We start from the raw sequence: 54,626 nt of genomic DNA, 5'->3' as shown, positions 1-54,626 counted from the left end.
GGGGGTGGGGGTGTGTCAAGGCTGGGGGTGGGGTGTGTCAGGGCTGTGGAGGTGGGGGTGTGTCAGGAGTGGGGGTGGGGGTGTGTCAAGGCTGGGGGTGGGGTGTGTCAGGGCTGTGGAGGTGGGGGTGTGTCAGGGCTGGGGGTGGGGGTGTGTCAGGAGTGGGGGTGGGGTGTGTCAGGGGTGGGGTGGGGTGTGTCAGAGCTGGGGGTGGGGGTGTGTCAGGAGTGGGGGTGGGGGTGTGTCAGGGCTGTGGAGGTGGGGGTGTGTCAGGAGTGGGGGTGGGGGTGTGTCAGGGGTGGGGGTGGGGGTGTGTCAGGGGTGGGGGTGGGGGTGTGTCAGGGGTGGGGGTGGGGGTGTGTCAGGGCTGTGGAGGTGGGGGTGTGTCAGGGCTGGGGGTGGGGGTGTGTCAGGAGTGGGGGTGGGGTGTGTCAGGGGTGGGGGTGGGGTGTGTCAGGGGTGGGGGTGGGGTGTGTCAGGGCTGGGGGTGGGGTGTGTCAGGGGTGGGGGTGGGGGGTGTCAGGGCTAGGGGTGGGGGTGTGTCAGGAGTGGGGGTGGGGTGTGTCAGGGCTGGGGGTGGGGTGTGTCAGGAATGGGGGTGGGGTGTGTCAGGGGTGGGGGTGGGGTGTGTCAGGGGTGGGGGTGGGGTGTGTCAGGGCTGGGGGTGGGGTGTGTCAGGGGTGGGGGTGGGGGGTGTCAGGGCTAGGGGTGGGGTGTGTCAGGGGTGGGGGTGGGGTGTGTCAGGGCTGGGGGTGGGGTGTGTCAGGGCTAGGGGTGGGGGTGTGTCAGGAGTGGGGGTGGGGGGTGTCAGGGCTGGGGGTGGGGGTGTGTCAGGAGTGGGGGTGGGGTGTGTCAGGGGTGGGGGTGGGGGTGTGTCAGGGCTGGGGTGGGGGTGTGTCAGGGGTGGGGTGGGGGTGTGTCAGGGGTGGGGTGGGGGTGTGTCAGGGCTGGGGGTAGGGCTGTGTCAGGAATGGGGGTGGGGTGTGTCAGGGGTGGGGGTGGGGTGTGTCAGGAGTGGGGGTGGGGTGTGTCAGGAGTGGGGGTGGGGTGTGTCAGGGGTGGGGGTGGGGGGTGTCAGGGCTGTGGGGGTGGGGGTGTGTCAGGGGTGGGGGTGGGGTGTGTCAGGGCTGGGGGTGGGGGGTGGCTTCGGCCCTCTCCCTCCAGGTCCTTCTCAGGAAGGGACTTCAGCTGTGACAGAAGACAGCAACCCTGTGCTCCCTCCACCCCCGGTTCCTTTTAGCCCCACGGTCACAGAAGTGGCCCCAGGAACCCATCTGTGCTTGTCTGACATGCCAGAGGGGCCAGGGACACCTAGGAGGTGTGGCAATCCCACAGAGCTATCTAAACACCTTGCACTGCTGGTCACGGTGGCCCCAGCACTGGAAGACATCGGTTCGAGTCCCAGCCCAGTCTGTGGGGTCAAGACCAAATCATTTCCTTCTTTCTGGGCTCGTCTCCCCACGTGACAGGTGGAGAGAATGTATGACGGGATTTAATGCATTGTCCGAACATGGGTGGCCGGCCCAACAGCATCCTCTGGGGTGCTGGTTTGTTTTTTAAAAATTATTTTATCTATTGATTGATTATAGAGAAGGGGGGGAGGAAGAAGGGGGGGAGAAAGAGAGAGAGAAACATTGATGTATTGTTCCACTTAGTCATACACACTCATCGGCTGCTTCTTGTTTGTGCCCTGAGCAGGGACTGAACCAGCATCCTTTGGAGTGCTTTTAAAAATCCCAGTTGGGAGCCGACAGTGAGAGCAAACGTAGTCTGGAACGAGTAATACAAACCAAGCTCAGCGGAGAGGGGGCTCTCAGGTGACCTCCAGCCTGAGTGCTGGGGTTTAAATCCAGACTTTCCTGCTAAGATTCAAATGCCAGGATGCTGAAGTTTCTCAAAGCCACAGTCCTAAGAGACCTAGAGAGGAGCGGGACTGTCCGTCCCCTGGCCGTGTTCTTTCCCTGGAGGGGGGCTGTTTTTCTGTTCCCAGCGGGGGTCTGTGGTCAAGGTTATGTTTTACATTTCAAATTAGAAGATAGAGTTTGTTCAGAGCCGACAGCCCTCCCAGAACCTGTGGAGCTCAGACAGCCCCTCCCCTCCAGCTCCGCATCCTCCCAATCCCCGCCTCTCCCAGGTTCTCCTGAGGACTGGGGCGTTTCACGGGGAAGGACGGGTTCCCACACTATCGCCTCTTCCAGGTGACGCTCAGAGGCTGTCGCTCAGCGAGAGGGCAGGGGACAGAGCCCAGAGGGGAGTGTCGGCCACCGGCCCCTCCAGTGCTACTCCAGTGGGAGGGAACAAGGCCTGGCGGGAGCTGAGGGGTCCCTGCCTACGTTCCTGTCCCCTGCCTGACACTGCAGCCTGGCTCTGCCTCGCGCTGCCACCTCCTGTCACTTGAGGGCGCCGCCCAACCAGAAACAGGACAACAGCCCTGAGTGTACTGACATTTTTCTGAACTAGGGAGCATGTGTTGCTTTTGACTCTCAGCAAGACATGGGAAGGACCGGGGGGGGGGGGGGCGGGCAGGAGAGGGGGGACTGCTTCCTGCCTCCGACCAAACAAGAGTTGCAACGGTGACTTGGTTGAGTGGCATTCCACATCCCACAGCCCAACATCCCACAGCCAGTGATCCTGACCGCGGCAGTTCCTGACCTCCTGCTAAGACAGCTGGGGTGGGAACAGCATTCTAGTTCTCCATTTCCACATCGAGGAAAACTTGAAACTTTCCCATGTGGTCCTTCTGACTCAGGAAGTGCGCATTCTTATAACCAACAAAAATACCCGTGATCGTGATCATCGTGATGACTGAGAACAACGTCTGATGTGCACTGGGCACGTGTGATGTACCCGACGGTGCTGAGTGCTTTGGGGGCAGTATTTCATTTCCTTGGCTTCTGTTTCCTCGGTCAGGAGGGCATCGTTATTATTCCCATCTGGCTGACTTGCAAACACCTTCACATCCGTGTCCCCTGCCGTCCTCCCAGCAGCCTTGCAAGCTGACCCACAAAAACGGAGGATCCAGTTACAGTCATTGGAAAGTCATCCCACGGAGGACTCTGAATGACACACACACACACACACACACACACACACACACACACCCTGGAAAAGATCAACCTCACTCAAATTAAATGACAATAAAGTCACACAGAAGTACCATTTTTCACCTATCTGATCGGCAAGGAGCCAGATCCCGAAACCACGTGCGGTGGGTGAGCTGGTGCTCTCTCCTCACCGTCCTAGGAGAAGGGACATGGCCCGCCATGACGGAAGGAAAACGGACAACATCTATCCAAAATCACAACGCAGAGAGCACTGGCGGCCTGAGGGACACCCTCTGTTTCTCCCCTTGAAATTTCAACACGCTGAACACCTGTCACGCCGCAAAGGAAGCTGGGTTCGCAGGAGCGCCTCAAAGATCCGGGCCCGGACCCGACTAAAGGGGAGGCGGGCTGAGCAAGGGGCGGAAGGTAGGACGCCCCGGCGGCCAGCTCCAGAGAGGGGACAGGCCGGGAGTGACAGCGTCTCCTTCTGCCGGGAGGAGCGGACAGACTGGGGGCGCGGAGAGAAGGGGGCAGAACGAGGGGTTCCGGCCGGGGTTCCCACGGCCTGCAGGCGGCCCGCACTGGGCAAAGGCAGAGAAGCCGCGTGCGACCCCCAGCCTCCCGGGTCCCACGCCCGGGATGGAGAGTGGAGAGTGGCGGAGCCTTACCCCACAGAGCAGAGGTGCTCCACGTCTGGTCCCGGGTCTGTGGACACGTGAGGAGGAACGCCCCCACCCCCAACCCCCAGCCTGAGATGCCGCGGCTAGAGCCGTAAAGCCCCACCCACCATCGCGACAGCAGCCCCGCCCACAGCATTACGACAGCAACATCTCAGCGGTGGACAGTTACGTCCCAGAGCTAACACGTGTGATACAGCGACACCTACTGGAAGAAAACAGAAAAACCTCTAAAACGGAACTCGCCTTTTTTTCTTTTGCATTTCATTGTCTTTAATGAAATTAAAGAGCATAGGGAGCCCTGGCCGGTTGGCTCAGCGGTAGAGCGTCGGCCTAGCGTGCGGAGGACCCGGGTTTGATTCCCGGCCAGGGCACACAGGAAAAGCGCCCATTTGCTTCTCCACCCCTCCGCCGCGCTTTCCTCTCTGTCTCTCTCTTCCCTTCCCGCAGCCAAGGCTCCATTGGAGCAAAGATGGCCCAGGCGCTGGGGATGGCTCTGTGGCCTCTGCCTCAGGCGCTAGAGTGGCTCTGGTCGCAACATGGCGACGCCCAGGATGGGCAGAGCATCGCCCCCCTGGTGGGCAGAGCATCTCCCCTGGTGGGCGTGCCGGGTGGATCCCGGTCGGGCGCATGCGGGAGTCTGTCTGACTGTCTCTCCCTGTTTCCAGCTTCAGAAAAATGGAAAAAAAAAAAAAAAAAAAAAAAAAGAGCATAGGGAGACAGACTCCCCCACATGTGCCCCAACCGACCGGGGCCCACCTGGCAACCTGACACTGAAACCAATCGCGCCACTGGCTGCGAGAAAAGAGAGATAAAGGGGTGGGGGAGAAGCAGATGCCCTGACCGGGAATCAAACCCGGGACATCTACAAGCTGGGCTGATGCTCTATCCACTGAGCAAACCGGCCAGGGCCCATTTTCTTTAATTTTTGTACTTGTTATTTTTAGTTTTTGTGGGTGTTTTGTTTGCTTTTGATTATTTTTGGGGTTTTGCTCTTTTTTGTGGTTTTTTATTTTTTACTTTTCATTTTTTTAATTTTTTCTATTTTTACTGTACTTTTTATTTCTTGTTGTCTTGTTAGATTTATTAACAATACCACTCTCAAATGCCATAAAGGAAGAAGAAAACAAATACCATGGTTACACAAGAGACATAGTTCAGAAAGAAAATGAAAATTCAAAATTGAAGTTCTGAAAATACTCAAATGAGACGTGAGAAAACACTGACAGGCAATTTAATGAGCTCAAAAAACCAATTATTGAATAAAATGAGTACTTGACCAAGGAGATTGAAACTTTTAAAACAGAGATGAAGAACTCAATATATGAAATGAAAAATGAATAAAACAGGCAAGATAGAGGAAAGGTACAGTGACATCAAAGACAGGCATCTAGAGATGTTACAGAGAGAAGAGAGAGACTCACGAATTGTAAAAAATGATAGAGCTCTACAAGAATTGTCCGACTCCATCAGAAAGAGCAATATAAGAATAACGGATGTATCAGAAGAAGAAGAGAGGGAGAAGGGGATGGAGAGCCTATTCAAACAAATAATTTAGAGTGGCTCTGGTCGCAACATGGCGACACCCAGGATGGGCAGAGCATCGCCCCCTGGTGGGCAGAGCGTCGCCCCTGGTGGGCGTGCCGGGTGGATCCCAGTCGGGCGCATGCGGGAGTCTGTCTGACTGTCTCTCCCTGTTTCCAGCTTCAGAAAAATGAAAAAAAAAAAAAAAGAAAAAAAACCAACAAATAATTGATGAGAACTTCCCCCAGCCTGTGGAAAGAGTTAGAACCTTGAATCCAAGAAGCAAACGGAACACCGAGTTACCTCAATCCAAACAGACCTTCTCCAAGGCACGTCATAATAAACTGGTCAAAACTCAATGACACAGAGAGAATCCTCAAGACATTTCCTCCAGGGAAAAGAAAAACATAATGTATAAAGGAAGACCCACCAGGTTGCCATCAGACTTCTCAGCAGAAACTCAACAAACCTGAAGAGAGTGGACCCAAACATTCAAAGTACTGAAAGAGAGGAATGACCAGCCAAGAATACTAGATCCATCAGAGTTATCCTTCAAATATAAAGAGGAAATAGAAACTTTTCCAGACATACAGAAGCTGAGGAAAATGATCACCAGAAAACCCCCCACTGCAGGAAATACTCAAGGGGGTTATTCTATGGAATACAAATAACAAAACAAATCGGAACTACCAGTAAAAGCTCCAACAAGGTTACCATTAAAACAAGGATACTTGCCCTGGCCGGTTGGCTCAGCAGTAGAGCGTCGGCCTAGCGTGCGGAGGACCCGGGTTCGATTCCTGGCCAGGGCACACAGGAGAAGCGCCCATTTGCTTCTCCACCCCTCCGCCACACTTTCCTCTCTGTCTCTCTCTTCCCCTCCCGCAGCCAAGGCTCCATTGGAGCAAAGATGGCCCGGGCACTGGGGATGGCTCTGTGGCCTCTGCCCCAGGCGCTAGAGTGGCTCTGGTCGCAACATGGCGACGCCCAGGATGGGCAGAGCATCGCCCCCTGGTGGGCAGAGCGTCGCCCCTGGTGGGCGTGCCGGGTGGATCCCGGTCGGGTGCATGCGGGAGTCTGTCTGACTGTCTCTCCCTGTTTCCAGCTTCAGAAAAATGAAAAAAAAAAAAAAGAAAAAAAGAAAAAACAAGGATACTCTGTGACAACACTAACATACAAGGGGGAGAGGACAAAGATCTGCAGAAGAAAAGGAGGATGGAGTGCAGGACACTCGTAAGACAAAGGACTCTTGTACATATGAAACTTTTTCTCTTAATAACCTAAAGGTAACCGCCCATGAAAAAGCCACTACTGAAACACATAGCTGAAAAAAAAAAAAAAAGAAGAAACAGAGGAAAGAAGTATGGAATACCATCAAACAAAAACAATGGGCAGAAACACAAAAGAGAAGAACCAGAGAAGACAAAGAGCTACCAGACAACAAAACCTAAAATGGCTCAAGGAAATCCTCAAGCATCAATAATTACCCTAAAGAGGCACAGAGGGGCAGATTGGATCAAAAAGCAAAACCCAACCGCATGCTGCCTTCAGGAGACACACCTAAGCTGCAAGGACGAAAGTAAACTCAAAGGGAAAGGTTGGCAAACAATCCTCCAAGCAAATGATAGCCGAAGAAAAAGCAGGTGTAGCCATACTCATATCTGACAATGCCGACTTCAAAACAACAACCGTAATGAGAGACAAAGGTGGACATTTCAAAACGATAAAGGGGACACTAGAGGCCCTGGCCGGTTGGCTCAGTGGTAGAGCGTCGGCCTGGCATGCAGGAGTCCCGGGTTCGATTCCCAGCCAGGGCACGCAGGAGAAGCGCCCATCTGCTTCTCCACCCCTCCCCCTCTCCTTCTTCTCTGTCTCTCTCTTCCCCTCCCGCAGCCGAGGCTCCACTGGAGCAAAGTTGGCCCGGGCGCTGAGGATGGCTCTGTAGTCTCTGCCTCAGGCGCTAGAATGGCTCTGGATGCAACAGAGTGACGCCCCGGATGGGCAGAGCATCGCCCCCTGGTGGGCATGCCAGGTGGATCCTGGCCGGGCGCATGCGGGAGTCTGTCTGACTGCCTCCCTGTTTCCAGCTTTGGAAAAATGCAAAAAAATAAAAATAAAAAAGGGGACACTAGATCCAGAAGACAGAACACTTCTGCATATAGATGCACCGAATGCAGGAGCAGCAAACTGATCAAAAACTCGAAACAGACAGAAAGAGATATTACTGTTGAAATATTTCTTCTTTCCAATCTGTGGTTTTCATTTTCTTAACGGTGTGGTCAGAAGTTGTTTTAATTGAATTTATGGGAGTGACACTGGTTAACATAATTATCCAGGTTTAAGGTGCCCAATTCTACAACACATCTCTGCACGCGGTGTTGTGTGTTCACCTCTCCCCGAAGTCAAGTCTTCATCCATCACCGTTCGTCTCTCCTGTGCCCTTCTCCACCTCCCCACTGCAATCACCACACTGCTGTCCATCTCTCTCTCTCTCTCTCTCTCTCTCTCTCTCTCTCTCTCTTTCGGTCCTTTTTGCTCAATCTCTCCACCTCTTTTTTTCTTTCTTTCTTTTACAGTTCATGCTTTTTTGTTTTATCTAAAAGTCTTTGCCTCACCTAAGAGCACAAAGATTTTCTCCTATGTTTCTGTCCAGATGTTTTATAGGTTTAGGTTTGACCTTTAAATCTCTGGTTCATTTCAAGTTCATTTTTGTATGTGGTATGAGGTATAGGTTGAAATAATTTTGTGTGTGTGTGTATTTTTCTGAAAGGAGAAGCGGGGAGGCAGACAGACTCCCGCATGCACCCGACTGGGATCCACCCGGCACGCCCACCAGGGGGGATGCTCTGCCCATCTGCAGTGTTGTTCTGTTACAACCAGAGCCATTCTAGCGCCTGAGGCAGAGGCCATGGAGCCGTCCTCAGTGCCTGGGCCAACTTTGCTCCAATGAAGCCTCGGCTTTGGGAGGGGAAGAGAAGAATAGAGAGAAAGGAGAGGGGGAAAGGTGGAGAAGCAGATGGGCGCTTCTCTTGTGTGCCCGGGCCGGGAATTGAACCCAGGACTTGCGCACGCCGGGCTGATGCTCTACTGCTGAGCCAACCGGCCAGGGCGAAATAATTTTTTTTATATATATTGATGTGGAATGCAGTTTACCTCCCGAGTAGAGTCCCACATATATCCTCCCACAGATGTACGAAATGGCCATTCACTGCCACCTTGACTGAAAAAAATGAAACACTGGGAACAGCCTAAGCGCCCTCCCTTGAAGGCTGGCTAAGTAATATTGGCTCGTCCATGCAATGGGAACACTGTACAGACGCAGAGCTGGCACGGCCCCCCCGCCCAGCACCATCCAGAGGCGGCGGTGGTTCCCCGTTGGGATCCATTCTGGTTGGTCAGGGTCCATGCAGAACACTTGCACGATGTTTCCAACATCATCTTACTCGGGCGTCAAAAAAGAAGGAGGCGCTCTTTATGGAGCACTGTCGCAAAATCTCTAACGTGTGCGGTTCAGTAACAAAAGGACAGAGCAAAAGAGTGAGTGAGGCTGGCCACCGCTGGGTAAAAAAACAACAAACAACTCTATGTGAATTTCTTTGCATGCCCATAAAATATTTCTGGGAAGATTCACAAGACGTTGGCGGCTGCGGTTGCAGGGGGGGGTGGGGGGGTGGGGGGGTGGGGGGGTGGGGGTGGGGGGGGTGGGGGGTGGGGGGGAGGGGTGGGGGGTGGGGGGTGGGGGGTGGGGGGGGAGGGGGGGGTGGGGGAGGTGGGGGGGGAGGGGGGGGTGGGGGGGAGGGGGGGTGGGGGGGGTGGGGGGGAGGGGGGGTGGGGGGGTGGGGGGGGAGGGGGGGTGGGGGGGTGGGGGGGGAGGGGGGGTGGGGGGGTGGGGGGGGAGGGGGGGTGGGGGGGGTGGGGGGGGGGGGGGGGGGTCCGGGTGAGCGGAGGGCAGAAGTGGAGAGGGACTCACTTTCACCCTGCGCCCTTCTGTACATTCAGCTCTCATGCGACGGGTGTTATACATTTGGAAAATAAATACAAAGAGAAAATTAAACCCAAACGAAAAAAAAGCTCTGCTTCTAACGGGGGCAGGTGGTCTGGGAGCTCCCGTCCGGCGTGCGCAGTCCTCCACGGTGGGGGAGGGGTTCTCACGCCCTCCTCGGGTCTCCCGGCATGCAACAGCTCTGCCGGGCCAGCCCGGAGGACGATACCTGCGTCTCAGGTGGAGAAGCGGGGGCTCTGAGAAAACCCAGGTACCGTGCCAGGTACCTACCAGGGTGAGAGGGGGCGAGAGCCAGGGAAGGGGCCTGGAAGTCCTGCCCTGTGGGGACCTAGACGGAGTCACTTAAGGTACCGCTCAGAACCGAGCCCATCTGGAAGCGATCAGCGCCCCCCGCCCCAGGCGGCGGAGGAGAAGTGGGAGGGGGCCCAGCCTCTATGTACAGCTGTTCCTCATTAACACTCCTGCTCTGGACCAGGCTGCAGTCCTGAAAATCCCATGTGCCGGCCGGGCCAGGCCACCCTCACACCAGCCACCTTCCACACCGGGACCTGAGCAACGAACGGCACACACGGAGGGAACAGCCCTGAGTCCCGGCCAGCATGCCCCTTCACCTCTCGGAGCCTGTTGTAAGCATTAAATAGGCGGTTCAAGCAAAGCACGGGGCAAAGTCAGCCTTCACTATATAAACAATAGCTGCCCCTGTCTCTGCCCTGGTATCACTCCCAGTCTCGTTCCTATACTGTAGGTGCCCGGATAACGCCACCCGGGAACGTGCCCAGTGGGCACTGTTTGGAGCATTGAGTGTGTCCTGACTTTCAAGTTCAGGTCAGCCGTCTGAACTCGATGCTGCTGCTAGATCAGCTTTTCTGATGACCCAGCCGAGACTCGGAGACGTTGAATAACTTGCCCAAAGTCACCCAGCCAACAAAGGCCCACAAACCCCGGGCCACCTGGCTCCAGAACCCCGACTCCAGAGCTCTCCCTGCACTCCCTGGTGGAGCTGAGCCTCTCCCCTGCCGACCCCCGATTCCTGCAAGTGCCCGTGACCACGGCCATAGAGACAGAGGTCAACCCTGAGCTCAACCAGTGCGGTTTGACTGAGACGGGAGCCCCAGCAGCATGGCGGTGAGAAGGATGCTCAACCCTCTTGCCACCTTGGATGGAACAAGAAAATCAGGGAGGCAAGGGGACCGCCAGGATGGGGAGGGTAGGGGTGACCGGTGCCCTCGCCCGTGGGCTGCGGGCAGCGAGCGTGCAGGTCTAGAACAGGAAAACAGAGATGTGACAGGGTCCCCACACGGAAAGAGCACGTGCCGTCCACCAGCCTCACGTCCAGGGATCTGCCTCGGAGAGAGAGAGACAGTGTCCGTGTGGACAAAGAGGCACAGACAAACCAGGACTTTCCCGGCGGCCCCGTCAGAGACAGAAGGGACCACAGTCCAGAGGTCCGTCTCCACCAGGGGCCCTGGTCCCGCTGACAAGGGTGGCCCAGCCACTGGGCGGTGAACTCTGCAGCGATGAAAGCTCCTGACGCAGGGCTGGTGGGCCGGCCGCCCCGGCCAAACCCCATCGTGCAGGAGACAAAAGGAGCTGCTGGCCCACGTGTGCAGGGCGCGTCCCGCGGCGGCCTCCTGTGCGTAGGGAGCCGGGGAGGGCAATCAAGGAGACCCAGACAAAATTTTTAACTCTTTGCTTTATATCCTCCTAGATATTCTTTCACTGAATCAATTATTATTCCTTCTAGTATACGGTGGGGGGCGGGGGGGCTTGCCCAAAATTGATGAAGGTATTTTGAACCCCCTGGTGACAGCTCGGTGCCTAGGTAGAGCTCTGAGGGAGGCAGTCAGGGGGCCCCTTCCCTGGACTGTGGCAAGTGATTGATTGAGAGCAGTTTCATGGTGGCGGCAGGAGAGGGACAGGAAAGCCCTTATGAGGGGACAGTGGCAGTCTGGGGGCTACAGTAGGCTTATGGGGGGCGTTTAGCAAGTGCTTACAGTGGGCCCGGCGCCCATCTATAATGAAACCTTCCGTGATTACCCACCAACTGCAGACGAAGGAGCCGAGGCCTGGGGAGTGACCAGCGGCAGCGGAGGCGGCGGGCTGCCCACCCCTCCCCCCACTCACAGGGTTCCTGCCCAGTGCGAGCACTGCCCCAGGGGTCTGCAGCCTGGCCTGGCTTGTGGTCCACTCTGGCCCCCAGCTCCCTCGTCCCCGAGTTCCTTCCAGTATTGGATGAGGACAGCCAGCAGTTGTGGCCATTCAGCCAAGAAGGCTGGGAGCGTTTAGAGCTCAGCCACATGATTTTTTTTTTTTTTTTTTTTTTGGACAGAGGCGCCTTCTGCATTTTAATCAGGAGGGCAAGACGAGAGCAGTCCAAGTTACTGCTGCTCTCTAGTGGGGCCGGGCAGGGCAGGGGGAGAAGGGACGCCCTCCGGAGAGGGCATTCTCTCTCTCTCTCTCTCTCTCTCTCTCTCCACACACACACACACACACACACACACACACACACAGATGGAGAGGGGCAGCAGGCGCTCCGAGGCTGGGCCAGGGGCCAGGGCGGGCAGGGAAGCATGAGGCATGTTGAGAAACCCTGTCCCCTGGGTCCTCATGGGCGAACCGTCCTCCTGGACGTAGCCAAGGCTCGGGGCTCCACTCCCTCCCTCATGCCTTTCTGCCCCCACCCTGCTCCCTCCAGGCTCTCAAAAAAAAAAAAAAAAAATCTTTCTGAGCAGCCTTAGGCATTAGGGATGCTCTCTGGCCTGACTTCTCCTCCTGGAGGAAATGATCTTTTCCAGGGGAGTAAAGCTTGGGTCTCTTCAAAAGGGCATCGGGCAAGGAGAGCTGCAAGGCTGGAGCTGGAGGGGGGTTGGGGGGGGTCCATCTCGGGGCAGGGGGAGGCCAAGCCCTGTTCCCCACCCCCCCCACTCCAGGCACAGCATCGGGCAGGGCGGAGAACACGACCCTTCAACACAGGCTGAGGGTAGAAGGTCTAGGCAACAACCAGACCAGTCTGAAAGCTGGAAGGGGCCTCCTCACAGCAACAACAGCAGCAAAAGAACGGGAAAATAATAGGAAGAGCAGTAATTCCGGGCAGTTACTGAGCACTTCATCCTCACCCTAACCCTGGGCGTTGGCCGCCCCCGCGGAAACCGAGGCACCGGGAGGTTAAATAGCTTAGCCATGGTCAGCCGGCTGGAAAACAGCGAAGCCAAATCAGCCCCCTCCTCCAGTGGAGAAGAAAAGGGAGGCCCAGAGAGGGGCAGTGACGAACACCAGGTCACACAGCCAGCCAGAGGCAGGGTGGGGGCTGTGAGGTCCTTGACTCTCAGGTGTATCCGTCTCTGTCCTTTGCTCGGCAGAAGGTTCTCCGAGACCCAGGAATGTGCTCATGTCATTCTATAGAACTAGGGACTCAAGCTTGGGCCTTATCTCTCAAGGGACCTAGCCTCCATCTGTATGTGTGTGTGTGGGAGGGAGGGAGAGAGAGAGAGAGAGAGAGAGAGAGAGAGAGAGAGAGAGAGAGAGAGAGAATGCCGTGCTCTCGGGAGCGCACAGCCCAAGAGGGGAGATAGACAGCAAATAAATCAAAGCACGATGCCAGATAATAAGAAGGCCGTAAAGAACCCACAGTAGGCAAGGGATGAAGAGTGTGTTTCATAGAGTGCCCAGGGAAACGCCTCTTTGAGAGCTGATCCTTGAGCCTCGCTAGAATGATCAGACAACACTCAGTGAGAGAACAGCGATCCAGACAGAGGGATGGCAAAGACAGAGGCCCTCGGGGTGGCTTTCACAGACCGGGGCCTGGGAAGTGTCTGCATAAATGAATGGATCTACGGACAGCAGCCCCCAGGCCAAGAACAGTCCCCCCCGGCCAACTGGAGAACTTCGGTCCCTCATAGGACTTCGTCTTGCTGCCAGCTCTCAGAGGACGGCTTCTGCCGAGGAGGGGATCGGTGTGGGGACCGCATGCCCGCCCCCCAGAATGTCCTGGCCTGGCCTCCTGGCTCCCACCTTCCCCTCCAGCCCGCCACGCACCAGGCCTGGGCTCAGCCCTTCCACCCCTCCCCTCACTCATGCGACCCTCCCACACCCCCTGCGAGGCAGGGACTACTGTCTCACCTCCCAGAGGCAGACCCTGGAGAGGGTGACATAGCCGGCCCCGGACCCCTCCATGGGAAAGAGGGGTGAGCCCCAGCCGTCCGAGGCCAGAAGCCAGGGAGCCCGCGCCCTGCTGTGGCCGGAGCGTGCCGTGGGGTGGACTAAGGGGGAGTTCTCCATCCACCCTGGGGGCTCAAAGTCGGCTCTGTCAGGGCCCAGGCCCTGGTGCCACCCACATCTTCAAGGCACCGCTGGGCACAACAGCAGGCACATAGTAAGCAAAATACACAAGCAAAAATGAAGGAATGGATGTTGTCTGTGGAGCGCTGAGTGCTGTACCTGGAAGTCTCACTGGACAGACACAGTGATGTCTATAAAAGGTCCCCTTCGCCTGACCTGTGGGGGCGCAGCGGATCAAGCGACGACCTGGAACACTGAGGTCACCGGTTCGAAACCCTGGGCTTGCCCAGTCAAGGCACATACGGGATTGATGCTTCCTGCTCTTCCCCCTTCTCTCTCTCTTTATCTCTCTCTCTCTCTCTGTCTCTCTTCTCTAAAATGAATAAGTAAATTTTTTTTTTAATTAAAAAAAATAAATAAAGGTCCCCTTCACCGGCTGTTGTGTTGGCCAGGGTGTTAGTTAAAGCATCGTTTTCCCAGGGCTGCCGTAAGAAAGCTCAGCACACTGGGTGGCTTAGAGCAGTGGAAACCGAGCCCCTCGCAGCTCTGGAGGCCAGACACGGAGGTGTCAGCAGGGCCGCGTTCCCTCTGAGACTCCGGGTGGGGTCCTTGCCTCTCGTCCTGCCTCCCGGGGGGGTGGCCCTCCACCCCTGCAGCTGCTTGGCTTGCGGCTGCGTCCCCTCCAATCTCTTCCTCCGTCTTCACAGAAAGTTCTGCCCCTGTATCTTCCCATCATGGTGTAAGGACAGCAGGCATGCTGGGTTAGGGGGACACCTACTCCATGTGACCTCTTCTTAACGAATTACATCTGCAACAACCCTTTTTCCAAATAAGGTCACCTTCTGGGAGTTAGGATTTCAACATGTTTTTTTTTTTTTGGGGGGGGGGACAGAGTTCAACCCAAAATAGTTAGGTTACGCTGCCATAACAAATAGACCAACACGACAAAGGTTCTTTCTTTTTTTTTTTTTTTCTTTCTCACGCCTTCTTGTCCCCAGTGGGGAACATCAGGTGAGCTCGCTGAAGCCACACAGGGACCAAAAGTGTTGACCATTCGATGCCGCAGCTATCTGGACACAAGGCTGTCGGCTCCCTGCAGCCGGGGAAGCAAGGACAGAGAACCATGGAACAATTCTTAAAGCTGTTCTGTCAGATTCAGTGGTCAAAGCAAGTCACGCGGCACGCCCAACTGACCACAGAAACAAAACCCCCCTCCCTGTCCCACGGCCACAAACCGGTTAAGAAAATCCCAGCAGCGCCCCAGTGGAGGATCATGCTGCGGTTAAACACGTGCTCACAGAAGACTCTCCGCCCAAGGAAAGTAGTTTATAATATAGTGGTAACTAGGAAGGTGAAACAAACAAACAAACGGTATAAAACACGCCGTTTTTTATGCGCCACTCACAGCCATTGGATGGCCACAGAAGTAAAACCTGACAACACTCAAGGGTGGCACGAATGCAGAGCAACGCAGACGCTCGCGCGCAACCAGGCGGGGGTGTTCGGGCTGGCACTGAAGCTGCCCCACGTCCCGGAAGGGGCGCTCCTCCATACGCACCCTAGAGGGACCTCTGAGCATGGCACAAGGGCGCGTGTCTCAGACAGACACAGCTGCTTCGGTTAGGAATAGCGGAATAATAGTTGAATCAACTCAAATATCCATCCGCCATGGCACTGAGGCCATGCTGCACGGCGGTGAAGAGAACACAACGCGGTCAGAAGCTCTACACGTGGAAACTGGATGGGTCTGGAAAAGATACCGTACCAGCAGGACATTGCTTACAGCTTCATAGCATATGTTTAAGTTTTGAAATTAGGTCATGTGGCCCTGGCCAGTTGTCTCAGTGGATAGAGCATCGGTGGGGTGTGTGGATGTCCCCGCGTAGGATTCCCAGTCAGGGCACACAGGAGAAATAACCATCTGCTTCTCCACTCCTCTTCCTCCCCCTTCTCTCTCTCTCTTTCTCTTTCTCTTTCTCTCTCTTTCTCTCTCTCTCTCTTCTCCTTCTGTAGCCATGGCTCAACTTGAGTGCATCGTCCCCGTGGACACTGAGGATGGCTCCATGGAGCCTCCACCTCTGTTAAAAATAGCTCAGCTGAGAGCATGGCCCCAGATGGGCAGAACATCCGCCCCAGACACAGGTTGCCAGGTGGATCCCATTCGGGGCACACGTGAGCGTCTGTCTGTCTCTCTCCCTTTCACTTGGAAAAGAAGAAGAAAAAAGGAAAAAAGAAAATAGTTAATGTGCATTACTCGTGGGTTGATGTTAAAATGTACACTATTTATGGGCACATACAGTGTGTCCGTAAAGTCATGGTGCACTTTTGACCAGTCACAGGAAAGCAACAAAAGATGATAGAAATGTGAAATCTGCACCAAATAAAAGGAAAACTCTTCCAGTTTCTGTAGGATGATGTGGTAGCATGTGCGCATGCGCAGATGATGACGTAACACCGTGTATACAGCGGAGCAGCCCACGGCCATGCCAGTCGAGATGTGGACGGTACAGAGGAACATTCAGTGTGTTCTGTGGCTTGCTAAATTCAAATCCATGACCGAAGTGCAACGTGAATATCGGCGCATTTATAATGAAGCACCACCACATAGGAATCACATTACTCGGTGGGATAAGCAGTTGAAGGAAACCGGCAGTTTGGTGGAGAAACCCCGTTCTGGTAGGCCATCAGTCAGTGACGAGTCTGTAGAGGCTATACGGGATAGCTACCTAAGGAGCCCTAAAAAATCTGTGCGTGAGCCCACATCGAACTGCACTGAATAGGTATGAAACTGGGAGAGCTTTCCTTTTATTTGGTCCAGATTTCACATTTCTATCATCTTTTGTTGCTTTCCTGTGACTGGTCAAAAGTGCACCATGACTTTACAGACACACTGTATATAGGGGTCTGTGGGTGAGAAGGGGGAGAAATAAGACTGGGGGAGAGGACAGGAAGGATGCCAGCTTACCCTGTAATAATAACATTTCATTTCTTAAAGAATCTGGACGAATTTGCCAAATGTTAAGATGCAAAATGTTGATGTGCTCATTCGGAATGAGGGGGATGCCGGGTTAGAGTAGCCCGTGCACTACACAGGTTCCTTCTCTCAAAAAATAAATCCATGGCCTGACCTGTGGTGGCGCAGTGGATAAAGCGTCGACCTGGAATGCTGAGGTCGCCGGTTCATAACCCTGGGCTTGCCTGGTCAAGGCACATATGGGAGTTGATGCTTCCAGCTCCTCCCTCCCCCTTCTCTCTCTCTCTCTCTCTCTCTCTCTCTCTCTCTCTCTCATTCTCTCTCCTCTCTAAAAATAAATAAAAGTTAAAAAAATAAAAAATAAAAAAATCCAAAATAAGTAAAATTTCTACAAGTTTAGAGAATGTATCTTTGGGGTTTGTTTTTTTTGTTTTGTTTTGTTTTTGGTTTGCTTTTGCCAGAAAACCCATCCAAAAAAATATATGCATCTATAATCTACGTGGCGGCAGGGGTGGCGGGGAGGACAGTCCTCACGAAGGTCAGCTGTGGTGCTGGCCTCGGGCCAGGGAGAGCACAGGCAACATGGACTTTTTTCCCTCTTGCTGATTATATATATATTCTGGCTTTTCTACCGAGGGACACGCTGTGCTTGTTCAATAAAAACAAACAACACAGAGAGAGCCCTGTTGGTTCTCTGGGTCACAGGCTCCTCCGAGCCTCCACGGGGTCCCAGGTTCCAAAATAGATGTGTGCCCTGACCTGGCAGGCCCGTTCTTCACGTCCTGGGACGGGAGCCAGGCGCGGGCGCCGAGGCGGCCGGGTTCCCCCGGCCTGGGGCAGGGCTGGCATGGCTGCCGGCCCGGGCTAAGCAGCCACAGCGGAGGGTACATGCCCCCCCCACACACACACACGCACCCTGGTCCCCTCAGCCTGTGGGGCGGCAGAGCCGGGACACTCCCATTATTCAGAGGAGAAACTGAGGCTAGGGCGGATAACCCCTGGGAAAGAGCAACGAGCATGGCCAGTAACAGAGGCAGCTGTGTTGGGGGGCCTATCCAGCTGCAAATGGACTGGATGCTGATAGGCTGGGTGGCTTTGGACAAGTGCCAGGGCATCTCCGGGCCAATCTCTCTGGCAGAAACTCCACGTCCTGCTTCACCATTAGCGATCGGAGGGCCCGAAGGATATTATTTTTTTTTTAATGCAAAGAGAGACTAGCTCTTTCCGATAATACAGATAATACCATAGCCACGAACTATTGAAAGCTTACGTGCGAAGTCCCTTACACGCATTTTCTCACCCTCCCCTGCAACAGTGCTTTTTATTTTCCAACCGTTTCCCTCACCCCACAGGCCCTTCAGAAACCGAACCGGTCTGTGTCGACGGGTAGCCTAGTCCCTCCTCCTCGGCCCCCCCCCCCCAAACTGGGGTGCGATTCTGTGACTGCCTCTAGCAGTTGACTGCGGAACAGTTGGCCCTGCGTGATTGTGAGGTGTTAGGTCACAAGAGGTCAGGTGCCCTCTACCCGACTCTCTGGAGACGCTTGCCCTTGGGATGCAAGCCGCCACGCTGTGAGGAAGCCCCCGGCCACATGAAGAGGCCGTGTGCAGTCATCCTGGCTGACGGCTCCAGCCCGGGTCTCAGGTATGTGAACGGAGGAGTTTTCGGATGGCTCTGGGCTCTAGCCTTCCACGCTGCTCCACCTCGACAGCGGATGGAGCCAGTCCAGCCGTCCCCACTGAGCCTGGCCAGAATTGCGTGTGTATGGAGCAAAATAGGTGTTGTCAATGTTTTAAACCACTAAAACATTGGGGTATTTTGGTTACACAGCTCTTATACCTGGAAGACCCTCCCCCACAGCTTGCTAATGACGGACTGTTCTCTCCATTTTATAGATAAGAAAACCGAGTCTCACCTGCTACAGTGGAATCAAGATTTGGGTGCCAGAGTGTGGGACTCTTTCATTGTGAGGCCTGCGTCACAGAGGTGGCCTCAAAACTCAGCCTGGGGGCCCTTCGGTTCTGTGAACAGTGCTGTGGCTCTGGGTTTGGGGCAGTGGAAAATGGAGGTCTCACGGGAACACAATGATTCCTGCTCCACAGATGTACCCCTCGACCTCTCGGGGACACCGACAGATATCCCGCAGGGCCGTCATCAGCGCAGGGCTTCCTGCCAGGACCTCACCGTGGTCCATCAGTGGCCCCAAGAGATGCCCTGGCCATGTCCTCAGGGACACGAACAGCACCGTACAAGGGGTTCTGGGTGTGCTTTAAGCAGCAGGAGGCGTGAATAGGGCCCATTCATGCTGTCCAAGTGAGGAAGAGAAAACTGTGGCCCAAAGCGGTCAGCAGTCTGCCCAAGGCTGCCCAGGGCTTGTCAGCCAGGCTCGCCGGGATGGTGTTAGCCCATGGTGGCTCCACCGTGCCCCTCCCAGTCCCCATCTCCTGTCAGGGAGAACCTGGCTCAATCATTGTATTTCTTCATTCATTTATTCATTCATTCGGCAGGTATTTACTGAGAGCATACTATATACATGTATCAAATGCTGAGGACGGAGAGAGATGAGTAACTACACAAGCAGTTAACTGCTTAGCCCCTTGAGAAGGAAGGGTTCAGATAAAGGGGTAGGACTATGGGGGGGGGGGGTCTGATTTAAAGTTTGAACAGGGCTAAGGGGCCCGTGCAGGTATGTGTCAGTAACATTTAAGCTGGAAAAAAAAAAAAAAGATGAAAAGAAATTCTTCTGCCTGTAGCATTTCCCAGAGATGCCACAGCGGCTGCAGAATGGGCTTCCTCTCCTGCATGGTCTTCTTGTGACAATGTCACCTTTCCATAAGGAGGTGGGGTCTATGTCCCCAGCCTCGAGCCTGGGAAGACCCCCCCTCCAATCAACGGAATGTGGTAGAAATTCCACTGACTGACTTCTGAGGCTAGGTTATAAGAGGTGCTATAATTCCCACCTGGTTCTCTGAGGATGTGCACCTGGGCCGGGGCGGGGGGATGCTCAGTTGCTGACAGGTGAGTTGAAGAAGCCTTCAACATGACCCTAGCTCAGCCACCATCTGACTGCGATCCCATGAGCAATGCGTGCAGACCGCCCAGCTGAGCTGCCCCAAATTCCGGATCCATAGAAACCCCGAGAGATAATAAATGGTTCTTTTGGCTTTAAGCCATTAGGAAACGTCAGGGTAATTTGTTGGCAGCCACAGTAACTGGGAAACTGATGAAAACTGAAGGTGAGTATGTGTAGACAATAGTGCTCTGAACAAGCGAAAGCAGCACGTGCAAAGGTCCTGAGGTGAGCAGAGGGTGCTGCAAGGAAAGTACAGAGGTTGGCAGGGTCATCTTCCAGGCTTTCTGGAACTCTCCTTTTGACCCTGTCTACATTTCCTCTGTGGACAGGTAATTCTGTTTCCTCTTTTACACAGAGAGAACCTAGGGTAATTTCAGGACCCCCGTCTATTTGAACCTCTGCAGGGAAGAAATTTAGATTTCATTCATTCATTCTTTCCATCAATAAGATTAAATGCCTTGCCTGGGCCAGGAGCTTCCCTTCGTCATCTTGATGGCCCACGAGGAGGTTTAATACTCTCTCTAGTGCACAGATGCGGAGACTGAGGCTCCGCCCCCGCCCCCCATCCTTGCCCGCCGCCCAGGGAGGGTAAGCGCAAAGACGGCGGTGGGGCTCTGAGGCCAGCCTGGAGGCTCAGCTTGTCCTCCTTCCCCAGCAACTCCAGGCTGGGCGACCTTACGGCAATCCCTTTCCTCCTCCGGGGCTCAGTTTTTCCCTCCGTCTAATGGGAGGATAACGACACTGGCCTCGCACGCAGGGTCGGAGGCAGTGCGACCCCCGACAGTCGAGGCCGGTGCGAGCGTGGGGCCCTCGGTACACGGGAAGCTCAGTGCGTGCTGGTGCCTGATAACCGGCCGCCTTTCCTGTTCCTGCCAGAGCCCCCCACACACCTGGTGGAATGTCCTCCGTCCTCCGGATGAGCCCCCCGTCAGCCACTGTCCCCAGCTGCCTGCCCTGCTCGACTCTCCTGACAGGATTTGGGAGAACAAAAGGAAAAAACAATACCCAACAGCCGGATCTGCCCTCACTCAGGGGAAAAAAAGCAGAGAAAGCCAGCGGGCAGCCCACCCGGGAGAGCCGCCCCCGACTCCGGGTATCTGCTGCCCAGCAGGCACGGCCCCCCAGTCCTTGCCCTCACGGGGCGAACGTTCCAGTGGGTGTGTGTGGGGGGGAGGGGAGGCTGAGAATAACTAGGACACGGACAACGATTTAAATGGATTATATGGTGCTCGCCCTGAACCAGCACTGCCCTAACTCGCTTACTTTTCATGTCACACCCTGTGAAGTGGACGGCGCCTAGCGGGGCGGGCCAAAGTCGCTTCACAGTTGTTCGTGCGGAAAGAAAGACAAGCGGGTTGGGATGACGACAGTGGCTTCATGAACTCTGTGTGTCGTGGCCTCACAACTGTGACCATACTTTTTGTCCACCCCTGCCTGGATTTTCCTTGGTTTGTTAAGAGGAAACAGGAAGCACAGAGAGGTTGAGTGACTTGCCCAAAGTCAAACAGCTGACAAGTCGTGGAGTCAGGCTCTGGAGCAGCAGACGGGTCAACGGGTCCTCAGTCCCCGTGCTGAGGACTCACACACATGCCTCGTGTGGGAGAAGCGGGGCTTCCCCAGCTGATAGGTCAGGATATGGAGGCCCAGCAAGGTGAGGCTGCCCGCCGAGGTCTCAGGGGCCAGCGGCTGCAGAATGGGCTTCAGAGCCAGCCGCCCAGGTCTCCAGGGAGGCACCCCAGGCCCCTCTCCCCACCGGCTACCTCCGCCCTCCAGTCCAGCCACGGGCGGCCCCAGAGCAGTCTGGCCCAGGACGGGACAACATCTCAGCACTGTCCCAGGAACTGAGCCAGGGCCACCTCAGGGCACAACATCCCCTGAGGCCCAAGGGAGAAGGGAGGACACAGCCAGCTGCCCAGCGAAGGGTCCGCTCCACCAGCCCTGCGAGGACTTGCTGTGTCCGGCAGCCTCACCCCTCGGCCCCTCCCTTCGCTCTCTCCGGGGTCACTTCACTTGTGTTCCAAGTGCTAACACAGCCAGCGCAGGACCGAGCTGGGGGGGGGGGGGAGAGGGCAGGCTTAGGGGTGGGGGGAGACTGAAATCTGAGATTCCAGCCTTACGGGGGAGGGGGAGGCTGGAGAGAGAGACAGAGACAGGAAGAGAGAGTTCAGCGGCTTTTGGTTTTCTGAAGCAGGCACGGCAGGCGTCGGGGGTTTGGTGTCTGCGTGGGTTTGAGTCTGCGTGTGTGCACACATGTGCATGCGTGTGTGTGTGTGTGCACACGCGTGTGTGTGCTGTTGTCTTTCCTGCGCCCCGGCAGGGCGGCCAGGCCCCCGCTGGGTAGGAAGAGGGCTCTGAGGGCCCCGCAGGCAGAGCTGGGACGGTGCATAGACAGGGTCCAGGGTCGGGAGAGGGCCAGTGAGGAGGAAGGAAGGGAAAGGGGGAAGAATGGAGGTGAGGGCGAGTGTGGGAGCGGGAGGGAGGCGGTGGGCGGAGCGGAGCAGCTGTGGCATCTGGAGCAAGTATAAATAGCCGTCCGGGTGGAGCCCAGCCAGACAGGGGTTCGCAGCTGCAGCCGCTCTGCGGGCGAACCTGTCCGCTGTTGGCCACAGCGGGTACCTCCTGGGCGCGGAGCGTGGCCCCGGGGGACTCTGACCGCACACCCTTCCCTGTCGTCGTCGTCGTCACGTCTTTGGATGCTCTCCTGGCCAGCCATGCTGCTGGCTGGCCTCCTCCTCACGGCGGCCACCATGACTGCGGCCCAGCGGAGGGGGCAGGAGGCCGCAGGGCGCCGCCGGGCGCACCGGGTCCAGCAGGGCCAGTGCAGCTACACCTTCGTGCTGCCCGAGCCCGAACCCTGCCCTCCGGGGCCCGAGACCTTCCGGGGCTCCAACAGCCTCCAGAGGGACTCGCCAGCCACGGCGCTGAACCTCGGGGAGTGGTCTGCCCAGCGGGTGCGACAGCTGGAGAAGGTTCTGGAGAACAACACGCAATGGCTGCAGAAGGTATGGCCGGGCCCGCGGAGGGGGTGGCGGCGGCGGCGGCGGCGGCGGCGACTGGCAGCTGGAGCACCCGCCCCAGAGGCCTTCCGGGGGCACAGGGGCCAGGCTGCCGGGACTCTTGTCTCTGAATTGTACAGATTGAGACAACGAGGCCCAGAGAGGGCAGGGATGGGCCGAAGGCCACACAGCAAGACCGGGCAGGGTCCGCTCCGGAAACCTGAGCCCCTAACTGCCATTCATTCATTCGCCCGATAGAAAGTGGTGGAGAGCTACCACTGTGGGGCGGGCACTTCCTAGGTGCTGGGCGGATACAACAGCAAATGAACCGTACGTCCCCTTCTGGACCAAGGGGGACAAGAGGCATAAAGAGATGAACAGTAAAAATCTACTCTGTCAGATGGTGAAGCAAAATGAAGGAGGGGAAGAGGCAAGAAGTGACCAGGGTGGTTGTTTAAGGTCAGAGCAGTCGAGGGGAGGTGACGTGTGAACTCTGAGAACAAGTGACCTGAAGGAACAGCCCACACAGGTGTCTGGGGGCAGGCCCTTATGACAAAGGGGTCCGCAGGTGCAAAGGTGGGGAGGTGGGGATGCTGTCGGGGTGCCTGGGGAACAGCAGGCTGGCCAGGGTGGCCGGAGCAGAGAGGGAGGGGGACCACGGGCTGAGGGACGAGACCTGAGAGGGGAGCGGAGGGGAGAGCCAGCCCCGTTGGGCCGTGAGGGCCTCCGGAAGGACTCTGGCTCTTGGCCCGAGCATCACGGGAGCCTAGTTCTGAGCCGGGAGAGACAAACCTGAATCGGTCTGAATGGACAGACCGAAGGGGACAGGGTGAAGGTTTGAGGCCCAAGGAGGAGGCTGCCGCGGCAGGGGGGCTGGCTGGGAAATAGGTGTCATCGTCAGGTTCCGGTATATTCCGAAGGAGGAGGAAGGGGCTGTGCTGATGGAGGGGCTATGGGGTGGGAGAGGTCAAGGAGATGAGGACACCCCCCACCTCCCCACCCCCCGTCGTGGCCCAAGGCAGGAGCAACTCTCGGATCTCCCGTCCTCGCTGATTTAACAAGCACTCCGAGCACCTACTATGCGCCAGGCCCTCGGCGGGGCACTGAGGTCCAGAGGTGGAGGAGGCAGGCGCGGCCCTGGGGTGGGTGCTCGGGCAGGAGGGGCATGCTGCCGGGTCCCCTGAGTAGGAGTTCCCAAGGGAGCGAGCAGGCCCCAGGCCCCAGGCCCCGAGGGAGCGAGCAGGCCCCAGGCCCCAGGCCCCGAGGGAGCGAGCAGGCCCCAGGCCCCAGGCCCCGAGGGAGCGAGCAGGCCCCAGGCCCCGAGGGAGCGAGCAGGCCCCAGGCCCCAGGCCCCGAGGGAGCGAGCAGGCCCCAGGCCCCAGGCCCCGAGGGAGCGAGCAGGCCCCAGGCCCCGAGGGAGCGAGCAGGCCCCAGGCCCCAGGCACCGAGGGAGCGAGCAGACCCCAGGCCCCAGGCCCCAGGCACGGAGGGAGCGAGCAGGCCCCAGGCCCCAGGCCCCGGGTCAGTCCCATCGACAGGGGGGGATGGAGGGGAGTAAACCGACTCTCGGAGCTTTCCAGTGTATTAAAGGGCAGACCGCGGCTTCCAGACCAAGGCGCGCGCAGAGGAGGCGAGAATGCTCCCCAGGTGCCTCCCAAGGAATGGGCCCCCTTACCCCACGGTGTCCGAATGGTTTACTCACGTGTCCGAGCCACAGCGTTTGCTCCCCCATCTGTATTTTATACGTATGCGTCTGCAGCCATATCAAGATAATATGTACAGGGCATGACACAAACAAAACTGAACATTAAGAAGATAGCACGTGAAATCGTGTGAACTGGAGTTCTGGTAGCTTCCTCCTTTTTCCCAAAGGGCGGCCTTTGCCCACGCCCTGGGCTGACCCATTCTCGAGGCCCACGGCTTCCCCCACACCTTACACAGCTAACAGCCTGCTTAGTGCAGGCACTGCTGTACACATCCGGGCACACGCACACTTAACCTCCGGTTTCGTTCCTGCCCAGACCGTCTGCCTGTCTCCTCGGCCCTCGCTTACCCTCGCTTACCTTTTTCCGTGGTCCTCTGTGCACCTGCCCTCCCACCACCGACCCTACGACACTTCCAGCCTCTACCATCCCCCTCCCCCAGGTCCCCCTCCAGGGAGCGCTTGTCTTCACACGCTGGAGCTGACCCAGTGAGGGCCCACGCCACCCTGCAATCTGTGTGTGTCCCTTCGGGCACCTGTCCCCTGAAATCTGTGTGTGTCCCTTTGGGCACCTGTCCCCAGTCCCATCCCATAAGGGTGGTTCCAAACCTCACCCTCCTCAAGCCTCTATGGTGATCCCCACCCCATTCTCATTCTTTCCCTGGAACAATGGGGGGGGGACAGCGGAGGTGGGGGGGGGAGAGAAGTGCCCTCCGGTCCCCAGGGCCTCCCGGGCTCAGAGACCGGGCTCCTCCAGGGCCCACGGCCGCTCTTCCCTCCGAGGCTGTGAGCCCCACCCTCCGCAACCCCTCAACCTCCTTAAACCGACCGTCCCTTCCCGTGTGTCCACCCTTGGCTTCTCCACCCACAAAGTGGGGTGACAACACTAACTGCCACCATGCGGATTTAACCGGACGAGGCACAGGAAGTCCTCGGCCCGGAGCCTGGCATGGAGCAGCCTCTCAGTCAATGTTGGCTGTTGCCGGTAGGGGGCGCTCCCTGGAAACAGAAACATGGGTCCCACCCCTCCCGGGCCCTTCCTCCCCTCAGTTGAGACACTGGACGCCTGGCTCAGGGATGGGCAGCATTGGAACAGCCGTCCCTCGCCCTGCCCCTCGCCCTGGCCCCAACCAGGGACGCCCGCGACCTTCTGTGGCGGCGGTCGGGACCATCCTCTGGATCATCTCTTGTGCATTCCTTCTGTCCAGAGTCCTTGAAACTCCAACGTCCCTTTTTGGCTTCTGTTGTAACATCCCAGAAGAGGCCAAAAAAAACCCCACCAAAAATGAGTTTCAAAATAGCCTTGTCTAGTAGCATCATCATCATCATCATCATCATCATCATCATCACCATGGCCACCAGGGGTGACCAGGGGTGACAGGAGGTAACCTGCCTCCCCAGGCCCAGCACCCAGCAAAATTCTGCTCACTGGGTGGGTGTGGGGTGCTCTCAGTGGCCCCCTGTTCAGGTGAGGACACTGAGGCCAAGGAAGGGAAGGGACCTGCCACTCACACAGCAGGAAAACCACCCATGACTCTTCCTCTACACTCCAGGTCCCTTCTGGAGGCACGGGGGGAGAGGCACGGTCTGAGAGAGAGAGAGAGAGAGACACACGGTGGATGCCCCCTCAGGGCGGGGGGAGGCACGATCTGAGAGAGAGAGAGAGAGAGAGACACACACACACACACACAGTGGATGCCACCTCAGGGCGGGGGGGGGCACGATCTGAGAGAGAGAGAGAGAGACACACACACACACACACACACAGTGGATGCCACCTCAGGGCGGGGGGGGGCACAGTCTGAGAGAGAGAGAGAGAGAGAGAGACACACACACACACACACACACACACACAGTGGATGCCCCCTCAGGGCGGGGGGGGCACGGTCTGAGAGAGAGAGAGAGACACACACACACACGGTGGATGCCCCCTCAGGGCGGGGGGGGGCACGGTCTGAGAGAGAGAGAGAGAGAGAGAGAGAGACACACACACACACACACACACGGTGGATGCCCCCTCAGGGTGGGGGGGGCACGGTCTGAGAGAGAGAGAGAGAGAGAGAGAGAGAGAGAGACGGTGGATGCCCCCTCAGGGCGGGGGGGGCACGGTCTGAGAGAGAGAGAGAGAGAGAGAGAGAGAGAGACGGTGGAGGCCCCCTCAGGGCGGGGGGGGGCACGGTCTGAGAGAGAGAGAGAGAGAGAGAGACGGTGGAGGCCCCCTCAGGGCGGGGGGGGGCATGGTCTGAGAGAGAGAGAGAGAGAGAGAGAGAGAGAGAGAGACGGTGGGGGCCCCCTCCCGCCTGAGCATTCTGGCATCCCCCATACCCACCCTGCTCCCAGCATGCAGCTTTCTGGGGCCCTTCTGCCCTGTGCTCAGGTGTGCAAAAGGTGGGCAGGGGGGCGTGCACCCTGCCTTTGCTCCCACTCCCCTCCCACCAACCCCTCCCCCTTCCCTTCCTTCTGCTGGGCTCACCTTCCTTCCACCTCTCTCTCTCTCCTCCTCCTCCTCCTCCTCCTCCTCCTCTGGAAAGCTCCAGCCACCGTGACTCATGTCCGGACGGTTGGTGGGCCGCACATCAGCTCCTGGCAGCAGGCAGGAATGTGGAGGGGGTGAACGACCGAGCCAGCCAGAGAGCAGGCTTCCCTCGCGGAGCGGGGTGGCGCAGTGGTTAGCCACGTGGCCTCCTGCGGTCTCGCCAAAGACTCGCTCCGGGACCCAGCGCGGGCCCTTCCCCCGGTGCCTCGTCGGAGAGGCACGCCATGTGGGTCAGGAGTGGCGGAGCTGGGGAAGCATCTGCCCCCAGCATGTGTCCAGTGGAGGTGCACGCTGATCTCTGTCACCCCCCACCCCCAGGGACCCCAGCCATCCCAGCCGGGAAGTGCCCCCCCCCAGGGGCCCACTCTGCAGGTGACACAGCCCCCCAGGCTCCTGGTCCACCCTCAGCACCCAAGGGCAGCACACCATCCTCTGAGTCTCGGGGGCCCCAGGGCAGGACAGACTCCGAACCCCGACACTGTGGGTCCCTCCACTTTCTCACCCGTGCCAGTGCTGGTACTGGTACCGGTACCACTACCGGCTGGCCCTCTGTGCCCACGCCACTGTCTGTCTCTGCCTCTCTGTTTTTATCTCTGTGTCTCTCTGCCTCTTACGGTTCCCTCCTGGGGCTGTCACAGCGGCCCCTTGGTCTTCTGTGTATGTGTCACTGTCACTCTCTGATTCTCTCTCCTGTCTGGCTGGCATCTCCCCAAGTCTCTCAGGTTCCCCTCTAGCCACTAGGCAACCTGCTCCCCACAGCCACCTCTACCTCCCCAGGTGTCTACACGCTCTGTTCACAGTGGAGGACACACCGGCTGATGGCCAGTGCCTACCCCTCAGCCAGGCTGCTCTGCGGGGGGGGCTCTTTCTCCCCCCCCCCCCCGCTCCCAAAGCCCAGGGGGAGCCCTCAGGGGCTGGGCAGGAGCCTCAGACCTGGCACTGCCCCTAGCTCTGCTGTGTGCTCCGGGTCCCTGACATCAAGCCTCAGACCTGGCACTGCCCCTAGCTCTGCTGTGTGCTCCGGGTCCCTGACATCAAGCCTCAGACCTGGCACTGCCCCTAGCTCTGCTGTGTGCTCCGGGTCCCTGACATCAAGCCTCAGAATAACTCAGCCCCTCAGCCTGGCGGTCGCTAGGCCTCGCCTGGGTGGCCGTGGGCCTAAAACTCGTCCAGCAGAAGGCAGCGTGGGGGGCGTGGGGGCCCTGGCCCAGCCGAAGACCCTCCCTCCCTGCCCCGGCCTCCCCACGCTGCCCGTAAATTCTTGGCATTTCCAGCCCTGGGTTATCCAAACAAGAAATAAATCTCGGTTGTCGAACCAAATCTCCCGGGGTTTGATTTCCTAACCTTACGGCTAGCTGCTTTCTGTCTGGGGCTGGGGGTTGGGGTGGAGGAGACAGCATCTGTTTCTTGGAGGAATAAGGTTATTTTACCAAGAAGGGAGCCTAGAAAGACTGGCACAGACGCCCTCAGCCTGGCGATGGCCTGTGGTGGGAGGCACACTCGGCTTTCCCCAGAGGGACGGGTTTATTTGTGCAAGCGGCTGGTCCCGGCCATCCCCTGGGAGCAGGGCCCTGTGTTTCCGGCTTTCCCTCTAGGTCCTGGGCTCGGCTGGCGGGGTGTCCAGACCCTTCCCTCTCTTCTCCTTGGGCAGGAAATGTGAGAAAACAGGCCCGAGGTCTGCCCCCCCCCCCCCAGCCTGTGCCTCTGGCCTCGGAGCGTTTGCTTAACCGCGGAGCCAGCTCGGAAATGTCTGGAATGGACCCCGGGAACCCTCTGTGGGAGCTGAGGCAGGCCGAGCTGCGGTCAGCAGGTCATCCCAGTGGGGGCTACTGACCGGCGGTGGGGTCCCGGGGCAGCCAGCCACCTGTGTCATCTGTTCCTTCTGCAAAGCGGAGCCGGAAACCCTCCCTGCCTCCCAGAGAGCACGTGGGATAAAGAAAGATAACGGGGCACCGACTAGGCACTAAATGCGTGCTCGGCGCTGACCCGCGCTTGAGAGAATTACTGCAATTGATTCTCACCACAAGCCTATGAAGCAAGAGCACCCGCCCACTAACGGACGGGGAAACTGAGGCACCAGGTGGTGACGTGACTCACCCAAGGCCACACGGCCAGGAGGGGTGAGGTCAGAGTCTCCCACTGCAGACGCCCTCCCACCTCAGGCCTCCGCACTCGTCTCTCCCTCCGTCCGTCTGTCTGTCTGTCCAGAGTCCCCTCCCTCCTTCCCGACTTCCCCTGGCTGGCCCCTTCTCACCAGGCTCGGCTCCGACACCCCCCCTCTCAGCTAGGGCCCCCCTGCCCCTCGGGCTGAACTTGCCCCGGACCCCGATCATGACCCCATCTTACTTTCTTCCGAGCTCTCATCACTGTTGGAATTTAATGGATGGATTTAGTGGGACACCCTGGAATCAGATAACCTGTCAATTCTGTTCTGTCCCAATTTCCTGGTACCCAGGAAAGCGCCCAGCATGTAGTAGACGCTCAAGAAATAATCCCGGGGGAGGGGCGAGTCCATGCATGAAACGCAGGGTGAGGGAGTTCTTTGAGGACACGCATTTATTATGACGATATGTATTTATACCTGGGGCGTCTGGAAAGAACCTTTGTTGGGTGGGTTTGGTTTTTATAGTATTTTATTCTCCACACAGTGAAATTCACCCTTGTAACATATAGTCCTAGGAGTTCTGACAAACGTGTATAGTCCACAATCGTGATATAGACGTGGCCTAACTCCAGAAAGTTCTTGCGTCCCTTTTGTGGTCCGTCCTTGCCCTCACGCTTCGAGCCCCTGGCAGTGGACTCTGACTTTTCCAGAAAGTCATAGGAATGAATCAAACAGCAAGTAACCTTCTGCGTCTGGCATTTAAACACTTGAGAGGGCCCTGGCCAGTTGGCTCAGTGGTAGAGCGTCGGCCTGGCGTGCAGAAGTCCCGGGTTCAATTCCCGGCCAGGGCACACAGGAGAAGCGCCCATCTGCTTCTCCACCCCTCCCCCTCTCCTTCCTCTCTGTCTCTCTCTTCCCCTCCCGCAGCCAAGGCTCCACTGGAGCAAAGATGGCCCGGGTGCTGGGGATGGCTCCTCGGCCTCTGCCCCAGGCGCTAGAGTGGCTCTGGTCGCAGCAGAGTGACGCCCAGAGGGGCAGAGCATCGCCCCCTGGTGGGCAGAGCATCGCCCGCCCCCTGGTGGGCATGCCGGGTGGATCCCGGTCGGGCGCATGCGGGAGTCTGACTGTCTCTTCCCGTTTCCGGCTTCAGAAAAAGACAGAAAAAGAAAAAAAATAATAAATAAATAAATAAACACCTGAGAGTCATTCAGGTTGAGGGTTCCTTCACAGTGCTGAGTGGAGGCCATTGGGCGGAGGGACCAGAATTGTTGATCTGATCCCTAGTGGAAGTCTTCTTTGTTATTTAAACAATGCAGGAGATAAGAAGGCTCCAGAAGACCTCCTTGGCCACTCAGGTCGCTGGCTTGTTCACAGATGCTCACCTGGCTGTCTTTCCGGAAATACCTGTCTGCTCCCCCCGATCCTGTCAAAGCTCCCTCCCTCTCCTCAAAGCCCTTTCCAATGCCTTCTCCTCAACAAGGAGCAGGATTGACTGTCCCATGTCACCCACTGAAAAAGTGAGCTCAGAGAAACATAGCTCTCAACTACTAGAGGCCCCCAGCTGCAGTGGGACAGAGTCAGAACTCAAGCCCAAGGCCAAGGGGGGGAGGGGGAGAGTAGCCCAAGGGCCAAAGGTCAGCCTCTTTGCAGGCTGGAAGGGTGCTGGGAGTCCAGGCCCCCATTCTCCATCTCAGCCCTAAAAACTGGCCAACATGAGGACGGACAGAGAAGGCGCAGGTCCTAGGGTGGGGGCAGGGGAGGCTGTGGCACCCCGCCCTGTGTGGGTGTCCCCACGGGGCTTCCGCTGGCTCCTGCGCCCTGGTCCAGACCCCCACCACACAGGCTGACATCAGTCCCCAGGGCCCCACCTTGGCCACACTGGGCCCATCTGGCCTGGATTACCCATCCCAGAGCTCATGCGGTGGGCGGGCGGGTTTGGCAACTAGGGTGATGAGCCCCAGCTGCGGGTGGCCTTGGTCCCGCCAGCCACTGGCCGCCCAAGGACCAGTGAGAGACCGAGGAGGGAACCAAAGGAACTGCTGTCACTCAAGATGACCCCCCTCCAAGCTACCCCGAGGTCCCGCCCAGCCCTGCAGACCCTCGAGGAAGCCCCCCGAGCCAGGAGTCTCAGAACCTAGCCCACCCACCACGTCGTGACCTTGGGCAAACCTTCTGGACCTGAGTTTGTCCATCTGCCCCGGAAGGCCTTGTGGCAGGAACGAACCCGCTGTTTGACAGCGTGGAGCCGAAGCTCGGGGCCTAGGGAGTCTGCATCCTAAACCAGGTCCCAGGAGGTGCGTGCCTCATGGGGAAGTCCCAGAGCGGCCTCAGTGTGGCCCTGCTCCCCCTCACCCACCGTGGTGCGCCCTGCCAGCCACAGGTTAGAGCCCTGGGGGGCTAACAGGTGTGGTGGGTGGGGCGGGCAGGAGGTTCTGACCCGTGGAGATGAAGGTAGCCTGGCTTGATGGAGGCAGAGGGAAATGAACCAACTCAAAACCTGCTCTGTGATCGCAGTGGCCAGAACTCGCTGGTGGATGGAGTAGGGCAGGTGAGAGAAAGAAGAGTCCAGGGTGAGGTCCGGGTGTGGGGCGTAAGGCCTGGTAGGGGCCATTTACTGAGAGGGGGAAGCCGCAGGGAGGGCGGGATGGGGATGCAGGGACTGGGGGGGTAGTGGGAGCTGAGGGGTCAGGCGTTCCGCGCTGGGTGCTTTGGCTTGAGCTGCTCGTTGGGAACCCCTGTGGGACAATGGGTAGGGGGCACATGCAGGGGAGAAGTCTGGGTGGGAGACAGAGGGGTGTCATCCGCGTGGAGGGGGGCATGGACATCCTAGGACCGACAGGAGCACCTGCTGCAGGGCCCCGATGCAACTGATCAAATGAGAGCATCAGAACACCCAGTGCGGTTGCAACTGTGAATCACAATGTTACACTTAAGTCTGGTGCTCTTGGCTGTAGCGTCATCCAGTGGCGGGTTGGAGAATGGCCGTGATTCCGGAGCCGTACTGTGTAACACACGTGTTATTATGTGACATGAAACTGTGCATGATTTCTGTCGGTAATGAAGTCAACCCACAGTGGTATATGGTGTGTGGGCTGTGCTCATAACGGAAGGACATACCGAGTTTTAATTACAGGTTACTGTATAAAAGATGTACATTTCTTTTGTCGCCCACATTCATGGACCCGCTGAATTTTCTTCACAGACCTTGTGGTTCCCCCCATGAAAGACCCTAGACCTAGGGAGGGAACGTTCAGAGACAGGAGGGCCCAGGACGAGACTCGGAGACCCCCCCAAGGTGTAGGAGCCTGGTTTAGGAGGAAGCAGAGAGGAGGTGGGGGGGGGGAGGGGAGGACAAGAGGAAAACCAGGGGAAAGTGCTTCCAGAAAAAGGGAGTGGTCGTCTCAGTTCACTGCTGCTGAGATAGAGAAATGGATGAGAACAGGGAAGTGTCCCCGGACCCTGCCTTTGTCGAGGAGGCCAGGACAAAGCACGTTCAAGAGTGAAGGGCTCCCGTGGTGCTGGGGAGACAGGCCGGGGCGGGGGGTGCACAGGATTCAACAGGATCAATTACATATATTTTTTTTTTTTTTTTTGAGCATGGTTTAACTACACAGCTTTTATCATATAATTTTTTTTTTTTTTTGTATTTTTCTGAAGCTGGAAACGGGGAGAAACAGTCAGACAGACTCCCGCATGCGCCTGACCGGGATCCACCCGGCACGCCCACCAGGGGGTGACGCTTTGCCCACCAGGGGGCGATGCTCTGCCCCTCCGGGGCATCGCTCTGCCGCGACCAGAGCCACTCTAGTGCCTGGGGCAGAGGCCAAGGAGCCATCCCCAGCACCCGGGCCATCTTTGCTCCAATGGAGCCTTGGCTGAGGGAGGGGAAGAGAGAGACAGAGAGGAAGGAGGGGGGGGGGGTGGAGAAGCAAATGGGCGCTTCTCCTATGTGCCCTGGCCGGGAATCGAACCCGGGTCCCCCGCACGCCAGGCTGACGCTCTACCGCTGAGCCAACTGGCCAGGGCCTATATATATATATTTTTTTTGAGCGTGGTTTAACTACACAGCTTTTATCATATAATTCTTTATCCTTTTTTTTTTTTGTATGTGTGAAGTACACCACAACAATGTTGTTACATTGTTTAAAGGGCGAGGATGGAGAAAGTGGAGACAGTTTGTCTGAGAGGTGGTATTATGGAGGGGAAGCAGACATTGGAGGCACAGCTGGAGGGGTCTTTGGGGCCGGATATTTTTTTTCTTTATTTTTTAGATGGAAGCTATTGAAGCATGTTGCAGGGGACAGTGGGAGGGGCCCTGAGGAGGCAGGGGAAGGAGGGGGGGGGGGAACGGGACAGAGACTTGAGAAGCTCAGAAGTAGGCGTGGCCAAAACAGCGCAAGAAGCTCAGAAGTGCCTGTCTCCCTGGTCCTCAGTCCCTTTTGTGACCTCTCCACCCAGCGTCCTCACACTTGAGTGCGCATCAGATTCATCTAGGTGGCCGGGGGCCTTCGCAGAGTTTCTGACTCAGGAGGTCTGGGGCGTGACCGAGAATTGTGCGTTTCTAACAAGCTTCCCTGGTGCTGAGGCTCCAGGGACCGCACTCTGAGAACCACTGTTCCGATCACCGCCGTTGCGCCCACACGCGCCCCCTTCAGGATTTGACTCCGCACTACAATGGAATGGGCTCTTTCTAGAAAGCACTCTGGGGAAGAAGGGAGGGGCACAGCCGACTGAGAGGGATGGGAGAGAGGAGAAGAGATGGAGGGGGAAGCAGCCAGAGCCTGGCCCCCACCTCTCCCCGGGGAGAACCAGTCTTTCCAGGGACCCCGGGAGCTGCCTTGTGGGGTCTCGTGTAGACAAGGCAGAGAGTGAGGAAGGAGGCTGGAAGGCGGAAGGGGGGGGTGGCAAGAGGCCAGCCCGTGTGCAGAATGGAGAGGGAGTGGAGGGGGGGCGCTGAGCCCTGAGAACACTCCTCCTTTGCAACTTGATCCTGGCGTCACTGCCAGACATCTGCTCTTGGGGGGAAAGCATCATGTCAAAGAAATAAATGAGCCCTGGCCGGTTGGCTCAGCGATAGAGCATCGGCCCGGCGTGTGGATGTCCCGGGTTCGATTCCCAGTCAAGGCACACAGGACAAGCACCCATCTGCTTCTCCACCCTTCCCCCTCTCCTTTCTCTCTCTCTCTCTTCCCCTCCCGCAGCCAAGGCTCCATTAGAGCAAAGTTGGCCCAGCACGGAGGATGGCTCCATGGCCTCCGCCTCAGGCGCTAGAATGAATGGCTTGGGCTGCAACGAGCCAGAGGGGCAGAGCATTGCCCCCTGGTGGGCATGCTGGGTGGATCCCGGTCAGCCACATGTGGAAGTCTGACTGCCTCCCCGCTTCTCACTTCGGAAACACACACACACACACACACACACACACACACACACACACACACACGAAAGAAATGCACGATACCTGTGACCTTGTCGGATCCCAGAACTTTCAGGCTGGGAGAAGAACCCTTGGAGACTGGCCTGATCTGCCCCGTTTGGCAGATGGGAGAGCCAGGAAAACAAAAGAAAGTCCAGTTTGGCAGATGGACCTACAAACTCTTATACTGGGCAAGAGGTGTCCACATGCTCTGCTGCTGGCTCTCCCCTAGGACGCTGGGTAATGGGCATGACTTTGGGGGCTGTGCCCTGACCCTTGCTGCTCCGCCTTTTCTACCAAGCCATTGAAAGTCATATTTACTGAGCACCCAGCGTGTGGTAAGCATAGTGCTATATACCTGGAGGCAAAATAGTGAGCGGGACCAAGTCCCTGACTTCATGGGACTGACAATCCAAATCCAAGGGAAACACAGGCAACAGATGTAATGTAAAGTCAGAGATTGATACGTGGTAAGAAGAGACCTGAAATGACATGAAGGATGGAGGCATGCTGACGGGGATGATGGGGAGAGGGCTTCCAGGCAGAGGAAACAGCACGTGCAAAGGCCCTGAGGTAGGCACGTGCTTGCTGTGTTGAAGGGATATCACAGAGGCTGCTGCTTCTGGAGTAGGAACAGAGGACTAAAAGGGAAAATCAGAGTGGCAGCGGGAGGCCGTGTTGTACAGCAGAGGTCCCCAAACTTTTTACACAGGGGGCCAGTTCACTGTCCCTCAGACCGTTGGAGGGCCGGACTATAAAGAAAACTATGAACAAATCCCTATGCACACTGCACAGATCTTATTTTAGAGTAAAAAAAAACAGAACGGGAACAAATACAATATTTAAAATAAAGAACGAGTAAATTTAAATCAACAAACTGACCAATATTTCAATGGGGACTATGCTCCTCTCACTGACCATCAATGAAAGAGGTGCCCCTTCCGGAAGTGCGGTGGGGGCCGGATAAATGGCCTCAGGGGGCCGCATGCGGCCCGCGGGCCGTAGTTTGGGGACCCTTGTTGTACAGGAAGCTGCAGTCATAGCAGACTTTGGGCTTTCCTCCAAGGAAGATAGGAAGCCTAGGAGGGTTTTGAGCCGAGGAAGAATGCGGTTTGACTTAGGTCTGACAGGCTCCCTCTGGCTGCCCAGTGGAGGACGGAGTAGGGAGAGAGGGACAAGGGTGGAGGAAGAAAGGCCCCAGAGAAAGCTGCTGGAATAGTTCCACTGGCTGTTCTGTGTCCTCCGTGGGGACACAGGGAAGGGGCAGGAGCCATCCCCAGCCCCTGCCCACAACCTCAGCCCACGGTCTCTCCACAGCTAGAAAGGTACATCCAGATGAACCTGAGGTCGGAGCTGGCGCAGGTACAACAGCACATGGTCCAGAACCAGACGGCCACCATCCTGGAGCTGGGCACCAGCCTCCTGAACCAGACCACCGCCCAGACCCGCAAGCTGACGGACGTGGAGGCTCAGGTACCAGAGGGTGGGCGGGCGGCATGGCGGGGGCGGTGTGTGTGTGGGGGGGCGACCAGGCTGGCTCACAGCCCCGGTCATCTTGCCTTGACTTCCGTTCCTGGGTAACGTCAGGGCCTCCTCTGGGTCTGTACCCCACTGGGGTCCCTGCCAATGACCCCGTTATAAAACTGTCTCCCACCAGGCCATGAGTGCTGGGGGTGATGCTGGGTTTGGCTCCTTGGCCTCTGTGACTCCGATGCTCAGGTCTGTGCTGGGCACTGGGATGAAGAGGGACAGCCCAGCCCCCTGCCCTCAGGGGGCAAGTGACGAGACAGGAGACAGCTGCATGTGTAGGGGGACGATTAAGTGGACGGGTGACCAGGTGACTAAGAAACGGGCACGTGTTGGTTGAACCCTACTACGTGCCAGGCACTGCTGCAGGTACCTGCTTCTAGTTGACAGCACTAAATAAATAGCACAGGTCTGCATCCCGAGGCCCACGGAGCTTGCTCTCTGAGAAGTTTCAAGAACAGAAACAGAACATACAACATAACAGAGGCGGATTTAACGGCGGGTGCACCGGGCATGCGCCCTGGGCCCCAACTTCTGAAGGGCCCTGCAAAACCTCAACTTGACACTTTTTTCTAATGTAAGGGGCCCAACATTTTCTTCTGCGCCCAGGGCTTCAACCGACCTTAATCCGCCTCTGAACATGTACGGATGAGAGGACGACGGTGCTAAGGAGACAACAGCTCGGACGAGAGCAGCAGGGAATGTACCTTTAGATAGTGTAGCCCGGAAGTTCACCACTGAGGAGGGGGATTGGAGCCCTTACTGGGAGAGCAGTCCAGGCAGGGAGACCAGCATGTGCAAAGGCCCAGAGGTGGGACTGGGCTGGCAAGCTCCAGGACCACCAAGAAGGCTAGTGTGGCAGGAGAGGTCAGAGAGGTGAGAGGGGCGGATGGCATCACAGGGCCTTGCAGGCCATGTGAAGACTGGGCTTTTCCACATCAAGAGGTGGGAGCCACAGCAGGATTTTGAGCAGAGGGGCCACATCTTAAAAGGCTGCCACAGAAAGAATGGACTGTTGGGGACAAGGGCGAGAACAGAGAGCCCCAGGAGCAAACTGGCACAGGACACAGGGCGGGAGATGACAGAGGCCAGGGCCAGCGTGGGGCCATGGAGGAGGGGGGAAGTGGTCAGGTAGCCATTTGGAAGACAGAGCGGATGGGACTTGCTTGCTGGTGGATTAGATGTAGGGGTCAAGGGTGACTCTTCCTGGGGCCTGAGCAGATGGAGCAACGGAACGGCCATGTGCAGTGATGGGGACAACAAATTCAGGAAGCAGACCACAAGCTCAGTTCTGGCCTGTGAGTGAGTGAATGGATGGATGAATGAATGAATGAGTGGACAACCACAGGAACTAGCTGCTGGGAGGGTGGAAACAGGCCAGCAGGTGTCTGCAATGGCAGAGGCCGCGGGCAGGTGGGCGGACGGCTGCTGGGCAGTGGGCAGGCCTCCTGCGGGGAGGACGCAGCCCCCCACCCACTCCCGCTCGCCGAGGCAGGTGCTGAACCAGACGTCAAGGATGGAGGTCCAGCTGCTGGAGACGTCGCTGTCCACCAACAAGCTGGAGAAGCAGCTGTTGCTGCAGGGCCACGAGCTCCACCAGCTGCAGGGCCACAACAGGTGGGCACTGGCACTGGCACCGGCCCAGGAGAGGGGCAGGGGCCCACGCGGAGGGGCGGGGCGGGCTGGGAGAGCCAGGGCTGGGCCGGAAGCTGGACTTGGGGTAGCGCCTAGGGCAGGGGCGGCAGAGAGAGCTAGGGCTCTGGACTAGGACTGGGGTGAGGGACCATCGGGGGGCTAGGGCTGGGACTAGGCGTGGGCAGGGGCAAGGACGAAAATCAGGGTCGGAGACCAGGCCGAAGCTCAGAGGGAAGGTGGACTTGGAGGCTGGCTGAGGCCGGGGCTGGGGGCCCAGCAGGCGCAGAGCCTAGTCACCCAACCCCGGGTGGGGACATGGAACAGGCATCTTCCTGGAACGCAGAACATCCTGATTCTTTCTCTCCTTCCTTCCTTCCTTCCTTCCTTCCTTCCTTCCTTCCTTCCTTCCTTCCTTCCTTCCTCCCTCCCTCCCTCCCTCCCTCCCTCCCTCCCTCCCTCCCTCCTTTCCTCCTTCCCTCCCTGCCTTCCTTTTCTTCTTCCCTTCCTTTTTATTTCTTTTTCTTTCTCCACTTTTGTACTTCAGAAACGTTTAGCAGCCTTATGGAGCTACAATTTACATACCACACAATTTGCCCTGCAAATTTTAATTGAATGATTTACTTACTCGTAAATAAACAAATCTGATCTCATTCGCAAACTTCCCTTCCCAGAAGCAGCCACAGTTACCAGTTCCTGGTCTGCCGGGGGTGGAGAGTCCCTGCATTTATCAGCAAATACAGAGGCGCGAGGGGAACAGCCTTTACCCCACAGAGAAAGAGAGCCATGGGGGGTGTGGCTGAGGCAGGGAAGCAGACCCCCGAGGCTAATTTCAGCTCCAGAATCTGCCAGGGTCAGGATGCTGGAGGAGGCGAAACCCACAGGCAGAGGCAGCACGGGGCTGGGTGCAGGCCAGACCTGTTGTCTCATCACAGGTCGAGATAAGGCCATAGGATGGCCTGGCTCCCTCTGATCTGTGCAGTTAATGACAGTCTGTCACCTTCTTGTTCTTATTCTCCCGCCCCCAGGTGGGGGAGGGCAAGGACTGGGACACTTTACATCACTCTGAATGGGCACCAGGTGCCTAGAAATCAGTGAAGATGGATGTCACCAGTAAGCTCTCGCCCCGTGGCAATGGCTAAAATTCGAGAATCTGACTGTGCCCAAATTCTCTCTCTTCCTGCGACATAGTTTGCGATCCGGGAGAAATTCCTTCTGCCCTGCTTGGACTTAGCGTTTTAGTCTGGAGAATGGATCAGTGTAACCGCTCATAGAAGAAAAACTGTCCCTCCTGCCCCACCCACAGCAGAGGTCGCCGCTGTTCTAGTGTCTTATGTGTCTTTTTATCTGTTCAACCAACAATTTTTTTAAAATTGATTTTAGTAGGAGAGGAAGGGAAAGACAAAGAGAAAGAGAGGCAGGAACATATGTTCCTGCATGTGCCCTGACCAGGGGTCAAACCAGCAGCCTCTGTGCTTCCGGACAGTGCTCCAACCAACAGAGCTATCCAGCCAGGCAGAGCCCCACAGTATTTTTTTGAACTATTATAGACACAGGGGCTACAGAAGTGAACAAAGGGGGAAATCCCTGCCCCAGTAGAGCTGACATTCCATAAGCTGATAATGTCGGTTTCTTATAAATACGTATGAATAGTCCCGTTTCGCCCTGTTTAAACGCAAATGCAGCATTCCACTCGTGGGCAGCTTGGTTTGGGGGTTTGCTTTGTTTTCAGTCATCCTGGAAATGTTTCTTATATATAAGCGCATGACACGCTTGCCCGTCCACCTCCCCATCCGCACGCTTGCTGTCCGGCTGTCCCTGCATCTGTCCCCACAGCCCCAGGGAATGCCTATCGAGCTTGTCTCCCAAATTGTTTTCCAGTTGCAACCAGTAATGCGCTGGATAACATTCATCCCGGGTCTCGCTGTGCGCCCTTGAGCAGATCTGTGAGATAAAATGCCAAACGGGGACGAGCTGAGTCAAACGCCTCTTTCTGTTTCAAAAATTCTCTCTCTCTCTCCCTCTCTCTCTCTCTCCCTCTCTCTTTTCAACTCGTTATAAAAATGTCTCGTCCTTATATCATCGGACAATAGAGACCTGTATACAATGACAGGGAAAGTTGTCGTCCCCCTCCCACCCCCACTCCTCTCCCCTAGTCTCCATCCGGATACTCAGACCTGCTCTGCACAAGTAACAGCACTTAGTGGGGTTTTCTTCTGTTTTTTTTTTGTTTGTTTGTTTGTTTTTCCTACAACACGGGCACCACACTCTATCCTTCCACGGGTATTTCGGCGTCTTTTCCCGTAAGTTCACCTGCAACACTCTCCATTAACATTAACACTTCCTTTTCTTTCTCTCTTTTTATCCCCGTGCATGTGCAGTTAGACTAGTGGCATTGGTGCGCCAGGGTCGTCCCGCGCCAAGTCCTGGGCATCTTTCCAATTCCGTGCAAACGGCCCTGCCTTTTTCCTCTTAGTGGCTCCAGAATATTTACAGGAACAGCAAACAGAACAGACGCGGCCAGGCTCGGCTGTCGGGCATTTGGGCTATTTCGTTTTACTCTGTCAGAACCAGTCCCCTCCCGACGGGCATGCTTGCCCTTGCTCCCCGGATGGCATTTCCTGAGAGCGGGCAGCTGGATCCGAGGGCGAGCAGATTTGGGGCCTGATCCTGGCTACCTGGTTGCTGGCACGTTCCTCCCACCCCCACCTCTTTCCCCCACTGGAACCAAATCCATCTTACTCCCCCGGCCGAGGCTTTCTTTGCTCCACTCCTCATTCTGTGCCGTGGACCTCCGGGCTTTGTAACCCTGGCTGGACGCTCTACCTCTCTGAGTGTCAGCGCTGGTCTGTACCGTGGAGTCACGGGGGACTCCGAGGAAGGCGCTCAGGAGTGGCTGCCCCGCGCAGACGGCGCGCTCACCGCTGTGCGCCCCGCCCCGCCCCGCCCCGCAGCGTGCTGGAGACGCGCGTGCAAGCCCTGGAGACGCAGCAGCAGGCGGAGCTGGCCGGCCTCCGCGGGGAGAAGGAGCGGCTGCGGCGCCTGCTGAGCCGCCAGAACGGCGCCCTCGCCGGCCTCGAGCGCAGCCTGCGCGCCGCCAGCAGCAACTCCAGCCTCCTGCAGCGCCAGCAGCGCCGGCTGCTGGAGTCGGTGCAGCGCCTGGTGCGCGTGGTGGCGCAGGGCCCGGGTGAGCGGGGCGCCCGGTGCGGGAGGAGGGCCGGGGGGCGTGGACGGGAACTCGGCTTATCCTCCTGGTCCTTTCCCCGGCCTGGAAGTCAGCACTCCCCACCCCTCTGCCCCTACTTGTGAGATAGAAATAACAACAAACCATAATAATACTGGGGACAGCAGTCCTAACAGGCACCCACCAGACTCCTCTCCCTCTGGGTAACCTTGGGCATGCCCCTGCCCCTCTCTCGGCCTCAGTTTCCCCATGTGTTTAATGACGATAATAACAAGAGCACCGCCGGCTCAGACTAACAGTTTTGGACTCCAGGATCCATACTCCATTCCCGCTTACTTGGGCTTGCCCCACCCTTCCCTGGACCTCAGTTTCCCTACCTGTAGAATGGGGAGGTGGGACTCAGAGCTCCCCGGACGACTCCTCTCACCCTAATACCCTTGCCCATGGGCCCAAGAGGGCCAAGCAGAAGTGAGGAGGCACCGCTGTCCCTGACTTAGGAGGAAGAACAATGCATGGGCCTGTTCCCCGTTCCTCACTGGCCCCTTCTAATGGGGCCCACTGGGCGTGGCCATGGCATTCCTGGTCCCAGCTTCAGTCAGTCAGCAAACACTTCCTGAGCACCCGCTGTGTGCCGGGCCGGGGCGCGGGGTGCCGGGCACACAGCAGTGAACACCAGTCATGGCCTGCGTCTCTTGCACCCGCCCCCCATCTGTGGGGCTCTGAGGGAAGGAGAGGGAAATGCATATTTGTTGAGTGCCGCCTACTGTGTGCCCGATGCTCTGCTAGCAGTGCTTCTGAACTTTCCAGACCACCAAAGGCCTAAAAGGCTGTGCTAAGGAAAGGGAACTTTAGCCTGAGGGCAGCGGGGAGCCCGTGGGGGCTGTAAACAGGGGAGGACCGCTCTAGGAAGCTGGACTGGAACCAGGGAGAGGAGGATGGCTTGGCGAGAAAGACCCAGGGAAAGGTCCCTCCTGCCACGCCACTGGAAAGCCTTTACAGCACGAGAAATCTAGCAAGAGCGTCGGGTGCCAGGTACTGTGGCTGGCAGCGATGTGAGGACAGCGGAGGGCACCATGGCTCCATCTAAGTCAGGCAGACCCTGCTGGGTAGGGGTTTGAGACCCAAGGCAGCCAGGACAGGAGAGGCAGAGACCTTCCAAACCGTGAGATGCAGAGTGACCCAAACCCATCACCAGCGGGCACATGGCCCTGGCAGGGAGGCTGCCGGGACTAACCCCATACATGAAGCTGAAGCTCTGCCCAGCGCACGGGACCCGGCATGACGCCTCTCCCCACAGGCTCACCACTAACCCAGTCGCCAGCTCTGGCCAATGTCTGCTCACCAGTCTGGGGGGAACAGCGTGTCGGACACCTCCGCACCCTTGCCTAAAGGCCCGCCCTCCTGCCACACTGTCACCAGGGAAGGGTGGTACGGCATTATTTCTCCTCTGTCTACATGGAGACACCAAAAGAAAGTGAGTCCCCAAGTGTAGAACAGAAGATTGGATGGAGACAGGCTCAGGAGCCAGGCATCCTGAAATTCAGCAGGAAGCCACCCCTCCATTCCACTCCCTCCCGCTTTGCTTTGTCCTACTGTCGCGGAGGCTGGCAGCGGGTGGAGAACTCAAGGCATTCAGAATGTTAGAAGGACAGGGATACAGGTAGGAAAAACAACCTAACCCATGCACAATATCAGAGACGGCGTTCGCTCACCTGGCCCGTTTGCTCAGCCTGATGTGGGCTGAGGTGGGGACCCAAGCGGAGAGGCGTCAGAGGAAGCACAGGGCTTTGCAGTCAGGTGGCCAGAGTTCGAGCTCTGGCTTCCTCCCTTACTAGCACTGGGCCTGTGCCCAGGTCACCTGACATCTCAGAGCCGCACTTCTCCTCTCCTACAGTGGGAATAATAGTAACACCTATCTCACCGAGTTCTTGCACACAGACCAGGGAAGTTCAATGTGAAGGGACTGAGCACAGTGCCTGGGACCAGACGGGACAATGCTGTACCAGGGGGGTGGGCTGTGGAGGGGACCCACGGCTTCCCACCCAAAGGAGCTCCAAGTACAAATCCCTGGAGCGAGGGAAGGCTCTGCCCCAGCCAGCTGTGTGCCCTGGAGCCACCTACGTCACTCCTGGGTCTGTTGTCTGGTCTGTGGAATTGGAAGAACGCATTGGAGTTCAGACCCCAATTACCCGCTTCTGAAAGACTCTAGCAGCCTCCTCTCTGGTCTCTGTGATTTGAGTCTTATCCCTCTGGTCCGTAGAGTCTCTTTCCTTGGCACAGTCTGACCTCCTCAGCCTGGCATTCAGGGCTGACCCGGCCCCCTGCTGAAATCTCAACCCCACGTGTCCTTCCTTGGTGACCCCCAGAGCCAGCCTAGCCCTGACCCTCCCCGGTTGACCAAACAGCCAGAGCTCTCTCCGGCCTCAGCCCTGTTCTCACGGTGTGACCATTTCCCCTCCCGGCCTCCCTCCGTTCCCCTCACTGCCCCCTGTTCCCTGCACACACCAGGACTGCTCCCACCTTGGAGCCTTTGCATATGCTGTTCCCTTTGCCTGGAACACCCTCTCCTTCACCATTCGGACAACTCCTCCTCTTCACCCAGGACCCGACCCCCCCTGCCGCTTTTTCTAGCAATCCTTCCCAGGTCTGATCCGTCTCCCTGTCCCCAGCACTTCCCAGCCCAGACCCCCGCACAGGGTAGGCAGGAGGGCCCGCCTGGCCCCTCCCCTCTCTCCTCAGCTCATCCCTCTCCCCCGTTGTTTCTGCTTTGTCCACGGCAGCCTCCGTGAGGGCCCCTGAGCAGGTGTTCCAGGACTGTGCGGAGATCCAGCGCTCCGGGGCCAACACCAGTGGCATCTACACCGTCCATGTGGCCAATATGACAGAGCCCAGGAAGGTTAGGGGGCTCTCGGGGGGAGGGGGGGGGCTGAGGCTATCAGAGGCGCTGAGCCGAGGGCCTCACAGGGAAATCCCCCTCCCACATCAACTTCAGGCCTGTCCAACATCTTAGAGTCCACAGAAGGGGGGTGCCCCTCCCTGCAGAGCCCCCACCCAGCCAGGCGTCACTCAGGGGGCTAATGCGGAGGTTCCCGCCGTCAGAGGTGCATACCCTTCTCCGGCACCTTCCCCGGAGATGCCTTTAAGATGGAATCGCAGGAAACAGTTCTGTGTCGGTTAAGGCGATGCTAGCTGACCTAACAAACGAACCCCGAAATTCCAGGGTCTGAACACGAAGAACTTTATTTCTAGTTTCCATATCGTCCATTGAGGGCAGGGAACGAGGCACAGGGCTCCACCTGGGAAATTAGGGACCATCATCAGTGAGTGGCTCCCAAGGTTGCCCTGAGCTCTGAGGTCCAATTAACAGACGAAAAGGGAGAGTCCAGGGAAAAGGCAGAGGTCAGGAAGGTTTGGGGGCCAGGCCCGGCAGTGGACAGCAGGTCCCTACTGGCATCCAGTGACTTGAAGGGAGCCCAGTCACAGGATGTGCTCAGATAACGTGTCCACCGAACGGAGCAGCATTTCTCGAGTCTGTACCGCATGCCAAGCAATTACACCTACTGGCATTTAGTCCCTACGGCGACCCTGCCAACAGCTGCCAACAGAGAGTGAAAAGCCTGCATTTACTTAGTTCCTGGTCTGTGACAGGCTCTGTTCTTCCCATTTCATTCTCCCAACAATCCCAGCCTGCTGAGGAGACACTGAGGCACGCAAAGGTCGGGTATTACGATCCCATTTTACCAACGAGGAAGGAAAGGCTCTGAGAGGCATCACTTGTCCTCCAGGAGAGGGACAATAATGGGTGGGGAACCTGCACCGTTCTGAGGCCATGAGCACCACGCTCACCTGCTGTGATGTGAGGTTCTCTGGCCAGCTCCCCCTGGCTTCTGGCTGCCTCCTAGGGCTCCCAATGGCCTCCTCCCCTCCCCGCCCCCAATTCCCTCAGGTCTTCTGTGACATGGAGGCCAGTGGCGGAGGCTGGACCCTCATCCAGCGCCGTGAGAACGGCAGCGTGAATTTCCAGCGGAACTGGGAAGAGTACAAACAGGTAACCTTGCTGCCCCAACGAGGGGCTTTACGTTAGCTCTGAAACCTGGGGGGGGGGGGGAGCGGGCAGGGGGATGATTTGCCCTTAACCCTTCCGGGGTGGGGTTGGGGGGTGGGGAGTGAGCCCTCCTAAAACCAAGCACCTTGAAACCAATTTCTCTAGGGCGCGTTTACTTGTAGGAACTCCAGGCTCCGAGACTGAACTTCCCTTTCCCAAGTTCTGACATAGATCCTAATAATGAAAACTTAGCTTTTTTTTTTTTCTTTTAGTTTTTAGAAAAGACCATGTACGTCCATTGCTAAAATATATTTTTTAAAGACTACAAAGACAGGGAACAGGAAAGAGTCACGGCCCTCTCCCGCCCCTAACCGCATTGCTTCAGTGAATTTCCCCGTCCTTGTACGCGCGCGCGCGCGCGCGCGTCTGCAGGAGCGGTGCTGGGGCGCGGGACCTCTGGCTCGAAGACCGTGTGTGCCTTTTACACGCTGAGAACTAGCGCCCAATGGCCTTTCGATTTTTAAATTAACTTTCGAATAAAGGATTTTCGGCGAGCTGACTGAAAAGCTCTTCAAGGTTCTCAAAAGCAAAAGAAACGGGCAAAAGATAACAGGAAATGCAACGTTTTTTGTGCCTGTTTGCCCTCCATTTGACAAATACTTAAAAATAAATGCCGAAGGACGCTGTGAGTGTTCTAGAGCCTTTGGGGGAGGCAGTTGTCCAAAATAGCAGAGATCTCGGGTGCTCAGATGCAGATGGACACAAAGAGAGTGCTGAAGAGTAACTCTCAATCTAATCAGAGGCGCGCAGCAAGACGGAAATGGGGAGTGGGGCGTAGGTGCGCCCTGTCCTTGGTGCTGAACCGGCAAACCGCGGCTCTTTGGCCCCTTGAGTGCGGCTCTTTGGCCAGCTTAGGAGTACCCTAATTAAGTTAATAACAATGTACCTACCTATATAGTTTAAGTTTAAAAAATTTGGCTCTCAAAAGAAATTTCAATTGTTGTACTGTTGATATTTGGCTCTGTTGACTCATGACTTTGCCGACCACCGTTCTAGCCAAAATGACGTTGGTTTCTCATGGCCTTAGGACACCCGTCACTCCCATTTCTTTACGTTTCTATGTTGCTGAAATTCCACAGTGACTTCCTTGTCGCTGAACAAAGTTTGCTGTACTGTTTATGCAGCTGGTTAAAAATTTTAAGTGCACAACTCTTAAGTGTAAGACTCAGTAAATGTTTACATAGAGACCTACCCACGTGGCCACCACTCAGAGCTGCAGAGAGGACACTTGCAGCACCCAGAAACCCTCTGTGGGCCCCACTCCTGATCAGTACTCCCCCCAAAGGAAGTCGTTATTCTGACTTCTATCAACACAGCTCAGTTTTGCCTGTTCTTAAAGTTAATAGGACTGTGATTCAATTAAAAAAAAAAAAAAGCTTCTGAATATAGAATGTTCATGACTATATATTTTTTTAGATTTTATTTATTGATTTTTGGAGAGAGGGGAGAAAGAGAGGGAGAGTGAAAAAAAGGAGGGAGAAGCAGGAAGCATCTACTTGTAGTTGCTTCCTGTATGTGCCTTGACTGGGCAAGCCCAGGGACTCGAACCAGCGACCTCAGCATTCCAGGTTGACACTTTGTCCACTGCGCCATCACAGATAGATTCAATTTTTTTAATTAAAAAAAAAAATTTTTTTTATTCATTTTAGAGAGGAGAGAGAGAGAGAGAGAGAGAGAGAGTGTGTAGAGACAGAGAGAGAGAAGGGGGGAGGAGCTGGAAGCATCAACTCCCATATGTGCCTTGATCAGGCAAGCCCAGGGTTTCGAACCGGTGACCTCAGCATTTCCAGGTCGACGCTTTATCCACTGCGCCACCACACGTCAGGCCCGATTTAGTTTTTTAAAAATAGGCTTCTACACTTGCGAAAGTCTCAGTCTTTCTGCTCTAGGAGTTGAGAACTCCCTTCTTCCCAAGTATACCCACACTGTACTTAACGAACTTCATCATGAAGCAAAGTGGTTTTGGGTAAGTGGCCTCAGACCCTGGCCCAACTCAGCTCCTCCATCAAGGGCACAGCCTCCCTCCTGGGCATACAGCCCACCCTGAACCCTCCTCTCCCCCTAGGGCTTCGGGGACCCGGCGGGGGAGCACTGGCTGGGCAACGAGCTGGTGCACCAGCTCACCAGCCGGGCAGCCTACTCTCTGCGCGTGGAGCTGCAGGACTGGGACGGCAGCGAGGCCCACGCCCAGTATGAGCACTTCCGGCTGGGCAGCGAGGCGCAGCTGTACAGGTGGGCTCCGGGCCCGGGCACCCGGGCAAGCTGGGGACCCTGAGCCAGCGGCTTTAGAGTCTGCAGCAAGGGTCAGTCCCTGGGTGTTTCCGTTCCTACCATCTGTCCCCCATCATGGGACCTGGAGGCTGCTGGTTAGCACTCAGCAGGTCCCTGCAGCTGCCGCTGGGGGGGGGGGGGGTGGAGTGAACGCTGCTCATGCTGAGGGGCGTCCCGGGGCCAGTCTTCCTGCAGCAGTCATTCCACAGAGGCCTGGGGGAGAAGAGGTGACTTCCCCAGCCTGTGCTGTGCTGGGAATCGGGGGACCTGGGCTCATGCTGGTGCCGCTCCATCCAGCTCATGTTGTGAACTTGGGTGGGCCAAGGTCCTGGCTTCTCAGAACCTCTGCTTCTTAGTGACAGGCTAGGCTTTGATACGAGCCCATCTGGCAGCCTGGCCCTTGGCTCTGCATTGGAAAAGGAATGCGCATTTATTGAGCACCTACTACATCCCAGGCCCGTTACTCTATTTACCCTCCCACAACACTCCAAAGTGAGCGCTGCGGCACCTATTTTACTGGTGTGGAAACGGGACAAGTGGGGGTTCCTGGTCCTTGACTTAGGAGTCCCTCAGAGGTCACAGACCCCTAGGCTGACTTCCCAGTGGGGGAGGAAGAGAGGTAGAGCCTGCACCCAGGACCTGGGCACAGGACAGAGGCCAGGACTGCCAGAGTGACCCCTGAGAACAGTCAGCTGTGTCCAGCCCTGACTGCACACAGCCCCAGACTGAATATGACCCAGACCTCAGCCTGTGCCTTGAGCCTGGCTACGAACTGCCACCCCTGAGCTGCCAAGAGGAGCCCTTAATGGCCCCAAGAAAAAGCCAGTACCGGATCAGCAGGTGGGCCAGCCTGCCTGGCCCCACCCCGGGAGCCCCTGGTCGGCTGGGCCTCTCGGCAGGGCACTTTGCAGCACCAGTCCATCGAGCCCCAGGTGGCATGCTGAAGGGCCCAGTTAGAGCTCCGTGGCTGGCCACAGCGATCTGGACGCTGAGGGCCATGCCCCTGCCTCACCACAGACAGCGCCCGTGGTGGGAGGTGCAGGGAGCTAGCCGGCCATGTGCCCGGGCCCCACATTCCTTCTGGATCCCCCCGAGAAGTCTCCCAGGCCCTGCCCCGGGAGAACCACAGCCACCCCAAGCTGCCCCGGCCGCACCTGGAGGCCACCTGTCCTTACCTAGAGGACCTTTCTTAACTGCTCCCAAGCTGGCCCCTCGCCTCAGTGACCAGCGCAGCCCCTTCCGTGCTGTGAGCACCCAACACTCTCTAGCCAGGCTAAGTGGCAGCCTGTGCCAGCTGTGTGCCAGGGCCGGGACACAGGGACAAGTGACAAGCAGCATGACCTGTGCTGAGCGTTTATCATGTGCCAGCCTTGCTCTGTACCCGTTACACACCGAAGCCATTGAGTCACCATAGCTGACTGAGGTCGTCACTGTTACTATACCATCATTACCATCTGCCCAAGGTTGAGCAGCTGGCAAGGGGCAGACTGAGACTCATAGCCTGGCATTGAACTATAAACCCTCCCCAACTGGCTGCTGATGTGGAAGGCACGCAGGGATAGGGGTTCACCCAGGGCACAGATCCAGGTGGGCCGGTGTGGTCAGGGAAGTCTTCCTGGAGGAGGTGGCCAGGTGTGAAGGGGTATGATGAGGCTGGGGTTGCAGATGGTCAGCTGGGGAGGAAAATGCACAAAACTCCCAAGTCAGGCCCCAGTGGGCTTGGACCTGGCTCGCACCCTTATTTGTTCTGACACCTCAGGCAAGGCTATTTTGATTCTTGGGATCTTTGTTTCCTCATCTGTAAAATGGGAATAACTGGTTGTTGTGAGGATTAAACGAGATGAGTTAATCCATGACAAGTGCTTTGAGCAATGCCTGGTACATGGTGGATGTTTTATAATCTTAGCCACTGCTCTCACTATTATTATCATTATGATCACGCTCACTCCTGTTAAGACTCAGGCTCAGCAAGATGAGGTAGCCTGGCGCACAGTGGCCACCCGGTCCCTGAGAGGTAGGGAGGGCAATCCGGAGCTGGGGGTGGTGGCTCAAGAACCCCAGGCTGTGGCTCCCCACCCAGAACAACCAGCTTGGAGCCCCTTCCTCAACCAGCCTCAACCTGACTCTGGGCCCCTCTCCCAACACCACCTCCGGGTGGCTTCCAGGCTTTCTCTGAGTGGGTACAGCGGCTCGGCAGGGCGCCAGAGCAGCCTGGTCCTGCAGGGAACCAACTTCAGCACCCGCGACGCAGACAATGACAACTGTGTCTGCAAGTGCGCCCAGATGCTGTCCGGAGGTGGGTGTGGGGGATCCGAGACCCCCGAGACACAGGGACAGGGACAGATGGAGACACCGGCACTGGCACAGAGACAGAGTGGCGGAGACAGACGGCTCCACGGGGACAGAAGTACAGAGGGAGAGGGGGGAGGGAGAAATGCAGACCAGGGAACGACAGAGCAACAGTGTGTGAGACAGACAGACTCAGAGCAACAGTGTGTGAGACAGACAGACTCAGAGGAACCGTGGCCATCAGAGAGACGAGCACGGTTTCAGAGAGACCCACAGAGTGACAGACAAGCACAGACACCATCAGAGAGAGAGAGACATACCCAGGGTGTGACTCAAAAATGACAGAGAGCATTAGAAACCCAAGGAGAGAGAGAGATGGAGACTTGTGAGGACAGATGGTAAGGGAGGGAGACAGCGACGTAGAGGGGTTAGGGAAAAGGTGGGGGGGGGGGGGCAAGAAGCCAGCTGGAGCCCAGCGCCACCGTCCAGAGGCCCCAGGCTGGGCAGAGGGTCTGGGAGTCCCCCTCCCACCCTGCATGGCCCCTCTCCATCCCGTGATCTGACTCTCTGGAGGAGGCAACAGCCTGATTAGTCTTTGGGGTAGGGGGCTACCCTCACCCCCACAGGTGGGCCCTCAGCCCCTCCAAGGCCTCTTCTTCCTTCCCTCCACCAGGGTGGTGGTTCGACGCCTGCGGCCTCTCAAACCTCAACGGCGTCTACTACCCCGCGCGCCAGCACGTGCGCAAGCTCAACGGCATCCGCTGGCACTACTTCCGCGGCCCCAGCTACTCGCTGCGCGCCGCCCGCATGATGGTGCGGCCCCGAGTCTGACGGCCGCAGCGCGCTGCGGCCCGGCCGGGCCCACAGGAGACGGGACCTGGTGTTCCCTGGACAAGCTGGACCCAAACACAGGGCACCGTGCCAGGGCCTGGTCCAGGCCGCCTGGGTCTCCTGAGCCAGACCCCCGGAGTGCCCAAGAGTCAGCTGCCTCCCTGTCCCCCTCGAGTTGCGAAATGGTGGGCCTTCAGGGGTCCCTGTCTCTGCAGAATCCCCCTTTCCTCCTCCTTCCAGTCTTCTGAGAGCGGGGGCAGGTGGGTGCCAGTTGGAGGCTCACAGTACTCGGAATGGGCTGGTGACAGACAACTTGGCCCCTCAGAAGTGTGTACCTGGCGGATGGGGGAGTTTCAGGCAGGTGGGGAGGTATTTGCAAGCTCAGATGGAGACCCAGATTCTGTCCCTAGGGTGGTGGGAAGGCCATCAACTGTTCCAAGCTCTCTCAGCCTGGAGACATCCTTGAACCATCTGTTTCAGGCTGAAGGGCCTGACTGCATCGACCCCATAACAGGAGTCAGTTCCCCCCCCCCACTCCGTCCACCGCTCCGAGGCCCCAACACCTGGAGCGCAGCCCTGGTCTCGCAGGGGCTCTGGGAGATCTGAAAGAGATTGCTTGACCTCTGGCAGGTCAGTGCCTTGATGCCCTCGGGTAAAGAACGCTAGTCCCCAAGTGTCAGGAGGAAGAGCCCCACGCCCCTCACCCCCCACCCGCAGCCACTCATCCTTTCTGGCTACAGAAGCTGCAACAAAGATTTCAAACTGTCTCTAAAAACAACTGGAAGGAAACCTGGGCTTAAAACAGCCACAGACCATCCCTGAAGAAGGGTCTAGAACTAAGTTTCCTGTCTGTGCCACGAGCCAGCGTCCTCCGAGACTCTTTCTGGCCCCAGGAAGCCCTCGGCACCGCCCGTCAGCTCAGGCTCAGGCACAGGCACTGCCAGGACCGTCCACAGGGCCTTGTGCAGGACACCGACCTTCGGGGGCCAGATCCTCCCAGGTCTGCGCTGCCCGATCCAACACGAGGCTGGGTCTCTCGGGGCTCTGAGAGCCCAAGGGCTCCTCACAAGCTTCTCTCAGAGGACACGGTCACTCTGCTACCCGCCTCATCCCACGTCACAGTGTCAACCTCTTCGGTCCTAGCGAGACCTGCTGTGTGCAGTGGGGGCAGGGCTGGGAGGTGGGCAGACTTGAGGCCCGTGGCTCAGTCACGCGAGGCCTCCTCAGTTGTCTTGTCTGTGAAATGGGGATGATGGCCCACACCCCTCCCTGGGCTGTGGCAAGGAGGAGATGAGACCACGTATGCCAGCGGAACCCAGCGTGAAGCAGGTGCCTAATACATATTACAGTGGTATCTTGAGATACGAATTTAATTCGTTCTGTAACTGAGCTGGTAAGTCAGTCAACTCCTAGATCAAACTGTTGATACTGGACCCGTGTGCCAATGCGCCAACCAGCGGCAGCTTCACGAATCATGACTCATATCTCAGAATTTCGCTCGGATCTCGAACAAAAATACGGACTGAGTTGCAGCTCATACCTTAAAAAAAATATTCGTATGTTGGTCTGTTCGTATCTCAAGGTACCACTGTAGTTCCCAAAGAGGTGAATGGGGTGAGAAACCGGCCCCCGGTGCACGTCATCCCTTCCCCGGGGCCCAGGTAAGGCAAGGATTCATCGTTGTGTCCACAGCACTCACACTGCTATGTGCTGGAGAAGAGACTGGGACCAAGCCCGAGCCCCGGGGACAGACTGCACTCCAGTTCTCTAAACAAGCCAAGAAGCTGACTTGGGTTAGCCTCAGACACCTGCTCTTAACGAGCCACCCTTCCCTCTCACCGTTCCCGCTCTTCCAAGCCAGGACTCCCCAGCGCAGGCAAGGAAACCCTTAGACATCCAAGTGTCGTAAGACCCAGGGGTTCAGAGGATGTCCCTCCTCATTTCTCAGTCCTGCCATCTGCCACGCGGACTCCGTTCCCATTCATGTTCTCTCCTGACGAGAGAATGCCACTGGCCCCGGGCTCGTGTCCCCACAGCTCAGTGTCTGGAACCAGGGGCTGGGGGTCAGTCCCACCCAAGTCACGGGGACACGGGTCCTGTTCTGGGAAGCAGCCGTGCTGGGAAGGCGGGAACCGGCCATCGCTCTTTCTCCATCGTCTCTGGGACTCCCATCTCTGTCCTCCCTGTCTCTGTGTCCTCACCCAGCGTCCCCAAGCCCAATGCCTGGCCCCAGGCACCACCAGCTCCTCTGTGGGTTGCCCAGGAAACATCAGACCCCGGTTCACAGGACTGGCTTCGTCCCTGGAACAGAGCCCCTGACCCTCTCCGAGGCTCTGTCTTCCATTGGTACAATAAAGATGGAACACCTGCAGACCTCTAAAAGCCCTTCTGACACTGATGCTGGCTCCTGGAGGCTGCAGACAAGATCCGCTGAAGGACTCCAGGCAGCACGAGGCCCGGTGGAAGCATCGCTGGGGTGCACCTGGCCCTGGCCGGGTCTCCTGGGAACCACTGTTCATAGGAATGGGCTTCTGGGATACCTGCACCTGCAGGTTCCTAGGCGGAATCCTTGTCACCTCTCCCTCCATCAGACCAGTGTTCTTCCCATTTTAGTGATGAAGAAATTAGAGCTCAGAGAAGGAAGGGGTTTTTACCTAAGGTGGCACAGCCGTCACCGCCTCCAGTGCACATGCTTTTTATAAGCTGCCTCCCTCGTCCGGAGCTCTCTGGAGGAATCTTGGCACTGACCACACAAAAATGCTGGAGTGGTGTCCTCTCCCCCAATCTCCAGGGCTGAAGGAACTTTCTGCAGAGCTCTCCAAGACCTGTCGTTCCCAGTGGCGCCTGGTAAGTGCTGGTGGAGCCAGAAGGACGGAACACAACGTTCCCGAGATCCCTGTGTGTGTTCCCGGAGTTCGCTGTGCACACCCCAGAGACGACAGCCCCGGGCAACGTGGAAGGCGGCCCTTGCAGGGTGCAGGCAAGCAGCCAGCGCAAGGATAGACCATCTCCGTGCCTGGGAGGGATTTGACCCCCTTTTCCCAGACTTCCCGCCCCTTGATGGATGTCTGTGTGAGCCTTCACCTCTCTCGTTTAAAAATGCCTCAGAAAGCTATCAGCGTTGCCTTGGCAACACGGGCAGCAGCAAGCCCTTCAGAGAATGGAACCTGGTTCAGGCAGTGTCCAGAGTAACCCTGTTACTTCCTTGCATCAGACCGACCTGGGAACGCACAGCCAATGTCCTCACGTGGCCCGAGGGCGGGGAGTCCTAAGGCCTTGAGTATCCCAGTGCATTCCTGCCCCAGCCTGCGAGACCACTCTCTGAGCCTCCCCTTCCGGGGCGGCACAAGGAGCCTGGGATCTGGTTCGCAGGGGAGGCGTGCAAGTTCGGTGTGGTGTGGACGTCCAGGCCTGGCACTTTCATTCACACACGCATTCATTTACTCACAGAACCACCACCAGGCGCTGAGGACCCACCCAGGTCAAGGTCTTGGTGGGGGGTGGGGATGGAGCCGTGAACAAGGTGCCCGCCCACAGTTCTGCACTTCATAGAGCTTAACCAGCTAGAGGGAGACACTGGCCAAAATCAACCTGTTTTTTAAAAAAAAAAAAAATTTAAAAACCTAATTAACAAATGAATATATTGCAAATAAGGAAAATAAACAGGAGGTAGAGATACAAGATTACAGAGGAGCCAGCTTAGGGTGTGACCAGGGAAAGCCTCTCTGAACAGGCGTTTCTTACATTGAGGACAAATAAGGTGCAGCCAGGGGAAGAGCTGTGGGAAGAATAGGCCCACTAGAGGAGCAGCATGTGCAAAGGCCCTGAGGTGGTCGCAGGGAACTACAGAGAGGCCAGTGTGGCTGGAGCAAAGTAGGCAAGGGGGAAATTGGTGAGGGACTGTGCCCTCCAAGCACCTACATCAGAGATGGCCTCCCCGCCCCAGTGCCTGCCAAGGACTAGATCCGGCCCCACTCTGCCCGAGTCGCTGAGGAGCTCGAGCCAACCCCTGCCCCTCTCTAGACCTCAGTTTCCCAATCTGTAAGATGCAGGGGAGCGGTTCCTGAAAGTCATCCAGATCCTGTGATGGTGTAAGTCTGGGACCAGGGCCTCGCTGTGTCCACTGCTCGGAGCTGAGTGCCATTGGGGGGATCAGAAGGAGGAAAAGAAGGGGGAGTTCAGAGTGTCTCCCACACGTGGTCAGTCAGGGGGGGCTGGGGCGGAGGCGCCAGGCGTCGGCTGGGTGCCTTCTCCAAGCTAGTTCCGCAGGCACCACCTCTGAACCCTAGTAGGTGCTATCATTACCCCATTTCACAGATGTGGAAACGGAGGCTCAGGGAAGGACGTGCCACGCCCAAGGTCACACGGTGGCTCGGGGTACAGGCTAAGCTGATGTAGCTGAAAGACCTCCCCAAAAAGCAGTGGGTTAACTATTTCCCACCCATGTTATGTTTTTAAGCTGGCGC

At 57.2% G+C, this 54,626-nt stretch overlaps 1 protein-coding gene across 2 annotated transcripts; it reads left to right on the top strand.

The window, feature by feature from the left end:
- Positions 1-22,146: 22,146 nt before the first annotated feature.
- Positions 22,147-53,751, top strand: ANGPT4 (angiopoietin 4). 2 transcript variants are annotated; one of them, XM_066384178.1, is made up of 9 exons: positions 22,147-22,572; positions 35,639-35,794; positions 37,344-37,465; positions 40,435-40,667; positions 43,445-43,560; positions 44,611-44,712; positions 46,835-47,001; positions 49,206-49,336; positions 50,003-50,243. In XM_066384178.1, exons 1-9 carry the CDS (start codon positions 22,264-22,266, stop codon positions 50,158-50,160), a joined length of 1,494 nt encoding a protein of 497 aa, XP_066240275.1. In that variant the 5' UTR covers positions 22,147-22,263; the 3' UTR covers positions 50,161-50,243. The 2 variants fall into 2 exon arrangements, with proteins under 2 accessions (XP_066240275.1, XP_066240274.1); XM_066384177.1 differs by lacking the exon at positions 49,206-49,336 and having other exon boundaries at positions 50,003-53,751.
- The last annotated feature ends 875 nt before the right edge of the window (positions 53,752-54,626 follow it).

Source organism: Saccopteryx leptura, chromosome 5, assembly GCF_036850995.1.
Source record: "Saccopteryx leptura isolate mSacLep1 chromosome 5, mSacLep1_pri_phased_curated, whole genome shotgun sequence".
Classification (NCBI taxonomy): Eukaryota; Metazoa; Chordata; class Mammalia; order Chiroptera; family Emballonuridae; genus Saccopteryx; species Saccopteryx leptura.
The sequence above is the reverse complement of the archived record's forward strand: the minus strand, read 5'-3'. Positions and strand labels throughout refer to the sequence as shown.

What these genes read in the sequence shown, in the direction of transcription:
- ANGPT4 (XM_066384177.1), top strand. Translation starts at nt 22,264, where the DNA reads ATGCTCTCCTGGCCAGCCATGCTGCTGGCTGGCCTCCTCCTCACGGCG. An exon ending in CAGCTGCAGGGCCACAACAG is followed by an intron (nt 37,466 to 40,434) that starts GTGGGCACTGGC and finishes CCCGCCCCGCAG; the next exon opens with CGTGCTGGAGACGCGCGTGC. An exon ending in ATATGACAGAGCCCAGGAAG is followed by an intron (nt 43,561 to 44,610) that starts GTTAGGGGGCTC and finishes CAATTCCCTCAG; the next exon opens with GTCTTCTGTGACATGGAGGC.